Source organism: Hydra vulgaris, chromosome 14 (genome assembly GCF_038396675.1).
Source record: "Hydra vulgaris chromosome 14, alternate assembly HydraT2T_AEP".
Classification (NCBI taxonomy): Eukaryota; Metazoa; Cnidaria; class Hydrozoa; order Anthoathecata; family Hydridae; genus Hydra; species Hydra vulgaris.
The window spans coordinates 41142905-41214993 of NC_088933.1; the positions used below are offsets into that span (position 1 = coordinate 41142905).

Consider the following 72089-nt stretch of genomic DNA (forward strand, 5'->3'; position numbering starts at 1 on the left):
TATATGCTTTGAAACTGTATGTTTTATTTAACGGCAAAAAAAAAAAAAAAGCAATTTTTAATTGAAAGTAAAACTGAAAAACTTGATATATACACTACCTACTATAATTATTTGAGTAGTAGTTTTAGTATGTTTTAACATTTTTAGGCATTGGTTGGATTTTATTAGATTTGCGGTTGTGTCACAAATACAGACAAATTATGCCGTGTGATCTTAGACCTGAACTGAGAAATAGCCCTCCGAGAAATCATCAAAAGATTAATTTTTAATTAAGATGTTATTAGTGAGTTGTAGTTGTGATTTAGCTGATATACATAATGAAAGTGCTATATAAGCATAAGGTATTAAGGTAGTTAGAAATAGGATTAGATTCACTATATCACTATATCTAAGTAAATTAATATTAGTAAATGTAAAAATGCGTTATTAAAAACATAAAACTAAATATTATTACAGTAAAGTATTAAAATTTTTTTATACTTTTTTGGATTTGTGGGTTTTTAATACCTTGAGTTTTTATATTTGATATTTTTAATATTTCAATATTCTTTATTAACCTATCGATTTTTATTTCCTCAATGTTGTGTTCATAATATATTACTTTCTCAAAGACCGGCGCCGATCGATCATATCAACCCCGATACAAGTATATAAATATGACACACGTACTACATAGAACAAAACAAATATAATTGTTAATAAGAAGTCAAGGTAGTTTATAAATCTTCACAATCAAGTAGCTTAATACTCTTTATTTTCATCCACGGCTTAATACTTGTATTATTTGTTTTTCGTTAATCTCATCTGGGATATTTTTTGTTTTTGCTATTATTCTTTTCTGCACCATCATCTCTGCATTATCTTGAGTCCTCTGTGGAGCAAATATAGTATACAATCTTCTCAGATGAATTTGATTTTGACGGAGAACACATCCGTTGTGATTTAATTTGAGTTCATATGATCTAGGGGCTACGCACTTTATTGTTTTACTTCTAAGACTCAATTCGCAAGTTATTTCGTCTTAAATATGCTACATTTTGGTCTTGCTTGAAAAAGCATGGTTCTAAAGTACAAATCTTTTTATCGTGGTAGTTTTTTGATTGAATTCTTTCTTTAATGATGTCTCAAGACCTTTTATATGGTTTCTTATTTTGATTTTGAAATCTAGGTAGATTATCTCTTAGTTGCCGTCCATGTAGTAGTTCCGCTGGAGACAATCCACATTTTATTGGAGTATTGCGCAATATTAAAATACCTTTAAAAATTTCTTCGTTTGACACGTGGCACTTTTTTTATCATAAGTTTAACTGATTAAATAGTGGCTTCAGCTAAGCCATTTGATCTTGGGCAGTGCGGACTACTTCTTATATGCATAAATTGCCACTGTTGAGAAAATTGATGAAACAATTTTGAAGTGTATTGTGTACCATTATCTGATACCAAATCCTCAATGAAATCATTTTAGAAAATGATTCTTTGCGTGCTAATATTACATTTATCGAATTAGTATTTGAAAGCAGAAAAACTTCCGGCCACAAACTATAATAATCAACAATAATTAAGTAATTTTTGTTAGCTCACTGAAACAAATCCGTTCCAACCTTTTGCCATGGTCGCATTGGAATGTTATAAGTTAACAGAGGTTCTTTTGATTTTGATGGAAGATACTTCATGCATGCTTTGCACTTTTTGATTAGCTGTTCAATTTGGTCATTTAAACCTGGCCAGAAAACCGCCTGACGTGCACGGAGTTTGCACTTTTTTGATTCCAAAATAACCTTAGTGCAATTTTGAAAGTATTTCTTTTCGCATACTATCTGGGATTATTATTTGGTTTTTATACATTAACAGTCCATCAGTTTTGGCTATTTCATCTTTAAAATTCCAATAAAGCTGAAAATTTATTGGAAAATATTGTTTTGAATTCGGTCATCCAGAAACTACACAATCTTGCAGTTGTTGTAAAAGTTCATCCTGCTCAGTTTTCTGTCTAATTTTTTCTAATCGGCTCTCCGTTGCCGGCATACTTTTAATTATTAAATTTACGTAAATGTTCAGATTATTTACTGCAAGTTTGTTGTCCTCTGTAGGTTGCGATATAGGTATTGCATCAGCATCCGTAAATGACTTGCCAGCAACATGCTCAGCAGTAAATGAAAATCTTAACAATTTCATTCTTAACCGTTGAATTCTTGGCGACATCTCGGTAAGCGAACAATAATTTAATATAAGAATTAAAGGTTTGTGATCTGTTTCTAAAATTAAAGTTGGTAATCCATACAAATACTTCAACATCCGTGTGCACCCCCACGTAACAGCAAGCATTTCTATTTCAATTGGGTAATAATTTTTTTCCGTTATTGTCAAAAATCTAGATGCACAATCAATAGGTTTTTATACTCGTGATTCTGATAAACAACTACAATAAGTCCGTTTAATAAACTTCCATCTGTTCTCAATTTTTTTGACTTTGTCACATCATAGTGTTCTAAAATTAGTGGGTTTGTCAAACTTTTTTTTATCTAATCGAATGCTTTAGTATGATTTTCTTTCCATACCCATACTGATTTTGAACTTAAAAGATCTTGCAAAGATTGAGTTAGTTTAGCGAGTAATGAGTTAAATTTTGATCGTAGTTGAGCCATACCTAGGCAACTACGCAAACCTGTAATATTTGTTGGTCTTGGGAAATTTTGTACTGCCTTAACTTTTTTGCTCAGAAGTTTTACACCATCCGCTGAAATTATATGTCCTTAAAATTCACTTTGATAAAATACGCACTTTTCTAAACTAAGGGTAACTCCATCTTCCGCAAATTTACTTAGCAATGCAACTAGATTTATATTGGACTCATTTTCTATGTTTCCAAAAACTAAAAAATCATCCATATTCTTTACGATTCCTTTAAGACCATCAGTTACGTGATCCATTTTTTAATAAAGATTTGTGGAAGTGATGTTAACCCAAATGGACCTCTCGTTGGGCAAAAACGACCAAAAGGTGTGGTGAACGTACACTTTAACTGAATTTCCGAAACCATTTGTAGTTACCAATATCCTGAGTTAGCATCTAACTTAGCCATATATTTAAACCCCTTTCCTAGTAGAGCCAATGTATCATCAACACTTTTTAACTCATAGAACTCGCGTTTTGTATCTTTATTTAGTTGTGTCAAATCGATACAAATAGAAAGTTGTCCACAAGGTTTTTTCATAACTACAATAGTATGACACCAGTCAGTAGGTTGATCTACTACTTTGATAACACCCATCTTTTTCATACGTTTCAGTTCTAACTTTAATGGTTCTAGAAGTGGGAACGCTATTCGTCGTGGTGCTCCAGTATGGTATGGTGTCACATTTTCACGGACCTCAATATGTACAGGGTCATCTTTAATTGTTGCTAACCCATTCAATACTGAAGGAAATTGTTCTACTACGTTAATTTTGGTTATTTTTAATCATACTACGATTAAATTCTTCGGGAATGTCTATTCTTACTAGGTTAAACTTTTTTAAGGCAGGTTTACCTAATAATTTTCACATTCTTAAAAACATGTATACTAATTAACTCACTGTTTTGAGCATTGATTGTAAACACAAAATCAGATTTCACACTTCCTAAATACAAAGCCCCTAAATTCTGCTGCGAGGTTAAAAATTTTTTTTATTTGTTTTGCTGATTAGCCTCTCTATCCGAAATATTCAATTTTGTTTATAGGCAAACTGAGCTATTTAAGAAATGATTCATAATTTTACAGCCTCTACATTTTTTACCCGATGCCGGACATGATTCTCTACTAAAAGGATGCTTTTTTAAACAGAATTTACACGGTAATGAGTTTAAACTTAAGTCTCTTTTGTTGCCAGTGTTCTGTGTTTGCGAACTAAACTTTTTTCTGTTGTTTAGTTGTTATTCGATTCGGTCAACATTTTCATTTTTTATTATTTTCTAATGCAGATACACTATCTTGTGCTTTTTCGGAAGAACGACAAATTTCTACTGCTTTATCCAAAGTTAACATCTTTTCAGAAAGTAATTTTACACGTACTTTGTCACATCGTTTCCCGATACAATTTTCTCTTAATAAACTGTTAAGAAAATCTGCTGTTTTACAAAAATTGCAGTTTTTACTTAATAATTTTACTTCTGTCAAGAAGTCACCAAAAAATCTTTTTGAAAACGTTTAAAATATTTATGTCTTATGTCCAAAGTTTCATTAATAATACCCTTGGCAAAGACTTCCGTTTTCTCCAATACAACAGAAGTGTCTATTTTTTCATCTTCGGTTATACTTAATAATTCATAAATGTTTTGAGTTTCTGAAGAAAATGTAAACCTTAACATAGCAGCTTGATATGCAAGTGGTTTTTTCTCTACATTCGACAATATAACATAATCATGTCATTTCTCAATCCAGGAGCAAAATGCAGTATACCTATCTACAATTAAATCTAATGTTGGAGGAGAAACATCAACTTTACTACTTTTTGCAATTTTTCAAAAATAGATAATCAAGATTAAACAAGATAATTAGTAAATACTAAAAAACTTTATTTTCGCACTTTTATTTACATACTTGTAGCGCCATGTTGTGTTCATAATACATTCTTTTCTCAAAGACTGGCACCGATCTATCCGATCAAGCCGTGATACATGTATATAAATATGACACACTCAAGGAACTTCCGTAAACAGTGTGTTTAGCTGCGGTACCAATATAAATACATCAATAGTTGGATCGCTTTCTAAAAAAGTAACTAATATTTTGGATAGTTATTATTAACGATCAACAAACTTCAAAAATGATTTTTTTAACTTTAAGAATAATTTTGTACAAAAAATTTTTATGAATACAAATTTTTAAGAAAGAAATTTGTTATGTACTACAACGTCAAAGTTTTCGAACCGATATACTGTTTATATTTCGAACGTTTATATTGTTTACGCTTCCTGTCTTTACGAAAAAAACTTATATACGAGCAACAAGAAACGATACAGCAACCGGAAACAATATATTATACTATTTAAAACAGCTAATATTCCAAGCCCCTTCATTACATAAAATGGCCAATATTTATATAACCAACTACTCACTCATCTTTTCATACAAAGAAAATATTAAAAACGTTTAAAAGACGTTTTTCAAACCAAACGCGCGCTAGTTTTTGGCTAAAAAAGCATAAACTTAATTGGTAATTTGTAAACTTAGTTTTTTAAAAATCAATATTTAAAGATTCTCTTCTCAATTTTACCACCCAGAGCCGACAACAACGGGAGGAGCACTCCCCCCCCCCCCTCACATTTTTTTTAAAGACATTTCTTTTTCTTAAGAAAATTTTAGATATAGTTGACTTTTTTTAAAAATTGACGATTGTGCCTCCACTTCGAAATCCGTGTTGTCGGCCCTGACAGCTGTTTAGAAATATTTGGTCAAAAATATATTTTTTTAATAAACTTAAAAAATAAATTACCATTTATACTATATCAAGAAATATCTTAAAATATGTATTTTACATCTTTAATGTAAATTACTCTAAATGCCAATATTTATTTATTTATCATTTTTATTATATATATTGATATACTAATTTTTATTGTGGCTCATTTTTAATTCTAATAATAGTATAATAAATATGTTTCTGCTTAGCACTTAAAAATACACTAAGACTTTTTTTCCAAATGGGGCATCTTGTTACAGCCTATATAAAACGCATAAACTGTTAAATCTTAACAAAAATAAATAAACTTTTAATCTCATAAGTCATATATATATCATCCCACGAAAATAAAAAAAACTACGATATACTTATTTGAATTAGAATTAAAGCCACGATTGACTATTTATGAACTCGGAACCATACGTGGATGTAAGACACTAATTTAGATCAAACCCGAAAAAGTGATGAAATTTTATCTCATATTAACAATAACACTATCAAAGTTATGAACTTCACAAAACTAAATTATCTGATGGCCGCACAGCGATTTGTATTGTATTTGTATTGTTTATTTATTTGTATTATTTACTTTACACAGACAGAAATGTCAACAATTGTTATAAGTTTTTACTTTGGTATATTTTTATCTTGTTTCATACAACATATTTTTTTTTAGTTTTTTGCTTAAAAGAATTTCAACTACCGTATTGGTTAATATTTAATAAATTTGTAAGAATATTTTTATTTAACGATATAACTTCGAATTTTCATTTTAATTAATGCAATCATGTTTTGAACTTTTTAGTTAATAAAACTCAATAATATTTAAGGGGATCTCTTTTTTCAACTACATTAAAATTTAGTCAGCTTATTTAAGTCAAACTAAAAAGTAAGTTGACTAAGTTTAGTCATTTAAAAAACTTATTGACTATTTTCTGTCAGACTAAAAATATTGTAGACTAAGTTTAGCCAACTAACAGATCAATAGACTAATTTAGCTAAAACGACACTAAAAACATTACTCGACTAACTTAAGAAAACTAAAAAGTTAGTAGATTTCTTTAATTAGATAAAAAAGCCTTTTTAAATAGTGTAAAACTAAAACCTTTACTCTCATCGCTAAATAAAGTTGTATTTCTGCCACTATTAAAATAATTCAACATTTAAATAATACCAGTTATTCAAAAAATTGTAAAATATTGCTTTTCATTTCGCAGCAAGTCATTTTATTTTCAATTTTAAGTCAATTTTATTTTTAGAGTTTCTTTTAAAAAGATATATATATATATTGAACCGGGCCCCCATATCTGCTGGGTCCCCTAGCGATATTTTACCCTAGCCTCATCTTAATTCAACACTGAGTCATGTTGTTTAAAACTGCAATTATTTTATAACAGCGTACAAAACTCAGCTTTTTTGGCTTGGCAAACAAATGCCGAGGACTTGACTTCAAAAGTACCATATACCTCGGTATTACCCCGTCAACATTTTTAAAATTGAATAAAAATTTTGCGTTTTTAATAAATTATTTTCTTATAGTTTCATAAATTAAATTAAATGAAAAATGCTTTTTGTTGCACAATACTATATTTTGTTTTAAAAATGATTTCTTTTATTTTTTTTTTATTAGAATGTTACCCTCCATTTTAAAGGTTATTAATAAACTTTTTTACCAATTTTATATTAGTTAATGTCTATAGAAAATAAAAATAAAAATGAGGAGTCAAACTGCAAAATGCGATAAGTCGCGCTTTACAGATGGGCTTCTTTTGATAAATTACCGCGACACTTTTTTGCTGAGGCAATTTATCAAAATACTACACAGCCCTTGGCAAAAAACCTCGGCAAATGGCGACAGCCGAGGTTAATTTTGCACGCTGTATAAGTTGTTTTTATTGCTTTAATTATTATTATTGTATTTTTTGTTTTATGTTCAAGTTACACAAGTCAAATCAAACCTAAACTTCAATTTGATTTAAAAATTTTAGATTTAATGAAAAAATAATATACACTCATATCCGGTAAGTTTTGTAATAAACTTTACAACATTTAAAATAACAGTTTTTTAACTTACCTTATTTAAAATAAAATATTTTTTCCCCTATTTTTTTTAATAGTTTCTATCAAACTAAAAAATTTATAGACAAAAACCCTTTTTGCATGTTGATTGAAAATATTGACGTGTGTTATTGGCATTTATTGGCTGCAAACAGTCAAGTTTTAAACGACTAAATGTCTTATCTATGTACTGAAGATAAAACTAAGCAGACCATTCTTTTATACCAAATCATAATTTTTTGAAGGTGATAAGGATCTTCAAATCGTATTAGCCATTTTAACATTACACAATATATGAGTTTTATTCACCTTGACTACATACATTAGCTTTTGATATTCTCATATGTTATAGATAAAGTTCTAGCATTAGCAAATAAGATTTTGATCAGCGTGTATTGAGCCGTAAACTTTGCATTCTTTCAGCCTTTTATTATTGATGTTACTTGTTTTTTCATTCCTTTAACTTTTTGTATGTGCAACTGAGCACCTTATTAAAAATGATTATCTCCAAACAACTTTATGTTAAATAATATGGCAAACGATAGAGTATGATCATATTTGAAATATCTAGCCGACAGAATTTTAAGTTTTAAGGTCTTTAATGTATATATTATTACATTTCTTTTCGTTTTATTTACTTTACAGTTTTATTATTTTCATCTAAAATTTTTGATACATGTTCAAAATATATGTGAAACTCTATATATTTGTACTCAAAATGCAATAGCGAAATGGCTTTAAATTAGACGAAAAGTTATTTACAAACAAAATGTTGGCTCTTTTTAAAATTAAATCCAGGCTTTGTTTTTTACGAATCCAATTACAACGTTGGCAATACTTAAAACAAAACTATCGTATTATTTCATTGATAATTTTTCATAAATGATTTTTCATAAATGATCACGTAAATTTTGTAAAAATTTTTGTTTAAACACTTTAACATCGAAATTTTTACTTTTTTTTAAGAATGGATCCAAAGTTAAAAACCATTTTATCTGAAAACTTATCATCGGAATGGAAAGAATTCGCAATGCACACTGGAATAAATGTTGCTGTTGTAAATTATCATGATTTAGATAAAGTCAGTGAAAAAGTGAAAATGGAAAACCTTTGCAACGATCTTGTTAAAAAACACGAAAATAATTATATGGCAATGATAGAAAAGTCTCTAAGAGAATTAGACCAGATGGATGTTTTAAATGAGATTCAAACTTTTTGTAAGTAAGACTAATTTAAAACCAAAATAAAAATTCTTCCTTATCTGGAATAATGTTAGCTATTTGTGAGAACTATTTGTGATGTTATTTATTGTTTTTATCAATAATATGAAAAGTGAAAGGTTATTAAGAAGTATATATATATATATATATATATATATATATATATATATATATATATATATATTTATATATATATATATATATATATATATATATATATATATATATATATATATATATATATATATATATATATATATATATATATACATAGTCTGTGTATAGGTGTATATGCATACATACTTACACTTTTTTTGGGACACTTTTGTGTACCCGTAATTTTTTTTTCCATAAGCATCGTTTATTTGTAACAAAAATGTCCCCGTAAGCAGCTTTTATAGAGAGCCTGACTCGCAAGGGAGTGCTGCTACATTGATTTAGAGTTTGGGTCAGCAGCAAGATCAAGCTTAAGGATAGGGTTACGGCAAGGTTTAAATATGGTAATATTACTGTAATGATTCGTTTTAGTGAATAGATGAAAATAAAAGTGAAATATAATGTATTAAAAGGAAATGAAAATTCGAGCAATAAATATAAAAAATATGTTTTTATAATAAAATAATAAACTTAAATATGTATAAAATATAATAAGAAATAAAATAAAAATAGAAGAAAAACTTAAAAGAATATACTAATATGATAAAAATAGTAGAAAAAGAGTTAAAAAAGGTTACAGGAACAAAAAAAACATGTCCCCGTAAACGTCGACAAGGAGTGTATATAAATATATATATATATATATATATATATATATATATATATATATATATATATATATATATACATACATATATATATATATATATATATATATATATATATATATATATATATATATATATATATATATATTTATATATATATATATATATATATATATATAAATTAGTAAAAAACACTTATCTAAGTTTTTTCTTTAACTTTAAGTTTAACCATTGCTGGATCATCAAGCAGAGTTACTTAATCTCAAAAAAAATTCAATTTATAAAAAAAAATGTTTTACAGGAAGTTATAAATTATTATAACTAAAAATAAAAATGAAAAATTTTTTAATTACTATATTTTTTTGGTTAAAGGGAAGTTACAGAAAGTAATTATTAAATAAATTTCTTTAGAATGGGGATAGTTTAATTTGTTCATTTGTTTTTATAATTTTTTAAAAGGTATTTATTTTCGTTCCAACATATAGAAATTAATTCAGATTTTTTATTTTATAAATTTTCCTGATTTAAATGAGTAATTATTTCAAACTTTTTTTGCAAACATAGCATACATTTTTTGGAAATGTTATTATAGGCAGAGGCAGATTTTAGAATAGACCATTGTAAATTAAAATTTTTATTTTTTCTTTTAAATCCCAAATATATTTTGACAGCATAGTCTCTTTTTAATATTTTTTTTGGGTGTTGTGTCAAAAGAGACTCTGCTGTCAAAATATATTTGGGATTTAAAAGAAAAAAGAAAAGTTTTAATTTACAATGGTCTATTCTAAAATCTGCCCCAGCTTATAATATCTTTTCCAAAAATGTATGCTATGTTTGCAAGAAAAATTTGGGTATCATTGGTTACAAGTTGAAATCAGGATTCTTGTTTGTAACAATGATGTTTGTACAGGTCGTAAAAACTCCTGCTTGGTATCTAGGATTAACAAAAATTGTATTTAAAAAAGTATTTTGTTGAAAAGTAAATAATTATTTTAAGGTAAAAAATTTTTTTTAATTGAATATCATCTAGTTACAAATCTAGAGATGCGAGAAATCTAGCAGTGAATGTTGACAAACTCCTTAGATGGACTGACATTCCAGCAACAAGGTTTAATGACGGTGTATAATCTCATTTGGCAATTTTAAGATAAGTTTTTGAGGCCAAAGGTGTAAAAATGAAGATAAACCATGATCTCGAAGCAAAAAAATAATATAAATACATAGAACGCAAACGAGGTTTTGAGTAAATTTAAAGTAAAAGCCGGCCAATAACATTTCATTTTGATACTAAAGTGTTAGACCAAATTAACCCAGGGGTTATTATTATTCAAAATATTGGCGACTTGCAGTTTTAGTGAGCTCCCCAGATAAAGACTTCATGAAAGACCATTTTTCAGGTATTGTTTGTTGTCTTTCTTCAAAGGTACTTTACTAAGCAGAACAAGTTATTAATCTTTAAGAATATTATGGATGTAGGGGGTAGATCATTGGTATATATTGTGATTCAACTGCAAATAATAAAGGCAGAGTCAGTGAAGCAGTACAAAATTCTTACAGACATTTTAAAAATTCCAATGTTGTGAATAATGTTTAACAGTCAGACATATAAAAAATATGCATCTCATTATATGGTACTCTCACTAGTGAGAAAACTAAAGGTCTAAGAAGGTCTGTTTATGTTAAGCTCAAGAAGAAGTGGCCTGAAATCTGCGAGAAAGTTAATGATGAAAAAATATATACGAAAGTAGGAGTGGCAATAAGATGATGTAAAGATAAGCTTTGTTTGCTTTTCCTGGTTCAGAGAAAACTAAAACATTTTTGATAAATGCAACTACTGATATAGTATTTTCTAGGAATGATTATGGAGCAGTCTGTAAACTAGCCTTCTCCTTCCTAAGAGCAGAAAGACAAGATATTAAGTTTCATCAATCTGGCACCTGCCATGAGGCAAGGTGTTTAGCACATGGTCTCTACATCTTTACTCTTCATATGAACAAAGATATCATTAATATTTTAAAAGAAAAAGAGGCGCTACAAAAGAATGACGCAAGTTTGTTTAATGCAATTTGCTATGCTCCACGAATGTAAATATATTTTTATGGATTCCAGACTCCCTACAATGACTTTCATTATTTCTATTTTTTTAATTTTAGTTGCACCAAGAAGTCTTTACAGCCTTATCACAGAGAAATGCGGAAGAGCATTTGAAAGGAAGATCATACCTTCTCCTTCCTTACCAATTTTACAAAACTTGCCCAGTCGGCGTTGATCCACGAATTTCTAGCTTTTGAGGCAAGCGCTCTAACGACTGCGCTACGGCTGCTCTACTTTGATTTGAAAGCTATCCAGACAGCCTATGCTATAGGAAAGGTCATCAAAAAGATTAGAAATGCTTTGCTTGTGAGTAGAGCCGAATTAAGGGCCTAGTGGGCCTGAGGCTGCAGACTTGATGTGGGCCTAAGGCCTATTATTAAAAATTACAAAATTTGTAGCAGTAATGCGGAGAAATTGATAAAAAATGTTTTATAATTGTTATAATTCAATCCAGTTAACATTGTTTTCAAAATACTTACTGTAATGAGTAGTTTTTAATTTAATGAAAAATTGTAAAAATTTAAATTTATAATAAATTTTAGTAATAAATTACAAATAACTTTACAATGATATTGCAGTTTTTGTGAATTTGAAGATTTGTTCATTTACTAAAATCTTTAACTATTAGACGTTAAATTTTTTTAAATTTTTTATGGCAAATTTTCCAATTACAGAATCAAAATCAAGCTTTTGAAGTAGTCTTTTTTCTCTGCATAATAGCGACAGAGCGTTTTTGACCCATAGTTGATCTTAAATCGTTTTTTATAAGCTTAAATTGAGAGAATGAAAGTTCTCCGCTGTTATTGTTTACTATTAAACTACAATACATGAGATGTGCAAATAAACATTTAGCAAAGCAGCAAAGTGCCTTTGCTTATCAATATATATGAACATCTGCAATTTTTTACTTTTCCTTATATAAATTTTGCTTTCAGTTGACATGATTTCTTTGTTAAACCGTTTGAAGAAAGCAACAAATTGAACAATGTCATCTGAAAACTGAGGCTCAAGGTCTTTAAGATATATTTCCAATAAATGCGCGGCTTTGGCTCGCAATTCGTAAGAATTTAAAGCATTAGCTTGAGACAAAAAAGCAAATTATTATTAACACTGTATACAAAGATTCTCCGATTCAAGGTTGATAATAGCTTGTTTTGGAATAAATAAATATAGATTGTAATTGGAAGAAATGTATGAATTTTGAACTTTTCCGAAGACGTCAACTCAGCGTCAGCGCCATCTGCTTCTGTATCATAAAAATTTCATTTTCTGTTTTGCTTAATTTTTCTTGTATGGACTTGTTGATATAAATTGTTTTGATACAGAATTTTACCTTTATGTTCTATTTCACTGAATTAAGAACAAAGCTCTTGAACAAACGTTTTTAAGGATTGCAATATTTTTGAAGCCGTATTCAAATCTAGTTTTGAATCTTGAATATATTTGCTTGTTTTTTCAAATCTTTTTAAAAGCATTGACAATACCTGGACCATTAGTCCAGCGTCTAACTTATTCATACTTGCATTAAGTCCTATTGCTTACAATCGCGTATCAGGCTTTTGAGTTGTTGATTCAGACATGACAAAAATTTGTTGATTTTTTATATATCTTTTCTGCAGTGCAACAACTGTATCGTGGTGAGTAAACCAATGTAAATTCGAAAGTCGTTTCAATATAGGTATTCGTAAAGCTGTAAGCCAGTTAAAAGTAAATTCTATACGTGTGTTGAAACACAGAAAAAGATAAATAGTTTCTATACGAAATCAAAAAAATAATTTGCAACTAGACAGCAGTCGACAGAATTGTAATCTACAAGATTTAGAGAATTTCTACAACATGGAATATGTTCAGCTAAGTTATTGTTGCTTTTTTTTGCAAATCTAGGCTTGCATACCATTGTATTTTCCACTCATACTTGATGGATTATCATATGATTTTCCTCTACAGTTTTTAATGCTTATGCCGCTCTCTTCTAATATGCAAGTAAAAGTTTTGCTAAGTTCTGACCAGTATGCTAATAAGTGGTAATAAATTTTATAACGTTCAACTGGTCGGCCTGCTATTACATATCGAATTAGGTTAATTAGTCTGAGTGCAAAACATCTGGTGTTGAGTCTACAAAGAAAAAACAGCAACTTGCATCTTTTGTTTCTTGTATGACCTGCTTCATTAACTGACCACTTATAATTAAAATAAATTCATCACAAATTGTTGATGACAAATATGATATGTGGCTTTTTTACGGCGTTGTTGAATGTGTTCTAAAAAATCACACTCCGCAAATAGCTCCCAACATCCTAAATAAATTCCATCGTTCCCAAATCCATTAATCTCCTCATTTCCGCAAAAAGCAAGACGTCTTGCCAACAAGAATTTGATTACACTTAAAATCCATTTAAGAAGTTAACGCGAATAGTTCCTTTCAGATATGTTCATTTCTACAGGACTTTTATCTATTTGCTTCCCTGCAGTTTTTATATAATTAACTTTTTTAATACTATTTCTGTGCAAAGTACTGACTTAATGGAGACTTAAATCCCTGACTGCATTCTTCCAACTGTAATTACCACTTGTTTTTAACAATGACATTTCTTTGATTTTTGCGAATAGTTTACAATTAGCACAGAATATCTCACACTTTTTGGATAATAACAAAACCAATCACGCTTTTCACCGTTTAATTGCTCTCAAAAAAATAAAAAAAAGATTTTAAACTACATTGTTTAAACGTATTTCCTGGAAATATAACTTGTGGCGTGCTAAAATTGTTTTCCATTTGTTGACAATTAGCATTTTCTTTGAAACAGAAGTAATCGCGCTAAGCATCAGTAACTTTCAACATTCCAACATCATCGGAAAACATTTGTATCTACATCTGCAAGTTTATCACTTTGCAGCTCTACTTTAACCTCTTCTGCTTGATCTTCTAATAGAACTGGTTCATCTTGAAGTTCTTGTTCATAATTAATGTTCGTTGTTCTAATGTCTTTATAACTGTTGCTTAATCGTGATCATCAGTTTGACATGTTTCAGTTACAATTGAGCTACTTGTACCAAGTTCAATATTCGATTCGAGCTTAATAATGTTTTGGGGTTAATAGGGTTCCGCAATCTTTTTAGTTACTGACAGAACTTTTTGTAACGTTTTTCTACTTCTTTCTTTAACTTGACTTTCTTCCATCCACTTTTATATTTTTTTATGATTATAAATTTTTTCTTTTAATAAAAAGAAATCATTATATAAATAATATAACGAGCGAACAGTCTGCACTAGTTTTTTTTTTATTATTGAATCGGATATATACAAAATGAAAACGAGAAAAAGATACTTTGTGCAACAAAGTAAAATATGTTGTTGCAGTGTCTTGGTTTCCAATAGTTAAACATCCAATAGATAAAAACATTTTCACTGTGCGTAGATGTTCGATAGTTAAACATTTAGTAGTATATATTTAGTAGTATTATGTTGTATATGAGACCGCGAGTTTAAATATCCAATCGTTGATAATTTGGTGGTTTTCGTTTTTTTGGGTAATTTACGCCTTAATATGGCCCTGCTTGTGAGCATGGGACGCCATAACTGATACTAATTTCTCCAACTTTGTTTTTTGTACTTAGGGGGGATAAAGAAGTTCCAGCTGAAACAAAGCTACAAATGCTAAAAGCTCTAGTTAAGATTGAAGAGCCAGAGGAATTGCAGCGTTGCAAACCATGTGCAAATTGAAAAGACCACAGATGCCTTTTTGCCTTTATGGGAAAAAAAAATTAGGTTTGCAACATTTAATAATTCAAGTTGTACAAGAAAATGGATAAAGCTATGAAGGCGTAAAATAAATGTGTAAAACAAAGAAAATACTATTCATGGAATGAAGCTTTTGACATTACAGACAAAAAGATGATGAATGGCTCTGCTGTGAGGACAAAAGGTTGCATCATCTTCAAATTGAAGACAAATAACAGGTCAGGTATACAATTGGAAAGACTGCTTGTTTAAAAATTATCCATTCATTTAAAAGTAAAAAAATGTACTAGATGCCTACTTTAACAACAATAGCGGCAATAGCAAAAACATTAACTTCCGAGTCCGAGGCAGAAAATCAAAAGCACAGATTTAGAAGAACAGTCCACAAGTACCAGCAAGAACTACAACAAAACTAAAATTGCTACCAAATTAGTTAGATCTTCAAAGTTATCAACCATAAAAAAAGTAATTACTTGTTATAAGCACTAGATTAACCAGACGGAAAAGCATATACTATTGATATAACAGATACTGTTAAGATATAACAGCAATGAGAATGGGATCTACAGTCAGTTAGAAAGACGCTTTAATGAAAAGAAACTGGAAGAACCACAATTATTTGGTTGTCAACACCATGTTCTGGGCCAGGTCCTTTACATAGTAATGGATGAAGAACTTGGATGAAACAATATGTTGCCCAACATCAAATTTCCTTCAAAACCTGTGTTTGAAAAAACTACGAGCAGCTCAATAAAAGTTACAAGAATGATAAACAGGGGATTACTGACACTGCATGATAGCGTGATGATATGAAAATTCTGTTTTATTTAAGTCGATATTTTTGATCCCTTTCACTAAAAATGTAAAAAAAAAATTTATTGGGGAGTGTAAGTTTGAAGGTAAATCTTTACACTTGAGAATTAAAAAAATTAGAAAAATATAAAAAATAATAAAACGTTTGTAGAGAAGCTCTCTACCCTTGTCCTAGACTGCCTCTTCTCCCAAAAAATTCTAAGTTGTTGAAAATATACCGTAAATTTAGTTCAGCAATAAAGGATAGCACAAAACTTAATATTTGATTTAAAAAATGAGTTATTAAAAAAAAAAAAAATAAAGTTATTAACTATAAAACTATTTCAACATTTTGATATTAACTTTTTTTTAAAGTTTTTTCATTTTAGGTTCAATTGAAAAGTTGAAATTGCATTATATTGAAACTTACGATGCCGATCCCCAACAAACCCGAACAAACAACACTGTTAAACTATACAAAAACCATTTTGATTTGGTCAATGGGGATTGTTTTAAAAATAATGATGAGAATGCTGAAAAAATCAACTTTAATGAGTGGAGAGACTTCATTAAAAAACAAAGTAATTACAAAACAGTGACGTTTGAAGATATATTTGAACAAGATTCAAATGATTCATTAGTTTTGATTTCTGGTATTGCCGGAATAGGTAAAACATATTTCCTCAAAAAATGTCTTCTTTTATGGGCAAAAGAATTGATCTGGAAAAATACAGACTTTGTTTTTTATTTTGATCTAACAAATTCAATTGATTTTCAATCTATTTTGAGCTTAAACGAACTTATTATGAAATTATATTCAGGTGTTTTAGTGGCTCAAAAAATAACTTTTAAGTGGTCAATTAAGCTACTAATTGATGGTTTAGATAAATTTACTCATTTCGAAAAACTTTTAAACCATAAATTAGGTTTGTTTAGTAATATTCCATTGGTAAATATGTTGGAGCATATACTTAGCGCAAAAGAAATTAAATGTATTCTTGCTGGAAGAGTACAAGCTGTATCTAAATATATGAGTGCAGGGAAAGAAGATGGTAACATTTTAAACATTCAAATTATGGGTTTTAACAACCTGGGAATGAAGTTCTACTTACAAGATAATTTACTAAGTAAAACTTTACAAAAAAATTTAAACTATATTTCATCATCATCGATTGAAGGAAAATCATTACTTTCTGTTCCTCTTTATTTAAAAGCTATATGCTCAACAACGTTACACTTACTTGTTCATTCTGTTAAAACACTAACCGAGTTGCACACTTTAATACTTTATTATTTTATGCAACAAAAAAGCAAATCAAAAAGCATAACTTTATATGAATTAATGCTTGTTAATAACCAATACTTCTTAGGTGTGTGCAAAATTGCGTCTATTTTGTTACAAAATCAAAGAGTTTCTATTTTACCAGATGAGTTTCTCCCTATTCTTGAAAAGCATGATTTGGAACCAATTGGATTTATAGAAATGTCTAATATCAGTCAACAATATGAATTTTCTCATTTTATTTTGTTAAAATTTTGTGCTTCTGTACATTTGTATTTATGCGATGGTCCACAAACCGCAATTAACAACAAACGGTTGCATATGTGCATACCAATGGTATGCGGAATAGGGTATGGAAGAAAAAGAAACTTTACATGTTTAATTAGCAACTTAAAAAAACCTGTTCATAAAGAGAAATTTTGGCTTCAAAAAGTATTAGGTAAGACACTTCTTAATATATTTATACTTATATTGACAATAAAACATTTGTACGTTCTACATTTTCCCAACAAACTCAACACAGTATTTGTGAAATTACAATGATGATTTTTTTACTAAATTGGAGATCTTTAAATAGAACCCTACCACCTACCCAAAATTATTTTGATCATTATGTTTCTTCATATAACGACTTGGTCTGTCAAGGAAATAAACATTTTCTTTGTTAATGCGAAAAAGAAAAAAAAGTGTGAGATGAATAAAATAGATAAAAAAATTAAATTATTAAAAACAGTTTATGCAATGATTAATAATGTTTATTAAGTTACAAATTTATATAAGTTAAGTTAGAGGATTTTCTGTCACTATTTTAAGTCGGTCACTTTTGCCTAAGTTTTATTTAAATAAACATTTTAAATATCATAATGTAAAAGCAGTTCAATAAAGAGTAAGACTACATGACGTCATAAAACATATAAAAAAATACTTTTGACTGTTGACATTTTAGTGTGGTTAACAGGGATTTTTGGTACGTCAATTTGAAAAAACTATTTTTACAAATTTAATACTTTTTAAATTTTAAATAATATAATAGTTTTAAAGTTTTTTTAAAAAAGGTTTAAAAGAGTTTTTTATTCGGAATCTAATCGTAATATTTTTATTTTGTTTTTTTGTAAAACAAAGAAGTTATTTGATAAAAACTAAAAAAGGCAATGTTCTACTTAAAAAACAAATAATCAATAAATAATAGTTAATTATTTATGAGAAGAAGTAACTAACAAGTGCTTACTTTATTAATTACTTTTGTCAGTAAATAATAAAGACCTACAATACTATTTCTTCTTTAAACCTCCTATTTCTATTAAAAGAAAGCATTTCTTTCAATAGAAAGAAATGGTACGAATAAATACGAACTACCAATTGTATATCTTTGATGATAAAGTTGACATCAAAAGGTAGGAAACGTTAGATGCAATGGTTTTTTAAAGTTGTATTTTAAAAAATGTTTTAATTCTTGAAGACAACATATTTAACTAGTTGTTTAAATTTACCTTAAATCACAGTTAAAATATGAAAGAAGTTACATTTTTAGTGAATCTGTGAATTCCCAAAATGATTTAGCAAAAACAGTCTTGGGTTTAATGATTTGTTCTTTATTTGGTAGAAAATATTTTTTGAATAAGGTATTACCAGTAACAGACTTAGATACTAATTTCTAATATGATCAAACAATTGAAAAAATAAAAATTTGTGAGGGTTCTATTATTATTATTTTTTGCGACAACAACAAAGTAAATAGGCAGTTTTTAGAATGTTTTTTCTCCGTAATACTTGTTGCACTAATGGTAACATTTTCCTTCTATAAGACTTTTTTCATTGAATAAAATCTATTTGCACTAATTGCCTCAGAGAAAAATGTCAAGAACTATGTTTTACTTACAAAAGTATTTCAAGAATTGCAAAATGGTCACATCTTGAAAAACTTTTTCGATTCGAAAAATATGCTATTGTACAGTTATCTGAACTTAATGAAACTGCAATTTTTCTAAACTAATTCAACATTAAAATATGTCAACATGTTTAAGAGTTTTTTGTGAAAAGACTGTGACTGCTTTAAAAGCTTATCCACCCAAAAAACTATTTGACGTTAAAAAATGTCTAAATGAGAAGATACTCCGGTTAAATATACATCCTTTTTTTTGATCAGTTTGAAGATTATTGTCAAAGGTATTACTGATGATGGTTTAAGTTTGCATGGAGATAAAATTTTTCTTTATCATATGTACACACTTGTCTATCATGTTAGCTTATCTAACTGCTTTTTGATGGTATATGACTTTTATGGATCTACAAAAGTTTCAAAAAAGCATTGCAGAAACCTTACCAATATATTTTTTAACAGCTATTGCTATCTTTATTCACTGTGATCTTTAAAGAAACCTAAAATGAAAGTTTTAAGTTAGTTTAAATGTGGAATATATACATATATATATATATATATATATATATATATATATATATATATATATATATATATATATATATATATATATATATATATATATATATATATATATATATATATATATATATATATATATATATATATATACTAGTGCACAGAGGAATGGACACCCATTCAAAGTATATGAAAACTTCACTTTAGTGTGAATAATAAAAATAATCATATTTATGCGGTTTTCTTTTTTGATTATTATTTTTTGATGTGTTTAGATTAAAAAAAAATTAAAATTTTGATTAAAATTCACAATTTTATTACAAAAATATAACAATTTAATGACAAAGTGGCAAATTATGGTAAATTTACGTTTTACAGCTTACAAAACATGTTATTAAAAATATGGCTTATAAAAAAAAAACTTAGTATTTTGATGGATATCCATTATTTTTTATTACTGCAGCAATCCTACGAGGCATTGAGTCCACTAAATTGCCCAAATCTTCAGAGCTGATCACGTGAAACCAGAACTTAATTATAGCCTCTATTAATTGTCGTTTGTTCCCAGGTTTTCTATCGGATTCAAGTCCGGACTGTTTTCAGGCCACTTCAAAACGTTTATCTTTTTGGCTTTAAACCAGTTTTTGACAGTTTTTGATGTGTGGCATGTAGCACTGTCCTGCTGGAACACACAGGTTTCTGTTTTGCCCCACAAACAAATCATCAATCGATAGGAGTAATTCGGCTTCTAATATGTTTTCTTGGTTTTTTTTGGCGTTTAAAATACCATCCACAATGTGGATACGATCCACAGCATCTCTGGTCATGCATCGATGCATGACCAGAGATGCTATGGATCGTATCCACATTGTGGATGGTATTTTAAACATATAGGATGCTTCATTGTAACCAATGTGCACTCAGGTAAAAGATCTTCACCGGGCCTTATTCTCACAAAATTGATTCCATCACTTCCAAAAGTGAAAATCTTGCTTTCATCACTCCAAATAACTCTTGCCCAGTCTTCCTTTGTCCACTCCTTGTGTTCATTTGCCCAAATCAAACTGTTTTTTCATTTTTTTTTGTTTAAATATGGTTTATTTCTGGGTCTTCTTGCTTTTGAACTATTTTCAAAATGCCTTCGGCGAATTGTTCTTGAACTAACCGAAACTCCGGCGGCCTTTAAATCATTTTAATTTCAGTTGAAGTTGCTCTTCGGTTCTTAAGTGCAAGCCTCATTACCATCCTGTCATCGTTGGCAGTTGTTTTCTTAATTTTTCGTTTTATTGGCATATTTTTGAAGGTATTGGTTGCCATAAACCTTTTGCACATCTTCCTCACACCAGATTTTGTTGCTCCATTTCCCAACTTTCTGGCAATTTCCATGTACGAATAACCTTCTTCACGTAATGTAACAGCTTTGCATTGCTTTGTAGGTGATAGATATCCTTTCGCAATTGTAAGTAAAAGTACAGTTTTAAAAATCTTCAAGAGCATTGTCGACTTTTCACCAGCATTTGTTGAAACTCAACTAAATGACTACAAAACAATGATACTGTATTTATAGCTTAAAATGGATAAAAATGATAATTAACAACGTAATTAACTATTAGTCATCACAATAAATAGATCAAATAAATTTTCACAAAAGCAAAAAAAGAATGAGAAACTCACCTTTTACTAGAGACACCCATTAGTAGAGCAATGACTCATTTTTGACACCAATTAGCAATAATAATCCATAAATATGTTTAAAATTAATATAAACGAATAAAATTTTTAATTTTCTATAAGCCAAATAAAAGATGACGTGGTTTAAATATAAAAATAAATAATTAAATTTACTAAATGCATGATATGTCAGCTTTTCTAAGAAAAATTATAAAAATTACAGGGGTGTCCATTCCTATGGCCACTAGTGTATATATATATATATATATATATATATATATATATATATATATATATATATATATATATATATATATATATATATATATACTAGCAGTAGGCAACCCGTAATACGGGTTTGAAGTAAATAAATTATTAATAATAACTTAATTTGTTTTCTCTAACGAAATATACATTTTTTAATACTTTTTTAGTTCTGCTTACTTTTATTTTTCTTGGCTTCGTAGTTAAACAAAACTGTTAGCTTCATTAAAGATACAGTGCAAATCACAACAAAATCGTTTTGTTAAAATATGACTTGAATTATATGCATAGATCATCCAAGTCTTACTTAAAAATTTTGAAAAATTGTTTAGGTAAAATATTGGAAATATATTTTCCCTTTCCTTTATCTTTATTTTGCTTTTAGTTGAGTAGTTTCTAATTGTTTTTAATACTTTTCTTTATTTTGCTTAGAGTGATGAGTTAAGCTTAAAAAATAAATATTCAAAAAAATTATACCTTAACTTGGTATTACAAATTAATATTTAGCAGAAAGCAACCTGTAATACGGGTTACGGTCGGTCTGTTAATTTATAGTGGCTGTTTTCCACAATTTAAAGTTGCGATACCTTAACTAATACCCTGTAAGAAAAACTCCTTCAAATTAAAAAATTAAACTATCTGTAAAATTAAAATAAATTAATTTACCAATTATTTAACGTTATTTGAGTAATTTACAACTAACATAGGTCATATCAGTGTACGGCCGAACCATTTTCCTAGACATTACTAAGTTCAATACAATACGTTTTTAGTTACTGACACAAAATAATAACACTTCATCATGCCTTAAATTGACAAAAGATTAAAGCTAAATTCTTGTTATATTTTTTATAACATGAACTTTTATTAATAAGATTAATATGAAGTGAAGTAATTTATTTATGAGTTATTAATTTTTTGGTATCCCCTTGATACATGTTTCTTTAAAAAAGGAAATTGTCTTTAAAACGATAAATGCACACAACTAAATAAATTTATTATAAATAACTAAGCAATTGAGTACAAATACGTTTCAAACAAAAAAAAGTCGATTTACAATCAAACATGTGTATTAGGGTGGAGCGATTTTCATGGCAAAAAAAAATGAGTTTAAAAACCAATATTACTGAGACACGAATCAAAGTCTGTTAATTATAAGATAAAAGTAAAAAAATATTTTTTGATTTTGATGAGATCTTGAGGGTCCTCTTTGGAATTTAAATTCTTGACAGGTCCTAATATTTTTGAATTTTTATTTTCTAAACCATATCAACCTTGGACTCAAAAAAAGCAGAAAAAAAATGCTTGTTCCATAAATAATAATTTTATTAGAAAAATGTTTTAGTGAAAAAAATACTTGCAAAAATATACCTTAAAACCCCCGTTTTGTTGAGGACGGGGGTTTTTGATGAAAAAAACAACTCTACTTTTTTGATTTTTTAATAAAAACAAATATTATTTTCAAAATCAGTATATTATTTTGCTTCTTTTAAGTATCAAGTTAATATAGTTTAGAAAAAAAAAATTTAAACAATATTAGGACCCATCAAAAATTTAGAATCCAAAGGAATCCTCAAGAACTTATCTAAACTATAAAAAAAAAGAGTAAGGTTCTTTTTTCACAAAAAGATATTGATTTGCTGCTCAGGCAAATCAAATTTCAAAAATTTTCAAAATCGCTCTACCCTAATGTGTATAACAAATTGTAAAAAATATGTAAACTTTGACCTTTTATATTGCATTAATGCGTCATATGACAAACCTAAAATAAAAATTGTAACAGATAAGTAGACATAAAAGAAAAACAAAACAAACAAACTGGAAAACAATTTACCTGCCTTTTGGTAGCCTGTTGTCATACTTAAACTGCTATCATGATGCAACTTGTCGGTGTTGTTTTATGACGTTATTTCACGTTGGCTTCTAGTAAACTTTAGTTATATTTAAAAGACATTACAGTAGATTTAAAATATTTTAATTAAAAAGAAAAAAAAATGCTTCAAGGAGCCAAACTAAAAACATTAAAGATAAAAAATCAAATAGATATAAATAAATTGCATTTATATAGCTAAATAGTCTTGGCTTATAGTAAATTTTAAAAGCAGTGTTTTAAATAAATTAAACTACCAATTAATTATTTTTAACAAATAGAATGTAGCATCCTATTATGATGATTGGGTAGTGAATCAATTTAACTATATTTAAGTTTAATTGGTGAAAAACAAATAAAATTTCAATTATAAAAGACAAAAACAAACCAAATACAAACAATAGTATATTATAAAAAATAAAAAATTACAAATGAAAAAAAAAATTACAAAATTAAAAAAAATAAAAAAAAGTCACCAAAGAAAAAACGGCAACAAAAAAGTTATAAATATCTTCACTGATAGAAGACATTTTTTCTTCGGTGTCTCCCAACACCCCGGTATGAATGAGCCCTCCATTTGAAGGATGGCTCATCCATACCGCCATTACTTTGCCACTTATTGAAGGACCTCTCCGAGAGAGGCCCTGGGTGTTAAGAGCGATATCTTTTTTATTCCTCAAATGTTAACAACTCTAAAATTACAAATAGAAGGATATAATAAAATTTAAAAATATTTACAATTTTTTTAAATCAAAATATAAAGCATAACCTCACCATTTTCACAGGATGAAGAGGATGCTAAAAACAAATTAAAAAAAAGTTTAATTTTAATAAAAATATGAGTAAAATGCAAACAGTTTAAAAATGTCATATTTATATTAAATAATTCTTTCACCTATTGCACATATTTCTTCGTAAAAAATATATAAAATTTAAAACACAGCCCTACCAGTTATGCTTCTACCAGACACTAAAGACAAAAAATATACCTCAGAATAATTGATAGAATTATATTTACATATAAATAAATATTCATTTCTTCTATGAAGTTGTCTAAAGTAAGATAAAAGATAACTGAAGCTTAAACTAATTAAAACTAAACTAAAATTAACTATAAACTAAACCAAAACTAAAAAAAACTTTAAATTTTAATATCTGTACCTCAGATGACAAAGGTCGGTTATCCAGTTTTTTGTGAAAATGAGTTATGTATGAGACCTTTTTAATTTTTTCAGTATCTTCATAGGTATAAAGACTGTTTTCCTGCAACAATGTGAAACAAAGTTTGGTCAATATAAAGGGTCTGGTGTCCCCACAATGTTCAAAGGAAAAACGTCTGTAGTTCAGAAATGACTTTTCACTTTTTTTATTTAACTTTTTATTTTTGTCAAAATTATATTTCATTTGCCTCAAGATAAATTAAATAAGACAAATTAAATAAAACATAAATTTAACCATCAAGAATAAAAAAGCCATTAAGGACTAATTATTTTACTATTTACTCTCTCCTGGACAATTTCTAAAATGTGACAACTGACTTGGACTACTGAGTGTACAGATGTAAATGCTTTATTTAACTATACTAATCACATAATTTATACTTAGTTTTTTTTCCAACTCTCCTAAAAGAAAAAAGAAAATAAAGCTTTAGTACTTAAAGTTTTAAAATTCCAGTTACAGTACAAATAAACAAATTCCTATTACCAATTATTTTAATAGCAAAAACACTGACTTATTTCAGTCTTCAATTCTGTGTCTTAACAATAAAAGCACTTAAATGTATAGACGTTAAAACTTAACTTTTTAAAAATAAATTCACTAAACTAATGTAACTAATACCTATATTAGCTCTCTCTTGATCACCTAAAGAAAATAAATTTTAATTAAACTAACTTGAGGTAAAATAATAAGAAGCTGTCTTACTGAGAATTTTAAATTTCTTCTCTATAATTGACAATATGATTTTAAGTATTACCTTAGTTCTTGGGCTTATTGTATAAAAATATAAAAACCTACTGTTTTACTTTTAAGTCAACAACAATTTTTTAAAAAACATTTTAGTTACTTTATAAAAAAATAAAAATTCTTTTAAACATACTACCTCTTTCTTCATTGTTGTCAACTGAACAGAAAAAAAAAAAAAAAACAACTGATAGTAAATTTTCCCTTTGGTAGTAGGTTATTAAATAGATTAAATAGATCAAAGATCTATAATCTGCTCTAACAGTCTACAACATTATCATTAAACTATAACTATTTTCGACAACCTGGTGTAATTTAACGTAGATATATTTTTTTTCAAATGACAAAAATTATTAAAGTACATTATATAAACATAGAACAAATGTAGTGATAGTGGATTTAATCCAAAAATAGAAAGAACCTTTAGAAAAAAGCTTCCTGCTTTTGAATCTACAAAAATTTCCAACTTACATTTTTTTATCTGCATTTATCTATAATAAAATATGAATTAATGAGTTACCATTATTTAAAGTTGATCCAGAAGCAACTAAAATAAATTATCAAACAAAAAGTTTATTTATACAATCTTGACGATAATGTTGAAATAAACAATATTTATTGCTTGAAAAGTTAAGTAACAAATGTAATTCAAGTATATAAAAATAAATGTACGAAGTTACCTGTTGTGGCTGGTGCAACTGAAGTTATAACTAAATAAAAAAATATTAAATAAAAAAGCTATTTTATCTATCTTATCTATTTTACCCTGATGATTATGTTTAAATAAACAATATTTATTGATTCTTTTTAAAATAAATTAAAAAACATTACTATTTGCTGTAAAATAAAATAAAAGACATTACTACCACTTGCACCAACTGATGATGCTACCACACCTAAATGACAAAATTTATTAAAATATTCAAAACATATTCAATGGTTTAAAAGAATATTCAAAAGAAGTTTTTAAATCTACAAAATCTAAGTCCTTACTGAGTTCTACTTGTCTGTCTAAAAATAAAAATTGAGATAAAATTATATACAATAAAATTGCTAATGCTACATTTGTACTCAAATAAAATCTAAATGATAAAACTTACTTAAGTCGCTGTCAGCTAGCCTGTCTAAAAAAAAATTTGTATTCTCATTAATCCTAATCTATAATCTATAAATAAACTTACTAATATAAACGATAAATAAACTTGAACTAATATAAACTATAAATAAACTACTTATACTACATAAACTAATATAAACTATAAATAAACTAATATAACTATGTTACTAATATAAACTATAAATAAACTACTATACACTATATACTTACTAAAAAGGCCTTCAGCTCCTTCTAACTGCTCTAAAAAAATGAAACAGTACTTGCTTAAAATGATCTAAAAAGACTGAAGACAAAACTGAAACACTTTACTAAAAAAGAAACATTGTACTAAAAAAAAATTTTTTACTAGTCATTTTAGTTTTAACTTCTTTTAAAAAAAAAAACAGAAAAATAAAAACAACGAACAACAAACAAATTTTAGTTTTTAAACAATGAACAACATTTCCACTTGAAACTAAAAATTTATCAGCTCTAATCAGCTGGAAGACCTTGCTTGAAAGACCGCGTGGAGTAAAGAAACGCTTTTAGAAAAGTCTAGAAAGTTTATTTAAAAAGAAAGTGAAACGACACTAACACTATTGAATTACAGTATTCATATTTGGAAGATTAGATAAATTACAGCATTCATGTTTAGATTGTACTAAAAAAATTATTTTACCAGACGTTTTATTTCTAACTTCTTCTAAAAAATGAAAACAGGCTATAAAAATTAGAATAATAAAAACAACCAACAACAAACAAACGATTATTTAAATTTTTGTTTTAAACAATGAACAACATCAACTCTTCTTGAGAATAAAAGTACATCATCTCAAATTCGCAAGCTGACTTGCTTGACCGCATGGAAAATGTAACCGCGCATAAAAAGTTCTAGAAACTACTTAAAAACTAAGAAATGGTGTATTTTACAGAATACAGAACCGTCATTAACAACACGAACAATAGGCGAAACATTAGGCGTAACTATGCGCACTATTTATTACCGTATTAATATATATATATATATATATATGTATATATATATATATATATATATATATATATATATATATATATATATATATATATATATATATATATATATATATATATATATAAATATATATATATATATATATATATATATATATATATATATATATATATATATATATATATGTATGTATATATATATATATATATATATATATATATATATATATATATATATATACATATATATATATGTATATATACATATAGATATATGTATATGTATATATATATATATATATATATATATTTATATATATATATATATATATATATATATACATATATATATATATAAATAAATATATAGATAAATTATATATATATATATATATATATATATATATATATATATATATATATATATATATATATATATATATATATTATACTTTATATAAATATTTATACATGTTTCAATTAACTATAGTTTTATTTTGAAACAATATTTGAACACTATTTGAAAAATAAAAAGCAAGAGCGTTTATTCAAAAATGGCAAACATTTATTTAAGTGGTGGCACAAGTTTAAAGAGAGATAAAAACATGATGGAGCATTAAACAGAGCAGATAACATTGCTTTTCACAGAGCCTTATATTGCACTTCCAATATAACTGAAAAATATTTTAACAATTATAAGTTAGAAGTAAGCCAAAATTGATAAATTAAAACCTTCATTAACTTGGAACTGCTATGAGTGTTGTTTCAGTGGTGACCAAGTAAAATTATCAATCTTATGCGAAACAGGTACAAAGCTAATATTTAACAATAAAAAATACTAACTTGAAGTAAACAACATCATAGAAAATGTCAATACTTCATCTACTTACTTCCTTTCATCGTTTATAAACCAAAAGCCAAGAATACACTTTAGTGCACTAAGATTTTCTGCACTAAAGTGTAGACTTGGCGGTTCCAATATTGAAAGATAGATTGATTGATTTTTCTATTTACTAGTTTTCATATACAAATCGGTTTTCTCCTTCCTATTTATTGTTTTCTCATTGGTTATAACAATAAACGGGTTTAGTTTAGTTAAAAAAAAAAAAAATTTGGTCAAAAATTGATTGTAAAATTAATTCTAAAAAGTAATTGTTATATATTACTTTTTTTTTTCCACAAATTATTATAGAAAAGAAAGTCTTTTACTTATCCAATGAAAAACCAATAAAAAAATATGTTTCAAATCAAAAAAAATTTAATTTTCTGAATATTGACTGAATATAGGCTAGTTTATCCAACAAAACTGATATATATATATATATATATATATATATATATATATATATATATATATATATATATATATATATATATATATATATATATATATATATATATATTTATATTTGATTTAAATGTTGACATGTTGTACGAGAGTATATATATATATAAACTAATTTAAAACTTCAGATAATACGAATTCTCTAAATACTAAATAATTTATTTGAAATTTTCGCCGGATTATAGGAACCGGCATCATCAGCATATAATATGATATAATTACAAAAATTGTGACCGTTAAATAACAAAAAAAACTTTTTTTTTTAAATTTTGACGTCACCTTTATAATGGCTTCTTTTACTTAAGTATGAAAAAAATGAAGTCCAAAAATTTGTTTTAACATGATGTCGATTGTCCAAATTAATACCACCGTACATCGGAGAACATTGATCTCCAAAGCTTCACGTTGTTTTGTTTCAGTTAAAGTAAGCTTAGTTGAGTTTTTTTAAGAAACGCTTTTATTTAATTGATCTAAAAGTACTAAAATTGCTTCTTTTAATGGTATTGATGGGTATAAGTGCACAATATCAAAGGATACCTGTTTTTTATTTTTGTCAATTAACCACAACTTAGTTTTGTTAATAAAGCCTTTAACCTATTTTTTAACCTAAAAGGATTTTTATTTAAGACCGGTTGTATTCTTCTAACCAAGTAGTTCGAAATTCCATTACAAGGTGTGTCAATAGTTGATACAACGACTCTCATTGGATAAGATTTGTCGTGTTTATGAGCTTTAATTAGCCCATACAAACGTGGTGGAACAGGATCACTCGGATATATTTGATTTTCAGTTATCTTGGTATCACAAAGATTTAAATTTGCGTTTTTACTGTATTTCGTTGATTTCTTATTTCTTTTATTGTAATTGAATTCACTTTGAAGTATTTTAAACTTTTTAATTAGCCGTTCTTTAGATTTTATAAACATATTTTAACGAGCTTTTTTAGTGATAAATATCACTTGATTAAAGTCTTTGTCTTCAATTTTATTTTTAAGATCTCTTTCTCGAGCTTTTTAGTAATATTAAAAAGATTAAAGTATCGTAGAACATTTTGGGCCAACAAAAATTATTAGTACTGATCCCACTCTAATTAATGCAATTAAAATAAAGTCTTTCCTTTTGAAGCTTAATAAAAAGCAACGTTTTTCTAAAGAATAATATGAAAGCATATATCCGAGTGATCCTGTTCCACCACGTTTGTATGGGTTAATTAAAGCTCATAAACACGACAAATCCTAAAAACACTATTAACGTCTAAAAAAAAAATCAAAATTAACACGCAACAGCCAACCTGGAACCTACTTAATTAAGTGCAAATGCTCCAAAGTGTATGTCGGTGAATCGAAACTTTAAATAAGAAAAAGGGTTCAACAACACCAAACATTTTTGACGGAAGGCAAGTTAAGTCAGTCTGCATTAGCTTTGCATAAAGTAAATTGCGATGAGGATATTGAATGGGATAGGGAAGAAACACTTAAATTTAAGGATAAAAATTTCAAAGAAAAGTCCGTGAAGCTTTGGAGATACAAAAACATCAATGTTCTCCGATGTATGGTGGTATTAATTTGGACAATCGACATCATGTTAAAACAAATTTTTGGACTTCATTTTTTTCATACTTAAGTAAAAGAAGCCATTATAAAGGTGACGTCAAAATTTAAAAAAAAAAGTTTTTTTTGTTATTTAACGGTCACAATTTTTGTAATTATATCATATTATATGCTGATGATGCCGGTTCCTATAATCCGGCGAAAATTTCAAATAAATTGTTTAGTATTTAGAGAATTCGTATTATCTGATGTTTTAAATTAGTTTATACATATATACTCTCGTACAACATGTCAACATTTAAATCAAATATAAATATATATATATATATATATATATATATATATATATATATATATATATATATATATATATATATATATTTATATTTATAGTCTAAGACTCTGTGACCTCTATGCTTACGTTATTTTGATTGAAAATTTCTCTTTGCATACAACACAAGTAGAAACAATGGTCAACTATGTTCCTTAGATCATGATGATATTGATTGCTAACAGGTACCAAAGGTGTTTAAAATACTCTAAATTATATTTTATGTATAATTTTATCTAATGTATAACTTTTTTTAAATTTTCTTCGCAGTAGTATTAGAAATCACGCCTTCATTAGGCATTATGATTGCAACCCCTTATCAGACACCTTTAATTTAAAAAAAATTGTAACAATACTTACGTTATAGTTTAGAAATTGAAATTTACACAGGTTACTTGGAAACAATTAGAAGATGTTTCCTCAATAGCCAAATACTTTTTAAAGTTTTAATTTTAAAAAGTGTCTGGCTATTGAGGAAACATCTTCCAATTGTTTACAATATTGTTTGTTTTATATCTAAAAACATTAAAGCAAAAACCTTAGTTAAGTCACTTAACTGAAAATAATTCCTGCTTGATTGCGTCAAAAAGAGTACTAGTTTCCATTAAAATTTCTTAACTATTAGAATTTAAGATAAAAAATGTAATGAAAAGGTGTTAAAATATGATTTTAATAGCCATTTTGTTAAAAATAAAATTAAAAAAATTAAAATTAATATGAATAATAATTTAAAATTATTTAATAATATAAGCATTATCACAAACTATTAATAAAAAATTAAAATACATCGGCTGATAAAAACAGTGATTTGAGTGTTCATAAATTAACTGAAGGCGCATTTGAGTGTTCATAAATTAACTGAAGGTTTTGAGTTTGTATTGGCAGTCTATTTATCTTAAGCTTTTAAACAATTTTTCTGTCTTATTTGCAAAATTGTTTTAAGACAAGTATACAATTTATACGAAAGTTTTTTTATTTTCAAAAAAGAGCTATTAAAACCACCTTTTTATTTCATTTTTATTGAAATTTTTATCTTAGAATCTAATTTTTAATAAATGAAAGTATTATCAATCAAAAAGCATTTAAACAGCTATTATTTTCAGTTAAGTTAAGTTAACTATGGTTTTCATTCTAACCACGTTTTTCTTTACGTTTTTTAAAAACGTTTTTAGATATAAAACTAACAATATTGTTAACATATATGCTTGTCTGGCTAGGGGTTAGGCCTGTAGAAAGGATCTGACTATTGAGGAAACAATTTCTAATAGCTACCTAAGTAACTTCTTTTTTCGCGCAGCAGCATTGTTCGAAAGGGTCGTGTTTCGGAGTTATAGATTTGAGATAGGGTTTGTAACTTGTGTAAAGTGTGTAACAATATACATCAAAATTTGTTACTGCAAAAGAAAAAGAGAAAATTAAGTGCTTAATATAATATAACAGAAACTAAGTATGGAATACTTAAATTAGCATGTATTTTCAAATTGCAGTTCTTTCAAGATTATAAATCTTTTATTTACGTTGCAAATGTTATTGTATTGAAAAAAATCTCCTGTGAGCAGTGTTTAAAAAAATACTGCAGCAGTTTATTAAGCCAGCAAACGAGTTTCCGTTTTATCCATTATTGTTATAAATTGTATTTTTGTAATAAATATTATTTATAAACCAAACCGATCTTTCTTGTCATTGAAGCTGGTTTGTTTTACCCTCGTTTTACAATTTTATTTTAATGATAAAGTGTTTAAATAGAAATTATTTTTTGTTTTCTTTTGTTTGGTAGTTGTTAAGGTGCTCTGAGAAGTTCTTACGGTCTAATCACAGAGCACCGCGGAAAAGCATTTAATTAGGAAGTTTGCGCCTCCTTCCTTGCAAATGTCGCTTATAAGATTAGAGCTGGCATCAATCCTCGGGTTTCTTAATTCTGAGCCAGAACTCTAATACTGCGTCACGGCTGCACAAAGAAGTCTTTGTTAAATAGTATGCTTCTTCGTTTAATTCAAGATAAGTTCTTTAAAAATTTGATTTTATCTTTAATACGAAGTTTTTTATTGAAAAATAATTGAATAAAAGACTTATATTTCTTTTTTTAAAGTTTTTTAAATCTTTTTTTTACAGCATCAATAAAAATGGATTAAAAAAAACGCTGAGACTGTATTGTTTAATAAACTCTTACCGTAATAAAACGTGCCCATGTGCTTTAAGAGCACACGTGCTGCCAAATGCTGTTTATTTTCCTTTCATATTGTAGTTTTCGTGTATGCATTTTTGTTTGCATAAAGCTTGTTATTATTCGTGCGTTTGTTGCTAATTAATTTTATTGTTGTTCTCTGTTTTCTATTTTACCAAATTTTTCTTCATCTTTTTCTTTTTTCACCAAAAATAGCCAGTTTGTTATTATTTTTTAATTTAATTTTATTTTGCAGAAGTGTTTGTGTTTTGCATTTTCGTTTGGGTAAAGTTTGTTTTTATTTTTGTTTGCTGTTGTTATTGAGTAATTTTGTTCGCTGTTGTTATTGGGTATTTTTGTTTGCTGTTGTTGAGTGTTTTTATATTTTTTGTCTTATTATTTAACTTATTAAAGCTTTACCGTTATTATTATTATTTTTAAATTAATTTAGTTTACGCGTGCTTTTGTTTATTATTATTGCTGTTAATTATTGTTTGTTTGTTTATTTTATTTAGGTGTCACTCCAATGACTAGTTTTTTACTATATGAGTGACACAAAACCTAATTTTGTTAAATTATAAAAAACTTGTACCTTTTTAATTTTTGGTTGAATAAATGGATAAAAAAAAAGGAGTAGGTAACATCTTTTTTGTGTAGATATACGGTTGTGTTACTCTCAGGTCATGTCAATATTAAGTTGCACCAAACATCAATCGTTTGATGCAATGTAGAGAAAGTATAAATAAATTTAATATAGCTTAACTCAACGACCTAACTATTTTATAAAAATAAGTTATGACAAACAAATATTTTAACATTTTGCTCTGGCATGTTTAGAGGTAAAGCTTACTGCTCTATACACATTTTCAAATTAACTTGAAGAAGGAATTAAAAGCTGCTTTTATTTCCTATTTGTTATATTTCCTATGTGTCATCAAGCTAACTGACAAGCTGTTCTCAATGATGATGTTTTCATTAAAATGTAAAACGAATAAATTTTGCAACTTATTCATTTATTTAAACTATTTGATCGTTTAAACTCTGCAGTATTTTTTATAATTTTTATTTTTTAGATTCTTAAACTTTTTTTTTTAGAATACCAAGACAGAAACTTGTTTGTGCAAAGTTTGTATGAATCTCAAACATCTTTTAATGATGTTCAAATAATATCAATAGATATTTTAAACGGATGGAATGAAAACAATTTATCGGGTGAAAATGCAGAAGTGTATTTTACAGAGAAAATTAAAAAACTTCACAAGAAAATAGATTACAATAAGTTGAAAATGTTTGAAATAGAAGAAAAAAATCAACATGCAATGTCTTTATATAATAAAAAGGACTTTGATAATGCGAAAGTAAGTTTTAGATTGGTCGAAAATGAACAAAAGGAGTTTTTAGGAGAAAAACACGAGGAGACACTTAAAACTAAATTCAGAATTGCAAAATGCTTTTACGATAAAAAACAATACAATGACGCAGAAAAATTATTAAGGGAATTACAAAAAATACAAAAACAGATTTCAAAAGAGGAAAATGCGAGTTCTCTAAATACTAAATACTGGGTTGCTAATTGCTTATATCGTCAAAAGCAATTTTTAGAAGCAGAAAAAATAACAAAAGAAGTAGAAAACATGCAAAAGGAAATTTTAGGAGAGAACAATTCAGACACACTGAGTTCTAAGAATTTAATTGCATTGTGCTTGTATCGTAAGAAACAATTTGATGACAGTGAAAAGTTATTCAGAGAGATTGAAAAAACGCGAAAAGTAGTTTTAGGTGTAAAACACCGTGATACAATCAATTCTAAATATTGGATTGCAAGATGTTTATATGATACACATCAATTTTGTGACGCAGAATATATTTTTAAAGAGGTTGAAAACTTTGAAAAAGAAATATTTGGAGTCGAAGCAACTAATACACTAAACACTAAATACTGGATTGGATTATGTTTATTTAATAGAAGAGAATTCAATGAGGCAGAAAAAGTATTGAAAGAATTAGAATTTTTAGAGGAAAAAATCTTTGGTAAAACAGATCCTTATACAATAAATGTTAAACAATTGATCATAGAGTGTGTTCGTGAAAAATGTCAAAAATGATAAAAAGTTAAGAAAATAAAAATTAAAAAAAAAAAAATAATATAAAAAAAATTTAAATATTTTAACATAATAACAATTATGTAAGAAAAAAAAACTGCTTTTAATACAAAGCACTATATAATATTTTATTACTTAAAATGAGCAAGTTATCTATATGATAATAATACAAAAATATTTTACTTATGAAAAATCAAGCACTTGGTTAAGGAAAATTTAACGAAGTTCAATAAACTTTTACTAAATTTTATAATATTTCATTTTGTATTTTTAGCAACTAAAAAAGTTGTAAAAAGTTATAAAAAGAAAATTAAAAAAGTTAAAAAAAGAAAGTTGTAATTAAAAAAGTTAGAATTAAAGATTAAAATTTATATGCGAAATTGGCGCTTCCTATTCCATTATTTTCCTAAGATTTTAGCTTTTTGTTCATATGATAGAAGATACAAAAGTACGTTTTAAGAAACGGAAAAATTAATTAAAAAAATAAAAAATATATTTAAAAACAGAGAAACTTGTTTCATAATTACAATGGAAAAACTTTTGCCAGTTGATTTTCGATTACAAGTCAGTAAGCGTTAATGTTTACGTTGGTAAACTAGATTCCATGTCCACTTCAAGAACATCTAAACAAAGCTTTTACCAACCAACTCGTGGTGAATATGAGATAAAGAGCGTCGTTTATACAAGTTTCATGTTAGACATTGTGCTGGAACTTCACTCTTAAATATAAAATAACAATATTTGTAAATACTACCTTTAGATAAAAATTAAATATAAAACACATTGCTTCTCCTGTCACCTTTACACCGCTAAAAATGGGTCTCGTTGTTATATGAGTTTAAACCCCTACGGAAATGAAACAAAGAGCATATTTTATAAATAAACATAAGAAATATGCAACAAAAATCATTTTTAATTATTTTTGAATGTTTTATCTATTGCAAAACAAAAACTGTGGTCGAAAATTACATCAAAGATAAATAAAACTTTTTATTTTTGTGAAACATTATGTAAAGTTTTATTTCATCAACTATAATAATTAGTGCTTTTGGTATTCATGATTGCCGAATAGGCATGAAAATTAAAGTACGATGGAAAAAGTTGTTTTTCCTTCGTAAATATATATGTATATAAATGTATAAATTAATATGTTTACCTTAAAGTATATTCTAATATACTATTTTCATAAAATCATAAGATGGAGTCTGAAATACTTATACATGTTATATAACATCTATTAAGTATTCATTTAACATAGCAGAGTTAAAAGTTAAAAAATGCGTCTTCCATAGAAGAGTTTATTATTATTATTACTATTTTTATTTGTTAATATGGGGTAATTCTACTCTAAAGAAAATTCAAGTTACTTTAAAACTGCTCTGTTCCAAAGAAAAACTCCTCAAAATAAATTACTCGACTTTCCTAAAATTTTTGAAAAAAAAAGTTGTTGAATTAAATTATCTTTTCTTTAGTTGTATTTACTGTTATCTTGTAAGGTATATAGATTATAAAAAGATATAGGAGATGCGTTATTTTACATTTATACATAAAACAAAATATGTTAAAAATATTCAGGTGATAAATATTAGGAATTTTCATTTCAAATAAGAAAAGCTTGGCATGATCAAATCTATATTCAAAATTGATTAGAAGAGCGATATACTTCTGGTGACAATAAAGTGGTAACAATTTAGATTTATTGATATTACCCCAGGTATTATCTGCACAATTTATATGACAATGAATAAAAAAGAAATGTAGTTGTGAAAAATGTGCTTAGTTAAAGTATTTCTTGCTTTAACATTATTACTATACTTTTAGCAACTTTGTGGCACAAAAATTTAATGTCATTTTTCCCGCTAAGGCTTACATAAATATAGACATCTAAAATATCTAAAATATAGACATTTAAAATATGTGTCTCTTTTTATTAGCATAGTGCTTATAAAAAGAGAGCATTTCATTAGGCAGTAATTTTTTTAAGAAGATAAATGAAAAAGTGTCCATTCCGTTTTATTAACATTATGCGACAGCAAATTCATTTTAAACCAGTCACAAAAATTTTTAACTCAATGTTCATAATTTGAAACAATGTTAGTAGCATTTAAGAGATAAAAAGAGATAAGTATCATCGGCAAACTTAATTTTCATTAATTTAGTGGCTTTAAAGAATCACATATGTAAAGAAGAAAAAGAAGGGGTCTGAATAAAAAACCTTGTGGGACTCCAAAAATTAAGTCTCATAAATTGGTAGATACAACTGAATTACTATCAGCAAACTGTTTACGGTTGTGCATTTGTGTACAAATTTTACCGATTTTTAAAGAAGGTGATGCAACTAATGTTTCTAATGATCACCCAATCTCTATATTGCCAGTTATTTTAAAGTTTTAGAGAAAGTTTTAAATAACGTAATTCTCAATCATTTGTATTCAAACAATTTACTATATTGATATCAATGCAACAGATCACGTAATATTACAAACTACCCGCAGTATTGTTGATTATTTTGAGAAATTCCGAAATAATTAGGGTGTTTTCATTGACATATTAAAGCCTTTAATACAATTCATCACAGAATTCTATTTAAAAATTAGTGTACTATGAAATCAAAGGTAACGTTTTAATGTTACTTTAAAGTTATTTAAGCAACGTAAACAGTTTGTCGATGCACTGTAAAAAATGTCACACCAATTGTCTAAATAAATTAAAACTATTAGGTAAAAAAACCCTCAAACTTACTGCACCTTTTTTTCCAATAGTACAGTTTGGATACGGCTGTTTCAAAAAGACATTAACACGTCAATAAAACTCCTTTCTAATGGAAGGGGTTTCCCAGAAAGACACCCATGAAGATGATTTGCCAATTCACTACCATTATCATTTAAGGTATGTTTACGGCAAAGCACCAAACCATTAAAATATATACTGCAATTCATCGAAAAAATATTTAAGTTCTAATTCCCAAAAAAATAAATTAGAAATAAATATATATACATATATATATATATATATATATATATATATATATATATATATATATATATATATATATATATATATATATATATATATACATATATTTATCTTGAGCAACGTAATAGCAATAAATATGAACATATTTTAAAGAAAAACACTATATTTTTTAATCTTGACATGTTTTGTAGTTAACATACTACACTTTCAAAAGATAAAATTACACTTTAAAACTCAGAATATAAATATAAAATTAAAATTTAAAGACATTACAGTGAAATATTAACAGACAAATTGTAACAAACCAATAAAAATTATAATACAAATTATGACACCGTAAACAGCAAAAAAAAAATTACTTGGATTTTTACAACTAACAGATGAAATTAAATGCTTTTAAACATTAGATTGTTTGTCACTTGAAAGATGCTCATGAATTCTTGTTGTTAAGTGTCTGGAGGTTTCTCCAATATAACTGGCATTACATCCAGCACAAAAAAATTTGTAAACAATTTAAGCAGCTTAGGAAGTGGATCTTATATACATGAACTTATCTTTCATATAGGTAAACTTAGTGGATCTTATATACATAAATTTGCTGGTAGTGAAAATTAAATTAATTATAACATCTTTACAATGCTTTTTAATGGTTTTATTAACTTAAGATTTTGTAAAATTTGAGTAAAATCCTATAAATGGAAGTTTATATTATCATATATTAGGGTTATCAATACAATTTATTGCAGATGGATATGACTTTTTATTAACAAATAAAGCATTAAATAGATTTTTTACGTCTTCATCAAATCCTAGCCATCTGTTGTTGATTTTATACGTTCTACCAATTAAAAAACGTATAAGACTAACTTTATTACAATAGGGAACAAAAGTGGAAAGTTTTTGTAAAAGACCAGTATTTTTGTGTTAAACTGATGCGGAAAGCGATACAGACTTATTGATAAGAACTTTCAAAAATGTAATCTGTTTATCTTATTCTTTTTTGTAAAATTTAAGTTTTTATGTTGTTTATTAAGGTGTGTAAATAATTCCTGAGCTTCAAACTTTAAATTAAAAACACCGATAAAATCATCCATATAACGTTTATAGAGAATCGGTATGGAGGAAGACCCATTACTAACCCATGTTTTTTCGTAAAACACAATAAAAATATTAGCTAAAACTGGCGCTACAGGAAAACCCATGGCAACACCATCTAATTGATCATAACATTTTCCGTTAAATAAGAAATGAGAACTGGATGTTGAGATTTGAAGTAATTTTTTGAACTAAGCTTTAGAAAAATATTTTAAACGCGTTTCATCTTCAAAGTATAAATCAGTAGCTATACTTATAGTTTCATTAAGTGGAATATTTGTAAACAAACTTTCAGCATCATAGGGAACTATATTGTTATTAGTTATATTAACTTGTTTTAATTTTTCAACAAAAGATAAAGAGTCGCAGGTCGAATAAAATTCAGGTATATATGGAGACAATAAATCAGAAAAATATTTTGTTGAAATAATTGGTCGAAAAGGTGATAGAGAAGAATCTTTACTGAGAGAGCTTTTAAGTTGAGGTTCCAAATTACTGCTTCTAAGTCGAGTATTTAGAAACTGTACAATGCTATCAAACTGAGCGAAAACGTCTGTCTGTTTTATAAATACTAGCGGAGAATACTAGAGCAAAATTCAGGCCGATGTTTAATAAATCTATTTCATCCTGTTGTAAAGTCTATCATGAGATATTATGAACAAAGTGTTGGTGTTTAGAAGGAAGGCTAGTAAATTTTGCGAGGGAGCATAATTTCTTCTTTTGAATTTTAATAAGTGAATTTTTTTTTTCTATAGATTATTATTGGCTACTTTTAACAAAAAATACCACTGTATAGTTGTGCAATTGTTTATTACTTGAGACTTTAAATCATTTAATTTGTTCATCAAAGATTTTTGTTCATTGATTCGTTTATGTAATACACTTTTGATATATATATATATATATATATATATATATATATATATATATATATATATATATATATATATACATATATATAATCGTCTTTATAGCATATTTATTGCCAATTCTAAATAATTTTTAATGAATACCTTTTAAAAATGAAATTATAGTGAAAAACAAATTTGAAATTTTCACATTCTTCAAAACTTTCACATAGTAATTAAGTAAGTGCACTTACTTACATACATAAACATTATATATATCTATATACTTTTTATATACATATATACGCATTTTTATATACATATTCATATGTATACTTTTTTAGATACAAATACTTACATAAATGTATATACTTTTTATAGTTTTAACAAGTATTAAGAAACTGGTAGAAGAAATAATAAAATTAAATTCAAAAATTTAATTAATTAAATTATAGAGAACAGCTAGTAAGTAAACGTGTTTTTCAGCAACATGTAATCACAGCATCAGGCAAAGTTTATGGTTCACTAGGCCTTCCGGCAAAATATGCATAAAAATTATGCATCAAAAATATCAAAAGTGGCAACTGGTGGCAAGTGGCAACTGATAATAGTGCACTCTTATAATTTTTACCATAAAGCTTTGACCGAAAATTTTTTGCTTTGTTACTTGTTGCACTTTCGAGACGTATAGTATGTTGATGGTGGTTTGCATGAGTACGTAAATGACACATGTCTTCTTTATAAAGTATTGATACTTTTTATTTTTGGTGTGGCAAAAACAACAACATCTAAATACATATGATGCAAAGCTAGTTTTACATAGACAAATGTAAATCAAAGCTAATGAATTTCTAAAGAATATAACGAACTTTAAAAACAGCTTTACACAACCAATAGTTAAATTAAAAGTAACACCTTTGTTCAAGATATTGAAGCAAGTTGTAAAATCTTCTAATTAATCAAAATTTTTATTTTTTTATTAGATTTAAACAATTTTATAGAAATATAATAAGCAAGTGGAAAAACTGATATTCATGTTGAGCGCATAAATGATGACAACAAATTAAATTGAATATAGTTAGCTTATGAAGTTTTCTGTATTCAGTTCTTTGTCATCACAATATAAGCTGAGAAAAAAACTCAAATGACTTGTAAATGGAAAAATCTGATAACTTGTTTCAGCATATTCCCTACTTAAAAGCTCTTCAAACTTATCAGTTTCCAACACGAAATTGATGATGTCAAATAGAGAAAAATAGTAACCTTTTTCACCAGTAAACACAACTTCAGTTGTTTTTAAAATGTCAAACAAATCATCTAACATTTTTTCTCTTTGATATTTATTACTAAGAATATCCACTCAGTAAAAATAATTATCTTAAATATGAAAAAAAAAAATTTTTTATAAACTTCTGAATACCGAGTAACATATTTTCTGAAGTACTAAATATTGAATCAACGGTTGTTGAAGGCACTATCAACTGACCGCATTATTTTGTTGTTAATGTTGCTAATTGTTGCTAATGCTAAATGGCTAATGTTGTATAATGTCTGGTTAATGCTTATCTTTGGAAAAGGAAAAACTGTAATTTCATTTCTTTTGTGAACGTAAATGTGCTTAGATACTCCTCTTTATATTTTAAATGAGGCATTACAAATACCACTTACAATTTTACATACCGAACTTATACCTAATTGTCTGTCAATAAGTGAGTTATTCACAGACATAAAACTACAGCAACATACCTTGACTCCAATCTATAGAGAAAGTAGAGACAAGACAGTAGCTCGGACATTCATACTTTTTGCCTGCAAAATAATTAATGATTGTGGTGAGCTTTTACTTGTACCAGGAGAACCCCCTCTACTTTCTTAGGTATAGATTGAAACAAAGTTCAACATTTGAAGAAATGTTGGTTGGTATGTTTTTCTTTGAAATGATGGGTCTGATTCCGAAAATCAAGAGATATAATTTTCAAATATTGAACATAAAATAATTATAAGAAAAAATAGGCTTTAAAAAATATACTTAAATTAGTACAAACTTAAAAAAAAATAATAAAAAATTTGACATCGTGCAACTGCGATCTTATCTTCCACGTCAGAAAACATCAAACCAAAGTCACCTGGCAAGAGGTTAATATTTGAGGACACTTCAAGAAAAGGAAATTTAATCAAGTAAGTTCAATAATTCTTAAACGTCTAATTGGTAGAATGGCTCTTAAATCTAACTAGATCATCTAATATAATTCAAAAAAGAATTTGTATACCCTAGATAAGGAATTAGCACTGCATTATTTGATTAAAATCTTTATCTTTCCAAATTCTTTATCTATTTACTCAATCTTAGTTTTTGCAACGTCTTGTTATAAATAAATTAAAAAATAGAAAAATATTACTTGCATAAACTCAAGTTTGCTATATTTAAAGCAATGTTTTAAATTAATTAAAAATAGAAAAAAAGTAACTGTAATTGTAATGTTTGTTTAGATTTGCTTTTTTCGTGGAAATTTCACAACGTGACGTTGCGACAAAAAATTGTAAAACATTTAAATATTGTGAACAATATTGACAGTCTTAAATATAGACAATATTAGCAATATAAGATATAACTCCCATTATACAATGGTATTGTTAATGCATTTTTATTAGACAATTTTTTTCTGTCAAAAATGTATTATTAATTTCATTGAAAAATGATCTTAAAACACTTATACCGTTAGTATTCTTTACTCATTTTACAATAATCTTTTATCAAATTATTTTACTGTCATAAGTTGTAACAATTTATGCCATGTTTATTTTTTGTTACCTAATTTTACAGCAGGAGTAATTACAATAATGTAATACAAAGTGAGACTCATTACCTGTTCATCATGTTTACTTTTAGAAATTAAGCTTGAGAGTATCGTTGTCTGAGGTAAAACCACTAGAATTTTGATAAATACGAGATTTCAATTATTTTTGACATTTAAAGTAAAAAGTTTATTTTTCATTTAAAAAGTAACCAAAAAAATTAATAAATCTGATATTTCGGTTTTCTCTTTACGACACTTGAAAGTATTTCCAGCTAAGATTTCCTGTCAAGTCGCGCGACTTTGAACTTGAATTTGTAACAAAGTTTAAGTATAGTAATAATTTTACAGCAAGAAATACTTTAAACAAACACTTTTAACACAACTACATTTATCTTTTATCAATTACATATAAATTACTTAGATTTTGTTATAGTATTTTGTTATCTTATAGATACTTTGTTAATTCTAGATATTTAATTCGATTTTTATTCTTGATATCCTCTTGAAACTTTCTATATTTTTTCTTTGTACATTTTCTTACTTTATTTTAAAAACAAATATTATACTAAACAGTTCTTGTTATTATAATACAATTATAAATAAATAAAAACATTGTTTTACCCACAGCAACTGTGTTTTGCCAGAGTAATGGAAAAAGTTGCCAAAACACTTGCACAGCTGTGCAACAAATTGATATATTAGAAAAATGTTTAATTTTATTAATCAAGAGTTTTTATTTTACCATTCAAGAGTTTTCTTTTAAAATAGTTTACCGTACACCATTAAACAAGATTTTAGTTTTTTCTTATAAATAGTTGTGTTTTTTCGTCACGGATGATACTTAGAAGTATATTCCGAAGTTTAGGACCATAGTGGGTTAATGCTCTATTGAAAAAACGATTACTGTATTTTTTTTTCTTTACTTTTAGTGTTTTCTTTACTCTGAAACTGAGTATTGAATTAAAGTGCATAATGACGTTGGTGCTTCCAGAATAATATATTTGTGCGCTATTAAAAGCACCTTGAAACAAATTCTTTTTCTAACTCTCAGCCTAGGGAAATTGTTAAACTCCTGGTCGCTTATATGATTTTTTATTCTAGTTTTAAATACTATTCTTGCTGCTCAATTTTGAAACGACTGCAGTTTTTGTAATTGCGTCTTTTCAATTCCAAAGTAGAGGGAGTTGCAATAATGTGGCTGTGCAAATATTATTGAACATACTATGTTGCACAAATATTTTTGCGGTATCAATTATTTTATTTTGGATATTTTGCTCAATATATTGTGGCAGTTTTTAACAATCTTATTTATTTGTCTTTTTAAAGATAACTCATTGTCAAGTATTACGCCTAAACTTTTTATTGAGTCAACAAATCTAATTTATTCCTTGTTAACACAAGTATCTTTAATAATGATACCTTTTTGAATACTAGTTAGGGTCTCAATTAATATTTTTGTTTTCGTTTGGGTAATACATAAGAATGGTTAATTCATCTATTTAGATATGTACTGAAGAAATTTTGGTATATCCAGGATTAGTGCATTGTATTGAGATGAAAGAAGGAATGCTTTTAGATTTTGATGATCATCTGACTATCCAAAAGTTCTAACGTTAAATATGTTCAGATATTTGTATAGTGGTCTGATACAAATATTAAAGAGTATTGAACCCAGGACTTTAATCCTCGTGGTGCTCCATATTTTACATTTTGGTTTGTGGAATATTATTTACCAATTTTAAGTTTTGGGTAATGTCAACTAAAAATAATTCAAACCACTTGTGAGCTGAGTCAATATTACCTATTATTAATAAGTTTATAATAAAGTTACAAAATGGATTACAATATAGAAATAATAAACATATAAATAAGTAAAAATAAATGAAAATGAAAGAAATAAATTACGTGTGTGCGTTAATTCGTATATGTATGAATAATTGCACACAGAGGAGTATACATATGAACAAATGTATTCATTTGTTCCTATTTGTAAGTTTATGTGTATGTATATGTGTTTTTGTGTGCATATACATAAAATTGTATTAGTAAGTTTGTATTTATGTATGTGTAGATATGTGTATATATATCGAAAATTTTTTAAGTAATTGGTAAAGTTTAACTAATAAATATATTTTACACATCTTTGTTTGGATAGTTTTTCTTTTGTTACCTGGAACTTTTACTCATATATATATATATATATATATATATATATATATATATATATATATATATATATATATATACATGTAAAGTTTTAACTAAGCTGTTTTGCTGTCTATATAACCAACTTGTTCATTTTACAAAGTCAAAAAGCGAAGAACAGACAAGAAGAACTTTTATAATACAAGAAGAAGTATTTATCAATTGATGAATTAAAATGTATAACAACAACAACTACTTAAAAATGGATGAAGAAATTTTATGTATACTTTGAACTTTACGTTAAGTTCAGTTATACTAGACATTTTTAAACTAATAGAAAAAATATATATTAAAATGGCATAAATTACAATAACGCGATTCAGGAAGCCTATTTATTTACGCACGAATATGTCGTCAAAAATGTTTAACCACAAAGTTGAACAACTGAATACAAAATGTCTAATATACAAAAAGAAAACTTAAAAATTGTAGTGCACCAACTATAAAAAACAATGATATTTATAAATACAAAAAATGAAAATCTGAAGAAGATTTCATACCTCTAATAACTAAAAAATACAAAAAGAAAAAAAAAAAAGAAAAAAAGATTTACTTGAAAACTATGAACATATAATCCCAGGAATCAACTTCTTATAACTTAAAAAAAACAAAACACAATCATTAGATTATTAAAAACACCTCGAACACTATAAACACCCAAAATAAACTTCATACTAGAAAAGGTTAGTTTTAAATCGTAGCTGTTGTCTGCGACAAGACCTATTGGTCTTGTTTAAGTTTCCCTATTTTTTAATTTTTTATGGAATTTCACACACATATTGGTATTTATATATACATATGTATATACATACATATATACATACATACATACATACATACATACATACATACATACATACATACATACATACATACATACATACATACATACATACATACATACATACATACATTCTAAGCCCCTTCTTTTTCCTTCAAGATTTTTGTTTAGGCTTTTTTCCTTCAGAAAAAATCTGTGCATTATTGAAATTAAAAAAAAAAAGCTCTAGGTCTTCTTTAGCTCAGAAGCGCCTCTGATTTAAATGGATTTGCTTCCTCCTAGACACACCACTAATTCGTTACTTCAAAAGTATAAAAAAAAAACATATTAAATATAGAAAAAACACAATACATTACCAGAAAAATTTTATTGAAAACTTATTTGCAATACATTTTAACAATTTCAGATTTATTTTAAATGCCTCTTTTTAGTTTGTTTGTTTTATCGGAGGACATTTAAGAGAATATGGAAGTTTAAAGTAAATAAATTTTAATCTAGCAAAACTTAGTAAATGTTTTTGTATATGTTGGCATAAATACCAATATAAACACTATGAAGAGAATGCATTAACAAAGATGCTTCAGAACTTCTACCTATCCGCTTCATTAGTAACTGATTTCCATATCAATTTTAGGACCAATAACAAATCAAAGCAGTTTTCTAATAAAACGGTGCTTCAAACAATTTAAAAGTTACTGTATATACTATAACATTTTTCAACAGTTGTTTCTACCCTCAAAACAAAAACTTTATGAAGTTAAAACCTGAATTAAGAGTAAACCAATATAAATTAAACCAAATTTTTAAAAAATTTTAAATTTAATTTTATTCACAAAAGATGTAGCAAAAAAAAGTTTATAGCAAAACCAAACAAATTAATTCGTATAAATGAACATCCTTCAAGAATGTTAAGAAAAAAGCGCATTCTATATACAACTGCAATAACGTTATATTACATAATGAATTTGTTTTTAATTTAGTAATAGCGGCTGATCAATTTAATTTAGTAATATCAAACTGACAATATTTGTCAGTTTGATAATAAAAATGGTTACTTTTTTAAATAACAACTGCACCACTGTAGGATGATATCCGGAGATAAAAAAAAAAAAAAAGTAGGACATGTCCTCCTTTTTTTTCTTTTATCCTCTGTCCAGTAGGCGAAGCGGACAACATTTAAAATGTTCGGCCTCTTTAATAAATTGTTTTTTTAATTTTTTTTTTACTTATATTTTTTCATTTAAGCATTTAAAAAGCTACTCCTTAAACTGTACAACTTTTAAATGTTTTTTTGACGTTCTATTCTCTAATTAAAACGTCAATTTCTACTTTTAACTTAGTGCGTTTTTTAACTTAGTACGTTTCGCTTTTCCGATTGAAACGCAACGGACATTTTGTCTTAATTTTTATTCATTTTTTTATTTATTATTCAATCAGTTTGACAAACAATAATTAAAACAATGAAAGTTGGAACATAATTTCATTCCATTCAAAACTGTTTTATTTCATTTAAAACTATTCTCAAACTGCATAATTTTTTGAGTTCTTTTGTTGCTCTATAGAACGGCAATGGAATTAAAAATCTTAAAAAAAAGTATATATCTATTCTATTTTAATTAATACGTTTTTAACTCTTTTGTTGTTTATGATCTTAAAGCAACAACAGCACTTATATTAAATTGCGACATTTTTGTAAAAAAGGGCTTTAGTTTCTACAAAGAGAAAATGCAAATTCTAAAGTACTATGAAAACAAAGTATTCATGCTTTGCTAAAGGGCGCAATGAGAGTGTGGTAAAATGTATATTTGTGATAGTTATTTATTTGTCACTAAAAATGAAGCAACTAACTTAAAGCGCCGTGTTAGCAGTGAGAAACATAAGAACCCAATCAAAGTGTCAGCGTTATTGATTAAGTTGACATCCTTTTTTCAACCTAAAAATTCAAGGATATTACAAAATGCCCACAGTTTGTCATCATGAGTCTTAAATTTTGATGGCTTAAACGGCTGGTTTAATGCACACGTTATTTGAAGATTTGGAAATTGCAAAAAATATCGCATGTTCTAAAACAAAGACTAAGGAAATCATAAATTAGGTAACTGGCCCACACGCTGTTTATTAACTGGCGAAATCATTAGATAGCATATTATGTTTTGCTAGCCTTTCAGTAGAGGCTAGCAATCACAGTTGACAGAATACATTTTCTATCGTTATTAAATACTTTGAATGGAAAACATGTGGTATCCAATCTAAGGTTTTCACATTAGATAACACACCATATGAAACCTCTGAAACTAAATCACAATTATTTTGAAAATACTTCAAACATACAAATTGTTGTCTTAGTGTGTTACTTTTGCTAGAGACAATGCTAATGTAAAATTTTAGTGGCATTAAATAATGGAAGCTTTAAAAAACCGTTGTTTGGTGTTGGTTGTTCTGCCCACGTTTTACTTAATTGCCTTCAGCATGGTAGAGATTTAATAAAGATAGCTGTTGAAACTGTAGCCTGTAAAATAATCAATTACTTTTCTGTATACGCAGTTAGAACAGAATCTTTTAAAGATTTATACGACAATGTTGACATTAGTTATTATCAACGATTTTATCACTCTAAAACTAGATGGTTAATTTAATTTCCTGCTATTGAAAGATTGGTGAGGTTATTTGATGTTTTTAAAATATATTTTCTTTCTGTAGATCAACCACCTGCTGCGATAAAAATAATTTTTGAGAATGAATTTTCAGAAGCTTATCTTTGGTTTTTGCATTCCTAGATGTCTATTTTTTAAGTAAATATTACAACAGTTGAAAGGGAAGTAACGTCAATTTTAGAATTCATGAGCCTTCTTCACTTTACCTTGGCAGTTTTAAAAGGCCGGTTAAACGAAACATTCATGTCGCCTAAAGTCAGAGATATATCAAAATAGTTTAAAGAAAGTGACATAGAAGAAGATTGTAATTGCTTTGTGGCAGAAGTAAAGCTAGTTTATATAACACGCATTCTTTATTTATAAAAGTGGTTGAAACCTTTTGATGAACTTCAGATAATGAACGGAAATTTCGAAAGAGTGTTTTCATTGATTAATGCTCAATGGACAAAGGAAAAGAAAAGACTTTTATTCAACTCTGTAAAAAGCACCGTTTTCACTAAGTATAGTTTAAAGAACCTTACCTGTGAACAGTTTTTTAAATATATGATTTCTAACGAAAATTTTTTCAGTAAAGCTCCGTTCAAACATTCGCGCGAAGCGATTTTTTTCGTCGATAAACATGCGCAGAAAAAATATTTCTGGCAATTATGGTGATACAGCGTTTTGCTGCTGTGAAAAATAAAATCAGATTCATTTTGAATTTTTGCTAATTGCTTTAAATGAAAAACAATCAAGTTTTAAATATCATACCACGTGATGTCAACAGTAAAAAAGGCAAAAGCACTTTGTTTTTAAAATGGAAAAGAAACAAAATTCTGGCGTTCTTATTGACTTTCTATGAACTCGCTCTGAGCATTGGTAAGCATTAGTAAATTTATCAAGGAAGGAGCAAGACTTAAATTAAGAATTTACAAATTTAAATTTGCAAATTGTCAATCCCAAAAGTTACACTTCATAAGAAAGTTTATCTTCAAATGGCTCCACCAAGATAAATTTTTTTGTAAAATACCCTATATGGAGTTAAATCTGCTGTTCGTTCTTGCAGCAACAGTTTTCAACACAAGTTTTCATAATAGAGTTTAGCATTTATTTTCTTATACTTTCTTATAAAAAACTTTATATTAAATTCTTATATTGAAAATGATATGTCATCTTACATACAAAAACAGAAATGTTAAAGTTAATGCATGGAAAGAAATTTCCATGTGTTTTGAAATAGAAATTGTTTTTTATTATTCTTATTTAAGTAAAAAAGCTGTTTCAATAATACCAGCATTTACAAAATGTAAAAATCAAATGGTTGTAAAAGATATTGGATTTATCTCATTATATTGCTCGTGTGAGAATCCATATATAAAAAGTTATTCAGAAATATCAGCTATTAACATTTACTAACTATACCTGTAAGCCAGGTTGATTTACTTGACAATATATTGATTTCAGTAGCCGAACTTATAAATTTAAATAAAAGTGTATTAGAGAAATTGAAAATATCTAATAATAAAATACTTTTTTTCAAACTAAATGGAACAATATATTATTTTAAACAATTTAGAGAAATCCAAACTCCTTTTGGAGCACGATTTACACTTACGCTTTAGTAGTGAAGCCATTCAATTTCACAGCAAGGTTTAATGCATGGTTTTATTTCTGAGCCTGCAACCATTGGTTTAAAGCAGGCGCGTTTACAAATGCAATAGTTTTTCTGCTTAAAGCTATAATAAATATCATTTTCTCGTTTAAAAGTTCCTGGTAAAATGAATGTAAAATAATATTTGTGTAATGCCTGCCTTATTTCATTAATAAATTTTTTATCTCAATGAACGCTAACTAATAAGTAGTTCTCTTCCTTTTTGGTGTCTATATAAAAAGTCACAAATTCTTTATCTAAAACCATTATTTGTCCTTGTACTTGGTTATAATACTTAGAGCTTGTTTTTAAATCACCATTTTCACTTACAGGAAAATCTGTATCATCTTTCCAACCACTTAAACCTTCACAATAATAGCAGGGATAGTTGAACTCTACTAAACCTTTATTGAGACATGTTTATTTAATAACTCCATCTGGCAATGCTCCTAAATGTATATTTAGCTAGAATATGAGTACCAGTTGTTTTTAATTTGAAATTGTTGTGATTTTTTTCCAACTTAATATAAAAACGACGTGCTTTGTCCTCTATTTCTCTACCATGAATAATACTTGCTACATTTGGTAAAGTAATGTAGTTCAATATTTTTAATAACAAAGTTTTTAAATTTTGACATTTTTTATTTACAACTTCATGAAAATTAAATGCTGTAATTCTACCAGCTCGATGTAATTTCCATGTATTCGACAGATTTTAAATTTTACTTACTTCAGCCAATAAATTAAAGTTGCATTGAGAATAACTTTTCTTGTATCCGTTAAATTTCAATAAGCAAAATTTTCTTAGGAAAGATTTGTCAAGATTAATTGCGTCATTTTCAAACCAGTAATTAGTAAAACATTTGTATCATTTCTTTAGCAATTGCAGTGTTGTCACTAAAACTACAATCCAATATTGGTGCGAGACCAATTACACTTGTAAAAAAAGCTGCTTCTGGGGCAATCACTCTGAGGTTATGTAAACTATCATTGATAAACTTGACCGCATTTTCAGAAACTGAGTAATTTCTTTTAGGACCTTTGATATTTTGTGTTAAAAAGATAGTTGAGTTTTCGTTGGTTGCTTAAAATTAATGTTTTGTACCATTGATAATTCTGCTTTTTTTCTTAATTTGTTCCACACACAAAGTTTGCTTATAACTGCGACTTTATTTGCCTGAGTTTTAACACATACTTCTAGTTTGAATAGAAGAGCTGCTACATTGCTGCATACAGATCCAAGAATAAAAAAATAATATAGTTTATTTAGTTTATGTTAAAAAAATGTTTATGCTGTGTAATAAATAGCTTAATTTTTAATAATTTTTCTTACCTTGCCATACATGTACAATTTCCAGTAAGTATCCATCCGTCATTTTTTTTGAGGGCAATGCACACGTTATACCGTATATTTTTTCGACCCTGTTTCTAACTTGGAAGTACCTGTTTAAAAAAGACTTGTTTTATTGCTAAGAAATAAAAAATAACTTTGGTACTACACAGTAGCTAAAATTAAAATATATATAAAATGTATATACTTTCATAGTATGTATGTATGTATGTATGTATGTATATATGTTTGTATGTATGTATGTATGTATGTATGTATGTATGTATGTATGTATGTATGTATGTATGTATGTATGTATGTATGTATGTATGTATGTATGTATGTATGTATGTATGTATGTATGTATGTATGTATGTATGTATGTATGTATGTATGTATGTATGTATGTATGTATGTATGTATGTATGTATGTATGTATGTATGTATGTATGTATGTATGTATGTATGTATGTATGTATGTATGTATGTATGTATGTATGTATGTATGTACGTATGTACGTATGTATGTATGTATGTATGTATGTATGTATGTATGTATGTATGTATGTATGTATGTATGTATGTATGTATGTATGTATGTATGTATGTATGTATGTATGTATGTATGTATGTATGTATGTATGTATTTATGTATGTATGTATGTATGTATGTATGTATGTATGTATGTATGTATGTATGTATGTATGTATGTATGTATGTATGTATGTATGTATGTATGTATATATGTTTGTATGTATGTATGTATGTATGTATGTATGTATGTATGTATGTATGTATGTATGTATGTATGTATGTATGTATGTATTTATGTATGTATGTATGTATGTATGTATGTATTTATGTATGTATGTATGTATGTATGTATGTATTTATGTATGTATGTATTTATGTATGTATGTATGTTTGTATATATGTATGTATGTATGTATGTATGTATGTATGTATGTATGTATGTATGTATGTATGTATGTATTTATGTATGTATGTATGTATGTATGTATGTATGTATGTATTTATGTATGTATGTATGTATGTATGTATGTATGTATGTATGTATGTATGTATGTATGTATGTATGTATGTATGTATGTATGTATGTATGTATGTATGTATGTATGTATGTATGTATGTATGTATGTATGTATGTATGTATGTATGTATGTATGTATGTATGTATGTATGTATGTATGTATGTATGTATGTATGTATGTATGTATGTATGTATGTATGTATGTATGTATGTATTTATGTATGTATGTATGTATGTATGTATGTATGTATGTATGTATGTATGTATGTATGTATGTATGTAATTTAAAATAATTCAGAATATTTAATATGGCAACGGTCCATAATTAAAGCAAAAATTTTATATGACAATCTTTTTGTTGTTGGTTTCTTAATGTAAACTAACTATTTTTATTTTATAATTAAAGCAAATCACTAAATGGATAATTTAGTTTTACAATTAAAAATGTTAAACAAGCTGAAATTGATCTTGGGGTATGAAGCCTTCAGTTTCCTTCAATCCTATTTTAGTACGAGTCAGTGATTTGTTTATGTTATTAAAAGCGATTTTCTCGACGTCTAACAGTAAACTTTTTTAAAAAAATTTAGTTTCACAATGATATTTCCTTTATATATGGTGACTTTTTAGTTGCTGCTTTAAAGTTTTTTTATGTATAAAAATTATTTCTGCTCTTATGCATAAGAAGGAATAAAACACATTAAATTAAATCAGGGAAAACGTTGTATATCACTGTACCCTGACATAATAAATTGTGTTTCTTTATTTTTATAATCATATTATTTAATGACAAAGAAGATTTTTTCTTAAAATATTTATCCTATAGGAAATATATTTTTTCATCAAGTTGGAGCAACAACAAAACTCACCGCACACAGAGGAGATGTTGTATCCTCTAATATTAAATTTTGATCAATATTGGAAAAAAATGTTGGAATAGATACATTTATAGGTCAAAATATTGCCCACACGTGTTGCATATCAATGAATAATAAGATACAGTATAATAAATATGCCTGTACCTAATAAGTTATTATAAAGTATTACTCACTGTATAAAAATGTAGTTACACATATGTGTAAGTATAATGAATTACCAGACACAGGCTAAAATAGACCAATAGACACTAGCACTATTTTTTGATTTAATTTCAAATAAACAAACAAATCTTGAATATTTATTGATAATGATATTATGAATCTTAAGTTTTTATACGCTAAGATTATTTTTATCTTTGTTTATCAATTCTCATATAAAATTTAGGTATTTATATACTGATCTATATAGAAAGTAGGCCTACAACATCAGTTCATAAGAAATAATGAACAAATTAATAGTTGTTATATAAAATGTTCATTGTAGTTAATAATCGAAGCCATTCCAAAAAGGTCAAAAAATATAGTTATTTTCTAACGCATAACATATATATATATATATATATATATATATATATATATATATATATATATATATATATATATATATATATATATTATATATATATATATATATATATATATATATATATATATATATATATATATATATATATATATATATATATATATATATATATATATATATATATATATATACATATATGTATATGTATATGTATGTAAACAATAAAAATAAAGTTATTATATATAATGTCTTCATTGAAACATTTATTCTTTCAATTTTACAAAACATACTGAAGAACTTGTTTAACAATATTAAAATAAACATCTTGAACATGCCCACACACAAAAACATTATATGCTTTAAGAGACTTATAACCCTTCATATTCCATTTGTATATTGGTATGGTGTATTTATGAGATACGTGTGTATATCGTCCCTCTGAACATCTAGCAAAAGTGATTTCTTTCGAAGAGGCTTCCACCAATGTGTATGGATCTAGAAGTGTTCTTCTATCACCTAAAGTAAGTCTTTTTCTACTTAAACTTATCGATTTTATCAAATGCATCAAAATCTCTTCACTCTTTCCAACTTACCATATTTTAGATAAGTAGAAGATAATAAAAAAAATACCAAATGTTTACTCTTTCTTAATTCAACTAAAAACGCTAAAATAGTTTGTTTTGACTGCCAAAGGACTTGCGCACTTGCAAGTGTTTTGCAAAATCAAAACAACGAAAAGAAGTAAAACGGTTTAAAAACACCAAAAGGCGTACTTTGGATCGTAAAGGTTAATCGCAAGTTAAATTTTTATTGAACTGATTTTATTATTTAATTTATCAAATTAACGGATTTTCAGAGAATCCGTATACAGTCAGTTTTGCATCGTTGTATTTGGTAACGAAGTAACTTTAGGGTAAACATTTTTCAAAAACACAAAAAAAAAAAATATGCACCCAACCTCACCAAGTTTTTTGAAGTTTGTCACAAATATTCACAGACATAGCTTAGAAAAGACTAAAAAAATATTTTTTTAAGTTATTATCCGTTTAGGATTCATAGCAACTTAAAGGTTGATCGATTTCAACTGAAAAATGAGGTAGAAAAGTGCGATAAATGTTCCCGTCTATTATTACTCTTATATGGTGCTTTTAGTAACGGTGGGATGCTGATACTTGGTACTAAAAGAGTTAAAAACTTGCTTAGTCCGAAAACTTTATTCTAGTATCTCTATAAACAAGGCAATGTAGTATGTTTTAAGATTCATAAAATGAACTTAATAATGACTATAAAAATGGGCATTGACAATTATAGCTAAACAAAAAATCTGAATGATAGAAAAAAATGTTTTTTTTTATTTTCTGAAAGATAAAATGTATATCAACTTTACAAACAAGTTTGGTCTTACGTTTACTTGAGAAGTTATTGAGGTTTGAAATGAACACAAAATTTTTTGATATTTTGAAAATTAGGCAATCTATTCCGACTTTTTACAAGTAAATCAAATTATAAGTTTAGTAACTTTATTATTTTTATTAATTTTTTAGAACGAAGTTATAAAGTATAAAAATACTCAATTGAAGTGATTTTATATATGCTTTTCATTTACATTGTTTATATATCGTAAAAAAGAAGATATATCAGATTCAGCAAACTTGATATTAGTTTAAATATAAAAATATCTATTTCCTCAGGAAAAATTTTTTTTTTAAGTCGTGTTAGGCTAAATAGTATCAAAGCCCTGTTTTTGTAGTCGGTACTTCAACTTTTCAAATGATGTTGACATCTGGCATCCAGTATTGGCTATCTACTGGAAGCCATTTAAACAAACGTGCAGGACTATTTAAACACTTAAATTTGACACGCACACCTTTTTCTTGTAGATTAATGTCTTCAATGACTCCAACCAACCACTTTTTCTTATAGGAAACACAGGCATAATCACCTGATACTAAGTTTACAGCTGTTACATGAATGTTTCTAAAATCATAAATGAAAGGAAAATCTTCATCAACACTTCATATTTTTGCGCCTATCAAGACAAAATAGTATCATATGAATATACTCCATTTTACTTACTTTGTCAAACATGTTTTTTTAAAGTTCCAAATTAAAACTAAACTATTTTTGACGATGATTCGACACAAGTAAAAATTCTATTCTAGTTTATCAATAAAAATTAGGCATGTTTTTTAAAGATAATAAACGGTACTTTAGATATTTATTTTTTTTACCTTTTGATGGTCAGGTGGTACAACCTAACGATAACTACGTCTTCGATGTATAGTAATTGCAGTATCCAATCGTTCTTTAAGAGTGTTTCTCACTAAAGTTAAATCTTCAGATAATATGTAAATGAATTGTACACCTTCAATGTTTTAATTTCAATATTTGAACATTGCTTATGGAGATAAAATATGATTACCCATATCTCCTATCAAGCTTGCTAGCGTTGTTAAAATGCTTATCATGACTAGTTCCAAAAAAGTTCCATTTAGCATCAAGACTAAAATTTTCAAGATGGAAACAAAGAATTAAAATGTTATGGCGGTTCTTACATTTACCTGCACATCCATCTGAAAACTATTCAATGTTTTTCATTTGAGGTATAAGTAAATGGTATTAAAACAACTTGAGATTTGTTTTAATACCATTTCTGACAACCTTAATAATATATACACCATGTTCACATCATGCATTTTTTTTTTTAAATTGATTATTATAAGTTTGCCGTTTAAAATAATTAGAATTCTCGTGTTGGTAAAATATACACATGGCGGGGGCAAGAATAAGGCAAATTAGTCTTATCGCCAAGCTCCCAATAATCCGTAAATAATATAACCATCAAATCTTGTCATTAAAAATGTTGTCAAATATGAAAGAAAAAAAAAACTTTTTTTTGTTTCTGGTTTTTAAATAAAGATAATAAATTCTAAAATTTATTTTCAAATATAATTGAACACAAAGCAAAAACTAAAAAAAACAAGGAAAAAAAAAATTCAAAACTATATATAAAAGTTTTTAATTATTGAGATTGAGAATTCCTAATTTAGGAATTATAATTAAAAGAATTTAAATTTTTAAGGAAAAATTTTTAGTTTTTAATAATAAGAAAAATAAAATATAAGTTTTTAAAGAACTAAATTTTTAAACCTTTGCAAATAAAATGAAAATATACCATACAATATTTAAAGGCCAACAAATAAGTATAGCTCAAGAAGAAGTCCTTCATGTTTTGATTAATTAAAGCTTTTTCTTTTAGTTTTGATTTAAAAATATTTACGTTTGCAATGGTTTTGATGTCATTTTTAATTACTATACTCCATAGTTGGTAGCCTCTAGCTGTGATAGAAAACTTAGTGGCTTCAAAGTGAGTTTTAGCTTGAATATAATTATTGTTAGCCTGTCTAGTAAGTTATATGTGCTATATTTTTTTAAATGCCGTTTTAAAAGCATTTGGTATCGTTTCATTATTGATTTTATACATTAAAGTTAAATGATGATATATATATATATTTGGTAAACTTTTTAAGTTTTTAGATTTGTAGATAGTGGTTGTGAATGAGAGAGACGGTCTGTGTTGGATATAATTCTTATGGTATGTTTTTGTTTGTTAAATAGTTTGTTTAGTTTTTTGTTATTGGTGCTGCACCAAGTAATGTTAGAATAACTGAGTTAACAATGAATAAATGAGAAGTAGATATATTTTAAGCAAATTTGATTTAGATAAGACTTTACCTTACAAAGTTTGCAAATGCTTTTAGAAGTTTTATTTTCAATTAATTTTAAGTGGTTTATCTATGTGATACTTTCGTCAAGAAGAACACTTAAAAACTTCATTGAGTGTTCTCTTTTTATAAATTAATTCCCTATGCTGACATTTGGGAGCTTTAAAAGAATTTCGTCTCTTTAATAAAAACAATAAAAAAAAAAAAAATACTATAGTTTGGTTAAGTTTTCTGACAATTTATTTGTATTAACCACCTTCAGTTACTTTTATTTGTATATACCACCATTCAGTTACTTATAACAGTTCTTTGTTGATTGTTTTAAATCAATTGTATATATTATTATGGGAAATAAATAAATTGGTATCGTCAGCAAACAAAAAAGAGTCTAAAATATTCAAAGCTCTACTTAAGTCATTAATGTATACTAAAAACAAAAGCGGTCTAACCATTGTGTAATTTACTAGTTTTTTTAATAAAATATGGTGGTCAACTGTGTCGAAGGCTTTGCTAAGGTCTATAAAAATACCTAGTGTGTACTCTTTTTTTTTTATCAAAGGCTCGAAAAATATCATGAACAAGTCTAAGAATAGCATGATCAGTTGAATTACCTTTTTTGAACCCGAATTGTCTGTTGTATAAAATTTTATTTGTTTCTAGAAAAGAAAATAGCCTAAAATACATTATTTGTTCCAGTATTTTAGAGCAGCATGAAAAAATAGAAGTAGGTCTATATTTAGAGACATTATAAGGATCACCAGATTTGAAAACCGGTATAACTCTTGCAGTTTTAAAACTTTCTGGAAATATTCCTCGTTTTAAAGAAAGATAAAAATGTGCACCAGTGGTGTTATTAAATAATGCATAGATTTTATTATAGCATTACTGCTTATTTCATCGACTCCTAACCCTTTGTTTATTTTTTTATTTTTTATTTATTTATTTATATTTTTAAATTTTTTTTTTTTTTTCATAGTACACATTTTCGTGATTATATAATTAAGATTCGTTAAGATTGAATATATATATAATTATAAAAAATCACAAACCTAAATAATAAACAAACTTCTGTAATACGAAGTGTAAGAAGAACGCTGGAAACTTTCAAAAGGTCTTATCATCAAGAACCGCTTAACATCGCCATACATATATATATATATATATATATATATATATATATATATATATATATATATATATATATATATATATATATATATATATATATATATATATATATATATATATATATATATATATATTCGGCTGGATCATAAATATTTTTTTTTTTTAAGAATTTGTGAAAAGTGGCGTGATATAGTGTTGTTTAATATTTACAAAAAAAATATTTCTAAAGAATTGATTATACTTTGCATTTTTAAGTTTTAAGGTTTTATATGCTAACTATATTTACTTTAGTACATGCATTAACTGAAACATGCATTTAACCCTAATACTAGATATAATCCCAAGGTTATGAAATTGAACCAAACCTATACCTACCTAACTAAATTAACCCGAATGATATGATTAACTCCAACGCTATTATAACTTTATATTATTATATTATTATTATTATATTATTCTATTTTTATATGATTGTTTATTAATTTCTGCTTTTATCAACTGATTGCAGAATTTATTCGTCTCATCTTGTATTTTTAGAAATTAACTGAAATTCTGATATGTTATAAAATTGTAAAACAATAATGATTTCAAGATCTAAAGCTTCAAAGAATCGTCATATACTTTTTGGAGAAGGTCGTGAATTACCCAATTTTTGCTTGCCAACCCACAAGCAAGTAGGCATAGCATACTTGTCTGAGAAGAATTATGAAACTGAACCACTACGGTCTGTTTGTAAGTGACTAGCAGAGAAACTTTCTCAGATATGGATTAAAGCGTCAGTTCCTACTATAAGTCTTCGAGGCATAGAATTACAGCTGGAGAAGTACATAGGTAATGTTCAGAAAGTGATTCGATCAAAGTCTGCAACAGTCAAACAAGATGAAATAGAAAAAGATCTTGACACATTGTTTGACATTTGTTCGTGTAAATGCAAAGAACTTTTGTCTTGTTGCTGTCCAATGGCTCTGAAGGTTCCAGCAATTGAGCATGACTTCCTAACTGATCAACGCACTATACGTGTTGGCAGAATAGCTGGAATCGATAAGAAGGAATCCGCACGTGCTGAGAGGCGTTTAAAACGAAAATCTGTTTCATTATCAAAGGAAGAGACTGCAGTTAAGTGTGCCAGAGTCGTTGAAGCATCTGATAATGAATCAGATAATGAAACAGACAACAATTCTGACACCGAAACTTATTCCCCTTCCGTATCAGATAACGATACCGAAGTCACATCTACTCGTCTGAAAAACCATTGTTTAAAAAATATTGCTCTACAAGCAGATGGTTTTGGCATATCAGATGGAGCAGTTGCCGCGATTGTATCAGCAACTTTGGTTGATTTTGGTATAGAACATATGGGGCCAGTGGATCGGAATAAAATTTGCAGAGAACGAAAACTACTGAGAACATCCTGTAAAAATGCTGATTGTAAAATTACTGGATTGTATTTTAATGGAAGGAAAGATCAGAGTTAAAAACTTGAAGGGGATAGGCAGACTGTGATTTCTTTAAAACATATTTCTATTTTATCAGAGCCAAATTCAAAGTATGTTGATCATTGTACGCCAACAAGTGGATCAGCCAAATCCATTGCAGATTCAATAATTGATACTGTTGACTGCACGAACCTTGTTTGTATTGGTTCTGACTCAACTAACGTTAATACTGGTTTAAACAATGGAGTTATACGCAGAATGGAAGTTGAACTTGGTCGACCACTGCTCTGGTCCATTTGTCTTTTACATCTGAACGAGCTTCCTTTGCGACATCTTTTTCACTCCTTAGATGGTGCAACAACTGGACCCCATTCATTTAATGGACCAATTGGCAAGTCTATTTCAATGTCTGTTCAGAAACCCATAGTCAGCTTCGCCATATTTGTTGGTGAACCTATTATATGCAATAAGCAGTTGTTAAGCAGTGATCAACTGTACTTTTTCGAAATTGTTAGTGCGGTGAAGACAGGTGTTGTACCAGATAGATTTAATTCTAGAACACCTGGGCAACTAAACCATGCAAGGTGGTTGACACTAGCAAACCGTGTTCTACGCCTTTATATATCTACTGAAGATCCATCAAATGAAATAATACTTTTGGCTAAATTTATTGTGAATTCATATGCGGTTGTTTGGTTTGACATTAAGAAACATTCAAACTGCTGGAATGCTGCTCCACACTATTATAAAATGATAGAAACATCACGATTTCTTCCTGTGCGTTATCGAATAATTGTTCAGCAAGTTTTGAAGCGCAATAGCTACCCGGCTTATATCGAGAGCATTATTCTGGCTATGCTCAAAGACAACCGTCAAGTGATCCGTAAGCTTGCGTTGAAGAGAATTCTTCGTGCTCGTGAAGATGACATACCAAATCGACAATTTCAACTCCCTGAAATACGATTTCAAGCGACTAGATATGAAAAACTGATTGACTGGTAAACACAGCCCCGCTTGGAACCTGTTCTGACAAAACATATTCCAACTCTACAAATATTGGCATGGCTTTCGTCAGTTGAAGACATAGTTATTGACATTGAGCCATTTCCATGTCACAATCAAAGTGTTGAACGTGTGATTAAAATTGTGACTGAATCAGCATCCAAAGTTTATGGTCATGAAAATCGTGATGGCTATATTTGCGTTCAACTGGAGCGCCGCAAGTTGATGCCTCACTTTGACACAAAATCTGAATTTAAGAACATTTAAGTATAGTTTCTGATCAACGTTTGCTAATGATATATTGTTTTGACTGTTCAAATAATTTGAATTTTATTATAAATTCAATCAATAAATTATGTAACAAATGAGCGTTTTTAAGTTAGTTTATTTGAAAACTTCAAAGGTAAAAATACAAAGTATTGCAAAGTTGTAGCGAAAAACGGTTTGCAGCATTGCATTCAGCGTATTTGAGAGCCAATTACAGGAAATTCCCGAAGAATTTTTCCAAATTTTTTTAAGTTATGATCCGGCCATATATATATATATATATATATATATATATATATATATATATATATATATATATATATATATATATATATATATATATATATATATATATATATGAATATATATATATATATATAAATATTTGCAAAATTTTTACGCTAAATTGTTACATTATAATTGTATTAAAATGAAAAATAACAATTACACAAGCATATAAGTAATTTTAAATTGCTCAAGCTTAGTTTTGCATGAAAGCTCTAAAAGTGTACTATTTTTGAGCAACAGGTATTTATACTCTGGCTTTTGTTTATAAAGACTATAGAAAATTGAAGGAGCTTTTTGCATTTTACTATTATACATAAGACTTAAAACATTATATATATTTAGTTCAAACAATGTTAGTAAAGACAACTGTTCAAAATAAGGCTTTGTGTGTTCTTTTTTATTTTTAAAACTAATTACTCGTATAGCATGCTTCTGTTTACGATAGAGAGGTTCTAGTTTGCTTTTATAGGTACTACCCCATGCTGTATTAACGTAATTTAAACAACTTTGAACAAGGCTATAGTAGATTTGTTTGAGTAGCGTCTTTTTCAATAAATGGCGTGATTAGTATATTATTCCGATACTTTTAGATATTTTACTACCTAAATAGGCGATATGTTTATTCCAATTTAGATTTTCGTCAATAAAAACACCTAAAACTTTAGTAACATTATCCCTACTTATTTCTCTATTTTCAATAAACAATTTTGGAAGAGAAGATTTGACTTCTTTTTTTTATAAGAAGGATGAAATAAAGAAAGCCTCGTTTTACTTAAGTTAAAATCCAGAAATTTTTTTTAATCCTTGATTCATTTCCACGCACAGTTCGTTCATAATTTTTCCGGAGAAAAAAATGTTGCTATCATCAGCAAACATTATAGTTGAAATTCTTTTTGATGTCCGATAGAGATCGTTAACATAATTTAAAAAATGCAAAGGCCAAAGTATTGAACCCTGAGGAACACCACACTTTAATATAGAAGGATTAGAGAATTTTTTATCTTAATAGTATATATATTGCACACGTTTATCTAAGTAGCTTTTTATCCATTTGTTCGTTCTACCCCTTATGCCATACATGTTAAGCTTTGATAATAATATTTTGTGGTCGACTGTATCAAAAACTTTTGAGAGATCTATAAATACAGCTAATGTAACTTCTCCGTTTGTAAAAGAGTTTTTTATTTCATCAACTAGGTGAAGAATTGCGTGTTCAGTTGATGTATTTTTTTGAAAGCCGAATTGCTTGGAGTAAGTAAAATTATTTTCTTTAAAAAAAGTATATACTCTATTGTGCATGATTCTTTCAAGTATCTTAGAGAATGTAGAAATTATTGTTATTGGTCTGTAATTGCCTATTTCACTTGTATCTCCTGATTTAAAAATGGGTTTTACTTTCGCAGTTTTCATTTTTTCAGGAAAGATACCTTCTTTTAAGCAGTTTTTAAATATTTTAAATAAAGGAACTTTAAGCTCGTTTTTTATAATGTTGCTGTTAACATCGTCGATTCCGGTTGCGTTGTTTCATTTTAGGCTTTTAAAAGCATTGTCAAATTCTATCATGGTTAGTTTTTCGTTATTCAATTCATTTTTATTACGATCTAAATATTTATCAAAAGATTTATTTTCACTAGGAACTTGGGATGCAAGTTTAAATCCTATATTAGCAAAGAAGTTGTTAAATCATTTGCAATGACGTTTTCATCATCAATTGTTTTGTGGTTGATTTTTATAGTTTTAGGAAAGCACGGTTTGTTAATTTATGGATTTACAAATAATTTCATTTAATAATTGCCATGTTTTCCTAGAAACTGTTTGACGCTTTTCAAGTAGTTTATTATAATAACTAACTTTATTCGCAGGAGATCGAGGTTCGAAACGAGCATCTGTACATTTTTTCGCGGCGAGGCCTCTTTTTTTCGATTTCCTCTGCAAATGCACTCTTTCATAGTTATTTAATTAAACAAGCGTGCTTTTGTTAAATTCGTCATCAGTTAACCATGTTTCGCTTAAACAAATAATATTAAAAATAAAATTGCTTTCCACTAAGAATATTTAAAAGTTTTCAAAATTTGCCTTAGCACTCCTAATATTAAGATGAACAAGTGAACGGCTCTCATAAGGTTTAACATCTTTTAAGTATTTATATATTTCATCTGGAAGCATGTAAGGTGTTTCCATATTCATTAACGAAAAGTTACCAATAAAGTTTTTGTCAAGGTCATATTTATCAAAAGTGTTTTGATCATTTATTTTAAAAACCTTATCTGAAATGTTTTAAAAAAGACTTTCGTATTCAAACGCTTTCGGATTCATTTCAAAGGGTTCGGTTATTGATATATTATCAATAAAAATATTCAAACGATAAATAAAATTTAAATAAACCGTAAACAAAACAAGTGGAAAATTAGGTTTTATTTGTCTTGCACTCGCGTACAATAACACTCGCTTGTCGTATCATATGTAAGCAAAATTTTCCGATTTTCTTTCAATTTTCATTTTTTCACGGAATTCCTTTTTTATTTCATTCGTCTCCGTGTAGTAATCTTCGTTACTATATATGTTTTCCTTTTAGCTTTGAGGCATTTCTTAAAACTTCCTTCTTTTATTTAAAGTCTAATACTTTTAGAACAATTGTTCTGTTCTCTTTAAGGCCTTTTTCACCAGCTCTATGTGCTCTTTTAATTTTTACATTTTTTACACCCAAATACTCATTAAATATTTTTTTTACTTTTTGTTCGCTTTCCAGCCAGGTTTCATTATCATTTTCTTTAACTCCGTCAACTCTTTGTTCCTCCTTGTTCTATCTTCAATTTCTCTTAGCTGGTGTAGTAGTTTGTAGTTGTAAAATTTATTTATCATGTTTTGTTAATGACTGTGCAACGCCAGGCGGTCAAAATCAATCGAAAAAAAAAATAGTTCAAATGTGCTTTTTGGAAAAGTTTTACTTTTCAAATTTGTAATTTAAGAAGCCTAATCGGCAATAATGATAGTTGCTAGATTGCTAGATTGCAAAAATTTGGAATATTTCAGTTAAAACATTTTATTATTTTTTAAAACAATTTTAAAAAGAAAATCAAAAATGTTTTAAAAATAAAACTTAGAAAATATAATCTTTTAAACTCTTTCATTTTTGTTATTATGTCTTTCAAAGAACATTATCAAGCTGCGACTTTGTTAGCCCCCCTACTTCCTTTTTACATACACGCACACAAATTTAATAGTATAAAAAAGAAAAGCAAACTTTTTGAATGATCTTTGGTCTCTTGTATTGCAGCAACAGTTATTTGTGCTATTTCTTCGAATTGAAGTATAGTTTAGCAGTTAAATATTGTAAGATTATCGTAAGATGGTATACTTTATGAACTTTATCGTAAAATTGATATACTTTGTGAACTTAAATAAAGATACACTGCATTACAGTAATGCTAATCACCATCAGTCAACCTGTGCATTACCCCACCAAAAAAAAATATATATATATATATACATATATATAAAAATTTAATTTTTGATAATCTTTATTGTTTAAAAGTCCCTAATTCTAAATAATGTTACTAATCTCGACAAATTCGATTTACTTAATAAAATTTTTTACTCACAATAAAAAACTATTGTATAAATGAAACTTAACATTACGCCTTCTTGCTAATTTTTTTGTTTGCTTATACAACAGTTCAGGAAAAAAAATAAAATTGAATATATACCATTATTATTTTCTATAAAAAGATCAAAATTAATATTTATGGCATATTTTTATTTCATTTTGTGTGTTTAAAATTATACTCGTTCTATATTTTATTAATATACTCTTTCATTATATTTAAAAATAATAACCATATCTTTTTTTCGGCTTAAATTCTGATTAAAAATTAAATTCTGATATTGTAATTAAGAAAAATGTTTTTTTAAATGTTGTTGCCATGTATAATGTTTAGTTTCAAATAGACGTCAACGTTTAAGGTTATTTTATATGTAGGATAGGGTGAGACAAGATATCCCCCTTCCCCTCAACAAATTATTTTTACAGTTGCTTTATGTTTTTTTAATGTTTACTTATAAAAAAATATATAACTTATATATAAATGTATATAATTATAATAAAAATATAATAAACTTAAAAAACATTAATGAATTTAAAAATTCAAAAATCAAACAATGATACAAGGAGTACCGTTTTATTTTTTTGTTTTTTCTTTATTTTACTTTATCTTACCACATGGCTGGGGCAAAATGCCAAATAAATAAATATTTAAAAACAATATTTTTGTGCTATCTAACATACATATCTTTAGACACTATCTGCAATATTTACAAAAAACAATGAATTTATTTCAATAGACATTTATTGGTAAAATAAAATGATGAACACCTAAAACTATTTTTTTTACTCCCTAACTACTTAACTTGTAAATATTATCAATTATTCAGGCTATTTATTCAATTAATTACTATATATTATTTTATAAAAGTTAAACTTAAATAAAAGCTTGTAAAATTAAATTTTCATGGGGCGTCTGGTTTCACTTGAACCCACGTGAACTAATTGCATATAAAACTATTTGTATTGATTTAATCTACTTATTGTAGAAGATTATTGTAGAATAAATTGTCTCCAACTTAAACGTTTCTTTACTTCATTCCTAAAAATGTTGTTGTGAACCGTTATAAATTGTTAAAACCAAAATTATTTGTTTGAATATACAAATATTTAAGACATTTTTGATTACGTAGCTTAGGGTGGTCCATTTTAAACTTTTTTTCGGAAAATTAACTAGGGTTTTTACCAGTGATGGCATTTGATCTGAAAACACTAAATATAAAAAATTTTGAATTTAAAACGATTTTTAGATCCCCCACAAAACATTAGGAGTTCTAGTAATGGATTGCGCAAGTGTTGCACATCGTTTATATCTACTAAATGTTATTGTTTCTTAGTGGGGTTCACACAGTTTATTTGTTAACCACTAAAAAATATTTCTGCAAAATTTATTAATTTACGACTATAAATTACTACTACTTAATGTACGGTCCGATGTAGTAATAAAGTCTGTCTGTAATAAAGGGGTCTGTAAATAGCGTATATGAGATGAAGGGCGGGTGTTCAATTTTAAAATTAAGGAGACGCTAAATTAAAAAAATATCATAAAATGTTGGGTAGGTTGGTTAAAAGCTTAGGTACTTTTAGGAAGGTCGAGGGTACTCAAAAATGCGTAAAGCAAAATGCGGGGGATGGGGGGGGGGGGGAGGGGTTGATGTTAAAATAAAAGCGTACATACTTCATGAACGACCCCTAATTGAACATATCCCACAAGAGATTTGTTTTAAAACACCACAGATGTTGTGTAACATAGTTCAGTTTAGTTACTCTTATTCCAATACTTTTCAAACATTATATACGTAATACTTTCATTCCATTTTATATTTAATATTGTGAAATTGTATTTAAGGAAGTCATTAAGTCTTGAGTTTTTAATCCTCTTGAGGCAACAGTAGTTCTTTAAAAAAGTTTTAACGAACCTTATTTTATATCCTTTTAATATTGTTTAATATTGTTAAGTATACAACTAAACGTATAGTTACTAACAGTGTTTACATTACAAGCTGCAGTTTTGTATTAAACCACGTCAAGTGCTCCCATACCAAAAAAGATTGATAGACCTAGTAAAAGTTTAGAAAATAATGTATCTATTGAAGCCGAAGAAGAACAGAAAAAAAAACGTTTATTAGATTCAATAAATATTCTAGCTATTGCTATAAACAAAAATATTGCCGCTAAAAAAAGCAGACGTTCTTCTCGTTTAAATCTTCGGGTTGTTGGTTTTTCCTTCAAAAACTTTGAATGAGGAAAGCTGCCATTGAATAAAGCTGTATGGCAAAAATATCTTTTTGAGAGAAAAAACGATCCTAAAAAAGAAACAAGACTCATTGCAAATCATCTAGTTAGCAATATCATTGAAAACCTTTGGTTACATAGATCCAAACTAACCACACTATATCTAAAACTTGTATTCCAACTAAGTCTAACAGGAAGGACTGTGCTGATCAGATTGTCTGTTTGGTAAAAGAACATGTGAGGCAAATGAAAAAATTTCCCGAAAGCAGAAGACAAGAAAGAAAAGTGTAGCAAAAAACTACATCTTTTACATTGAAACTAGACATTCTGTTTGAAGTATCACATAAAGACACTTACACATTGCTGAAACACTCTGGTAACGATGAGTTGCTCATTGACTGGGAATTCCTAAAAAGCCAACGAAATTTTTCTCAAGTGGGCTCAATAGCTGGAGTAGACAAAATACTTGCTGAAAAAGACAATATTACATTAAACTACAGTGTCACGAAAGAAAGAAAAGAAAGAAATTGTTTCATTTCAATTTCAATTTTCAATTTTTCTTAGCAAAAATAAAGTCAAATATTTGAAATTAGTAAATACCGTTTTTATGAAAACCGTCATACAAATAAAATACCGATTAAAAAAAATATAAAAAAATATTTTAAATTAAATTTAGAAGCACTTATAAAAGAGAAACGAGATCAGAAGAACTCGAAAATATTTTCTATTGAGAAAATAACTTTTTTCAGTTTGTTTTTGAAAGAAGAAAAATTCCAACTTTGGGAAAAATCAAAATTTTTTAAAACTATTTGGTTCCACAAATAAGCTCCGCGATAAGATATAAGAGACCTTCCAAAATTTGTATGCGAATAATGTTGATAAATAAAACTGTCATTTCTTAGATCATATTTGTTTTTGGGCTTTATTGCATATAAATTTTGAAAAGGTATTGGAGCTAAGTTTATCTTACATTTAAATATAAAGCAAAGAGTGTTAAAAACATTTAGTTGGTATATATTAAGAATACTCATTTTTAATAAAAGTGGTTTTGTATGAGTAAAACGATCTTTAAAATTTATTAGCCGTGCTAGATGCTTCTGTTGCCGATAAAGAGGATCTAATTGACATTTTTTAGCACTGCCCCATGCGATATTTGAATAATTTAGATGGCATTGAATAAGTGAGTAATAAAGTTGAATTAATGCGTGTCTATTTATGCGTTAGTACTCCAATATTTTTTGAAACTTTGTTGCGCAAGGTTTCAATATGATTTTTCCACGTAAGGTTTTCATCAATAAAAACACCAAGAAAAAGTATAACTTTTGATTGTTTTATTTGAATATTATCTATACATATTTGAGGCATATCATTTGGCAAAAGATGTTTTTTGGATTTTGGATGAAATAGAGTCCATTTAGTTTTTTCTATATTAATTGATAACTTATTAGACTTGAACCATTTTAAAATTTTAATTAGCTCTATGTTCATGTCATTAAATAGTGTTATGATATTATTGCTAGACAAAAAAAAGTTTGTGTCATCAGCAAGCATTACTGTTTTTAAATTTGAGGCATTATAAAGATCATTGATATAAATGAGAAAAAGAAGTGGTCCTAGTATAAACCCTTGGGGTACACCACATGTTATATCTAGTAAATTTGTTGTAGAGTATACATCAATTTGCACATACTGTTTACGATTGCTTAAATAGCTCTTAAGTAATTTTAGAAAATTACCACAGATTCCATAATTTTCTAGTTTTTGAATAAGAATCTCATGATTTATCGTATTGAAGGCTTTTGATAGATCTATGAACACTGCAAGAGTAAATTGTAATTTTTCAAACGAATCTGCAATGTTTCTAGTCAGATGAAGCACTGCGTGTTCAGTGGAATTATGTTTTTAAAAATAAAATACTAAGTAAACCCATACTGGGTTGTACTTAGTATTTTATTTTTAGAAAGATGATCATAAATTTTATTGTAAAGGATCCTTTCATAAATCTTTGAAAAACCAAAAAGTACAAAAATTGGACGATAATTAGTTATATTTGATAATTCCCCCTTTAAATATTGGTGTAACTTTGGCTATCTTTAGTTGATCAGGAAATATGCCTTGTTTAATTGAACAACTAAAGACCTGAATGAGTATAGTTTTTATGATCTCGTAAGAACTGATTATAACGTTACCATTTATTTGATCTGGGCCTATCGATTTATTGATTTTTAGCATTTTGTAAGCACATTCAAACTCTTTAATTGAAAGTTCAAAGTTATTAAGTATAGAAATTATCGGAAGATTAAGATCATTAATTGTGTTAGTTATAATTGGAATATTTTTTTCTAAATTTGGACCAACTGTTACAAAAAAATTATTTATTTGATTTGCTATATCTTTAGGATTATATAAGAAATCATCATTGTTTTTAATAAATTTTGGTAAGTTGCATGTTTTAATTTTTTGATTGCCAGTAATTTCATTTAAAATTTGCCATGTGCGTTTAGCATTATTCTTAAACTTCTCTAATAAGTTTGAATAGTATTTTTTGTTTAAGTTTTTTTTTTGACTTTCAAAAAGCTTTACATAATTTTTATAAATTTCCTTATTTTTATCTGTTTTTGACTTTAAATACTTTATATACAATTTTTGTTTAACTTTGGAAGATTTCCTGGGTTCTTTAGTAATCCATGGTGACTTTAAGCTTTTTTTGTTTAAGTTAACTTTGTATTGTGGAAAGTTTGCATCATAAACTTCATAGAATGTTTTAAAGAATGAGTTATAAACCACATTTGCTTCCGACGAAAAATTTATATGTTTCCAATGTAGTAATGATAGTTGTTCATTAAATGATGCAATATTTACTTCACTGAAACAGCGTTTTAGGATAACTTGTTTTTTTATTTGTAATTGTTCAATATCAGTATTTATTGAAAAGAAGATAGGAAAATGATCTGAAACATCATTTTTAATTAACCCTTTTTTAAGAGATTCATTAAAAGTGTCTGTTTTCATAATATTATCTATTAAAGATAGTGACTTTAAAGTTACTCTTGTTGGTTTATTAATGAGCGGAATTGCACCGTTTTCAAATAAATCATTATAAAAACTAATAATTTTGGAATTTACGTGATATTTTAATGCGTCTAAATTTATGTCACCAATAATGTAATTTAATTTCTTTTCTATTGTACATTTTGTTATAATATCAGTAATTAAAAAGGACTTAAAACGTATTTATAAAGATCATCTAAAAAATATATATCAATGTGCATCATAAATTTAGTTGGCAGTAAACTCTATTAAATGATGGTTGGATCGCAGCTAACATAACCGGCAAGTTGTTTCGTATAAAAATTTGTTTGCATGAATTTTGATTATGAACTCTGAGAAAATTTGAGAAAATTTAAGTTGCAGTAGATACAATTAATTCAAAACCAGTCTTTGTAGTATGAAGCAATCAGACTAACCACTGTAACCAGTACAGAGAACTTCTGAGTGGTAATTAAGTTAACAATAAGTAAAACTAAAGCAAAACTTTAATCAGATATGTTATGGTCAAATATAAATCAGTACTAATTTTAGTTAAAAAAGATTCTGTATAACTTAGGCTGAACTCTACAACAAAACTAAAGAACAAATGCAACAACAAAAAAAGTACAACTATTTATATATATATATATATATATATATATATATATATATATATATATATATATATATATATATATATATATATATATATATATATATATATATATATATATATATATATATATATATATATATATATATATATATATATATATATATATATATATATATATATATATATATATATATACATTTATATGTATATATATATAATTTTTTTTTTTCCTTCTAAAAACTAAACTAAGTACTTTTATTTATTTAGTTTTTCTTTTTCTTTTTAATTATTCTAAAATTAAAATTTTAGATATTAAAACAATTAACGAATTTATTCATTGGTATCTTTTAAAAGACTTTTTTGGTATATTTTCTATTTTGCATACCATTTTGTCAGTACTCTCATAAAGTTTTTCAACTGTCCATCAAATAGTTCATTAAATAATTTTGGTAACTGTTCTTAATTTTTAAGGTTTTAATTCTTTTTGTTTCTGATTTACTAGTTTTTAAAATTTTATTTCTTTAGTTAAAAATTATGTTAAATGCTTTATTTATAGAAACATTCTTTTTTGTAAAATACAGTAACAATAGAAATAACGAAATGCTGTCTGCTTTATTTATTCTAATCTTAAAATATAGACTTAATTTAAAAAAAACAACCAAGAAAGCAAGGACAATATAATTAAAAATAAATTAAAAAAAAAAAAGAAAAATTTTTTTTTGCTATCACAAATTTTGCGCTATTATATATTTAAACAATTTTTAACAGGTTCCTTTTATTTAGCAAAGTCCATCATTATGTAAGATTAGTAATAGATTATGTAAGATTAGTAATAGATTATGTAAGATTAGT

The 72089-nt window shown here is 26.9% G+C and overlaps 1 protein-coding gene across 4 annotated transcripts; it reads left to right on the top strand.

Moving 5' to 3' along the window:
• The first annotated feature begins 5811 nt into the window (after positions 1-5811).
• Positions 5812-35260, top strand: LOC105844098 (uncharacterized). 4 transcript variants are annotated; one of them, XM_065817261.1, is made up of 5 exons: positions 5812-5870; positions 7380-7462; positions 8466-8716; positions 16501-17832; positions 34133-35260. In XM_065817261.1, exons 3-5 carry the CDS (start codon positions 8467-8469, stop codon positions 35140-35142), a joined length of 2592 nt encoding a protein of 863 aa, XP_065673333.1. In that variant the 5' UTR covers positions 5812-5870; positions 7380-7462; position 8466; the 3' UTR covers positions 35143-35260. The 4 variants fall into 4 exon arrangements, with proteins under 4 accessions (XP_065673333.1, XP_065673330.1, XP_065673332.1 ...); XM_065817258.1 differs by lacking the exons at positions 5812-5870; positions 7380-7462 and adding an exon at positions 6063-6170; XM_065817260.1 differs by lacking the exons at positions 5812-5870; positions 7380-7462 and adding an exon at positions 7861-8045.
• The last annotated feature ends 36829 nt before the right edge of the window (positions 35261-72089 follow it).

What these genes read in the sequence shown, in the direction of transcription:
- LOC105844098 (XM_065817261.1), top strand. Translation starts at nt 8,467, where the DNA reads ATGGATCCAAAGTTAAAAACCATTTTATCTGAAAACTTATCATCGGAA. An exon ending in AAATGAGATTCAAACTTTTT is followed by an intron (nt 8,717 to 16,500) that starts GTAAGTAAGACT and finishes TTTTCATTTTAG; the next exon opens with GTTCAATTGAAAAGTTGAAA. An exon ending in TTGGCTTCAAAAAGTATTAG is followed by an intron (nt 17,833 to 34,132) that starts GTAAGACACTTC and finishes TTTTTTTTTTAG; the next exon opens with AATACCAAGACAGAAACTTG.